The sequence below is a fragment of the Vespula pensylvanica genome, chromosome 3 (assembly GCF_014466175.1).
Source record: "Vespula pensylvanica isolate Volc-1 chromosome 3, ASM1446617v1, whole genome shotgun sequence".
Classification (NCBI taxonomy): Eukaryota; Metazoa; Arthropoda; class Insecta; order Hymenoptera; family Vespidae; genus Vespula; species Vespula pensylvanica.
The window spans coordinates 2,244,330-2,305,586 of NC_057687.1; the positions used below are offsets into that span (position 1 = coordinate 2,244,330).

The window sequence follows — 61,257 nt, forward strand, 5'->3', positions numbered from 1 at the left end:
TCATCCGGTTCCGTCCAATAGGAGCCGAGATATATCGGAACAAAGGAACAAAGGAAAATAATCTTTTTTTGTGAAACTATAACACCGAGAGAAACCGGACCGGTGCCATTATAAACTACTCGTTGCCCCATATATGCCGTATTTTTTTCATGCGGATCCGACCAATAGGAGCCGAGATATAACGGAAGAAAGGAACAATGGAAAATAATTTTTTTCTCCGAAACTGTAGCAGCGAGAGAAACCGGACCGGTGCAATTGTAAAGGTCTCGTTGCCCCCTATAGGCCCTATTTTTTTCATCCGGATCCGACCAATAGTAGTCGAGATAATACGGAACAATAGAACAAAGGAAAATAATTTTTTTCTCCGAAACCGTAGCACCTAGAGAAACCGGACCAGTGGCACTATAAAGGTCCCGTTGCCCCCTATATTCCCTATTTTTTTCATCCGGATCCGACCAATAGGAGCCGATATATAGCAGATTATTTGGGACAAAGGATAAAAATTTTTTTCACTGAAACTATAGAACCTAGAGGAACGGGACAGGCGTCATTGGAAATCTCTCGTAGCTCCTTCTACGCTCTATTTTATTTTTATCCAAATCTGACCATTAGGAACGGCGATATAACGGTTTATATAGTACAAATGAAAAAAAAATTTTTTCTTTACCAATTTTTTTCTCTGAAACTATAGCAACTATAGGAACGGGACCGGGGTCATTTGAAATCTCACATTGCGCCCTCTACATCCTATTTCTTTCGTCCAAATCTGACGAACGGAAACTAATATAGAGCAGTTTATTTGGGACAAAGGAAAAAAATTTTTTTCACTGAAACCATAGAACCTAGAGGAACGGGATCGGGGTCATAGGAAAGCTCTCGTTGCCCTCTCTACGCCCTATTCTATTTTTTTCCAAATCTGACCAATAGGAGCCGAGATATAATTGTTTATATGGATCAAAGGAAAAAACAATTATTTTTTAACAATTATTTTCTCCGAAACTGTAGCACCTAGAGAAACGGGACATTGGTCGCTGGAAACCTCTACTCGCGCCCTCCACGCCCTATTTTTTACGTCCAGATCTGACTCAAAGGAGCCGTGATATAAAATATATAGAAAAACGGAAGAAATATATTTTTCTCCGAAACTTTAGCACCTAGAAGAACGGGAGCGGCGTCAGTGGAAAGCTCACGTCGCACCATCCTCGCCTTATTTTTTTCGTCCAAATCTGCCAATTAGGAGCCGAGATATAACGGTTTACATAGAAAATTGGAAATAAAATTTTTTTCTCCGAAACTACAGCATCTAGAGGAACGGGACCGGGGATATTGAAAATATCTCGTTGCTCCTTCTACGCACTATTTCTTTCGTGGAGATCTGACCAATAGGAGCCGAGATATAACGGTTTATTTGGAACAAAGGAAAAAAATTTTTTTCTTCGAAACTATAGTACCTAGAGGAACGCGACTAGGGTCATTGGAAAGCACTCCTTGCCCCCTCAACGCCCTATTATTTTCGTCCAGATCTGACTAATACGAGCCGAGATATAACGGTTTATATAGAAAATCGACAAAAAAATTTTTTTCTCCGAAAATATAGCCCCTAGAGGAACGGGACAATTGTCTCTGGAAAACTCTCGTCGAGTCCTCTACGCCCTATTTTTTTTGACCTAATCTGACGCATAGGAGCCGACATATAACGGCTTATATAGAACAACGGAAAAAACAATTTTTTTTTAACATTTCTTTTCTCCGAAATTATAGCACCTAGTCGAACGGGACCGGCGTCATTGGAAATCCCTCGTTGCTCCCAGAGCTGAGCAATATCTTCCGAGATATAACGGTTTATATGGAGCCAATGAAAAAAATTTTTTTCTTTTAAAATATAGAGGAACGGGACAGGGGTAATTGGAAATCTCTCATTGCACCCTGTACGCCCTATTTTTTTCGTCCAGATCTGACTAATACGAGCAGAATAATAACGGTTTATATACAAAATCGAAAAAAAAATTTTTTTCACCAAAACTATAGAAACTAGAGGAACGGAACTGGAATCATCAGAAAGCTTTCGTTGCGCCCACTGCGTCCTATTCTTTTTTTATCCCAATCTGACCAATAGGAGCCGAGTTATATCGGTTTATATAGAACAATGGGAAAAAAAATTTTTCTTTAACAATTTTTTTCTCTGAAACTATAGCACCTGGATGAACGGGTCCGGAGTCTTTGGAAAGCTCTCGTTGCGCCATCTATGCCCATATTTTTTCGTCCAGATCAGACCAATAGCAGGGGAAGTAGGTCGCCATATTTGATAATGTTCAAATATGATTATCTCCCAACTACGCCACCTAGCGGGACGTTCTTTAGGTCGTAGTAAGGCACTCATTTTGTCATCTACGTCCATATCTTGCTCGCTAGTTTCAGACAAATAGGAGCCGAGATATAGCGATTTATGTAAAATTACAAAAAATTACTTAAAAATTAATATCTCGGAAACAACGCCACCTAGGGGAAGTTCTAATTGACGTTGGAAAGTCCTCGTTGTGCTCTATACGTACATATGTTTTCCGGCAGTGTCGAATAAATAGGAGTGGAGAAGGGTCGCCAAATTTGAAAACGGTCAAGTCCGATTATCTCCCAAACTGGCCACCTAGCGGGACGTTCGTTAGGTCGTGGGAAAGCAACCGCTGCGCCCTTTCCGCCCATATCTTCCTCGCCATGATCGGACACAAAGGAGCCGAGATATGGCGATTTATGTGAAATTACAAAAAATTTCTTTAAAAATTTATATCACGGAAACTACGCCATCTAGCGGGACCTTCTTTAGGTCGTTGGAAAACTCTCGTTGCACCCTCTACGCCCATATCTTACTCGCTAAGATGGGATCAACAGGAGCCGAGATAAGGCGATTTATGTAAAATTACAAAAAATTTTTTTGAAAATTAATATCTCGGAAAGTCCGACATGTAGGGAACGTTCTGAAGGTCGCTGGAAAGCCCTCGTTGCGCTCTATAAGCAAATATTTTTTCCGGCAGTGTTGAACCGATAGCAGGGGAGATAGGGCGCCATATTTCAAAACAGTCAAGTCCGATTATCTCCCAAACTACGCCACCTAGCGGGACTTTGTTTAGGTCGTTGAAAGCGCTCATTCCCCCACTCTACGCTCATATCTCGATCGTCAGGTTCGCATCAATAGGAGCCGAGTTATGGCGATTTATGCAAATTAAAAAAAAAATTTTGAAAATTAATATGTCGGAAATTACGGCCCCGGGGAGGACGTTCTGAAAGTCGCAGGAAAGCACTAGTTGCCCTCTATAGGCACATATTTTTTCTGGCAGTCTCGGACCAATAGGAGGGAGATAGGGCGCCATTTTTGAAAACAGTCAAGTTCGAGTATCTCCCAAACTAGGACACCTATCAAGATGTTCTTTAGGTCGTTGGAAAGCTCTCGTTGCCCCCTCTACGCCCGTATCTAGGTCGCGAGGTTTGGACCAATAGGAGCCGAGTTATGGTTATTTATGCTAATTAAAAAAAAATTTTTGAAAATTTATATCTCGGAAGCTGCGCCACCTTCGGGTGCGCTCTAATGGTCGCTGGAAAGCCCTTGTTACGCTCTATAGGCCCATGCTTTTTTCGATAATGTCGGACCAATAGAAGGCGACAAAGTGCCCTATCTCGTCCCGTATTGGTCAGATAATGCCAAACCAGATATTGACGTATAGGGCGCAACGAGGCTTTTTAAGGACCATTAAAACGCTCGTCTAGGTATCATACTTTGAGAGATATAAATTATAAAAGAAATTTTTTTATTTTACAAAAAGAGGCCTATCTCGGCCCCTATTTGTCCCACACTGCGGATCCAAGCATCGGTGCATAGAGCGCAAAGGGGGCGTTCGCAAGACCTGCAGAACGTACGGCTAGGTGACATAATTTAGGAGATGATTAATTTTAAGCAAAGGTGTAAAGAGCGCAACGACAACTTCCCAATGATCATTAGAACGTCCTGCTAGGTCGCGTAGTTAGGGAGATATACATTTTTTAAAAATTAAAAAAAAAATTTACATAAAGCGCTTTATCTCGGCTCCTACTTGTACGATCCACACGAGAAAAATATTAACGTATAGGACAGAACGGGAGTTTTCCAACGACCTTTAGTTCTTACCGTTAGGGCTGTATTGTTTCTGTGATAATTAATGTTACAGGATTTTACAAAAAGCGCCGTTTCGTTCTTCCTATAGGACCAACTCTGCAGAAAAAACATAGGAGTATAAAACGCAATGAGTGCGTTCCAACGATCTTCAAAATCTCCCGCACAGTGACTTAGTTTGAGAGATATAAATTTTTAAACATTTTTTTAAAATTTTATATAAATCGCTCTATTTCGGCTCCCACTGGTCCGATCAGGAGAAGAAAATATTTGCGTACAGGGCACTACGAGTAATTTCCAACGACCTTTAGAACGTCCCGCTAGGTGGCTTAGTTTGGGAGAAAATCGGACTTGACCATTTTTAAAGATGAGTCCCTATCTCCCCTCCTGTTGTTCTAACACTGTCGGCAAAAATATGGGCCTGAGAGCACAACGAGGGCTTTCCAACTACATTCAGTATGACACTCTAATTGGCCTACTTTCGGAGATATAAATTAAAAAATAGTTTTTATTAATTTTACATAAATCACAATATCTCGGCACCTTTTGGTCCCATTGTGGCAAGTAACATATTCACGTAGAAGAAGAAACGAGAGCTTTCCAACGACCTACAGAGCGTCCAGGTAGGTGGCTTAGTTTCGGAGATAATCGAACATGACCGTTTTCAAAAATGGCACAATGTCTCCCCACCGTTGTTCTGCTACTCTGGGAAATAATATACGCGTATAGAGCGCAACGAGAGCTTTCAACGATCTTTAGATTCACCCTCTAGGTGGCGTAATTCCGGAGAACTAAATTAAGATTAATTTTTTTTTTATTTTAAATAAATTGCTATATCTCCCCTCCTATTGCTCTGACACTGCCAAAAAAATACACGCCTGTAGAGCACAACGAGAACTTCTCAACGGACTTTAGAACTACCCTCTAGGTGGCGTTGTTTCGGAGATATAAAGTTTATAAATATTTTTTTTTACTTTTACAAAAATCGCTATATTTCGGCTTCTATTGGTCCGATCCTGGTGAACAAGATATGGGCATAGAGAGCGCAACGATCGCTTTTGAATAACCTATAGGACGTTCCGCTAGATCGTGTGGTTTGGGAGATAATCTATCTTGACCGTTTTCAAAAATGCCACGCTATCTCCACTCCTATTGGTCGGACACTGCCGGAAAAAATATGGGCGTATAGAGCGCAACGATCGCTTTCCAACGACCTTTAGAACGAACCGCTATGCGGCGTAATTTCGGATATAAATCATAACATTTCTTTTTATTTTTCATAAATCTCCTTATCTCGGCTCCTATTGGTTCGAGCATTGAGATCAAGATATGCGCGTAGAGGGCGCAACGATAGCTTTCCAACGACCAATAGAACGTCTCGCTGGATGGCGTAATTTGGAGAAAATAGGACTTGATAATTTTGAAATATGGCGCTCTATCTTCCATCCTTTTGGGCCGATAATGCCGGAAAAATATACGAATGTAGAGCACAACGAGATATTTCCCAAGACTTTACAACGACCCTCTAGGTGGCGTAGTATCGGATATATAGATTCAAACCAGAATTTTTTTCTAATTTTACATAAATCGCTATATCTCAAATCCTATTGGTCAAATTCTGGCGAACAGGATATGGACGTAGACGTCGCAATGAGAGCTTTGCAAGGACCTATAGAACGTGGCACTAGGTGGCGTAGATAATCGGATTTAACAGTTTTCAAAGATGGCGTCCTCTCCCCCTCCTGTTGGTCTGACACTGCAGGATAAAATACGAGCGTGTAGAGCGCAAGGAGAGATTTCCGACGACCTTTCGAACGACCCTATAAGTGCCGTATTCTGGGATATAATCTGTCTTGACTGTTTTCAAAGATGTCGCCCTATCTCCCTCCTATTGGTCCGACACTACCGGAAAGTATATGGGCCAATAGGGCACAAAGCGATCATTCCGACGCCCTTTAGAACGTCCCAGTATGTGGCGTAATTTCCGAGATATTAATTTTCAAAAATTCTTTTTTACTTTTACATGAATCGCTATATCATGGCTCCTATTGGACCGATCATGGCCAACAAGATATGGGCACAGCAGGGGCAACGAGAGCTTTCCAACGACCTAAAAACCATCTTGCTAAGTGGCGTAGTTTGGGAGATAATCGGACTTGACTGATTTCAAAGATAGCGCCCTATCTCCCGTCCATTTGTTCTGACACTACCGGTAAAATATGGGCCTATGGAGCGCTGCGAGTCCTTTCCAACGACCTTCGGAACGTCCAACAAGGTGGCGTAGTTTCCGAGATATTATTTTAAAAAAATTTTTTTTTATTTTACATAAATCGCCATACCGCTGCTTCTATTGGACCGATCATGGAGACCATGATATGGGCGTGGATGGGGCAACGATTCCTTTCCAACGACCTTTGGAAGGTGCCACTGGGTGGCCTAGTCTTGGAGATATTAATTTCAAAATATTGTTTTTTAATTTTACATAAATCGCAATACCACTGCTCCTATTGGACCAATCATGGAGACCAAGATATGGGCGTAGATGGGGAACGAGAGATTTCCAACGACCTAAAGAACGTCTTGTTAGGTGGCGTAGTTTGGGAGATAATTGGACTTGACTGTTTTCAAAGATGTCGCCCTATCTCCTCTTCTATTGGCCCGATACTGCTGAAAAAATTATGGACCTATAGGACGCAAAGCGATCTTTCTAAAGACCTATAGAAAGTCCCACTACGTGACGCAGTTTCCGAGATATTAATTTTCAAAAATTTTATATTAATTTGCATTAATCACCCTGTATCGGCTCCTATTGGTCCGGCCCTGGCGAGCGAGATATGGGCGTATAGGGGCCATGATCGCTTTTTAACGACCTAAAGTACGTCACTATAGATGGCGTAGTTTGAGAGGTAATCGGGAGGTAATGGGACTTTACTGTTTTCAAAGATGTCGCCCTATCTACCCTCCTATCGGTCCGATACTGCCGAAAAAAATATCGGCCTATAGGACGCAGAGCGACCTTTCCAACGACCTCTAGAAATTCCCACTACGTGACGTATATTCCGAGATATTAATTTTCAAAAATTTTTTTTTAATTTTACATAAATCGCCATATCTCGACTCCCATTGGTCCGATCCTGGCGGTCGACATATGTGCGTATAGGCAGCTACGAGTGCTTTCCAACGACCTAAAGAATATGCAACTAGGTGGCGTAATTTAGGAGATAATCAGGTTTGAGTGTTTTCAAGTATGTCGCCCTATCTCCCCTCCTATCGGTCCGATACTACCGAAGAAAATATGGGCCTATAGAACGCAAAGCGACCTTTACAACGACCTTTAGAACGTCCCACTACGTGGCGTTTTACGAGATATTAATTTTCGAAAATTTTTTATTGATATTACATAAATCGCCATATATCATCTCCCATTGGTCCGATCCTGGGGAGCGTGATACAAGCGTAGAGGGCGCAACGAATGCTTTCCAACGATCTGACGAGCGTGCTGCTAGGTGGCGTAGTTCAGGACATACTCGGACCTGACCATTTTCAAAAATAGCGCCCTATATCCCCTCCTGTTAGTCCGACACTGCCAGAAAAAATTTGGCGTATAGAGCGCAACGCGAGCTTTCCAGCGAGCTTTAGAACGACCCCCTAGGTTGCGTAGTTTCCGAGATACTAATTTTCAAAAATTTTTTTTTTTTTTTACATAAATCGCCATATCTCGGCTCATACTGGTCCGATCTTGACGAACGAGATAAGGGCGTAGAGAGTATAACGCGCACTTTCCAACGACCTAAATAACGTCCCGCTCGATGCCGCAGTTTGGGAGATAATCGGACTTGACTGTTTTCAAATATGGCGTCCAATCTCCCCTCCTATTGGTCCGACACTGCCGCGATAAAAAATGGACGTATGGTGCGCAACGAGTGCATTCCAACGACCTTTGGAACGTCCCCCTACATGGCCTAATTTCCGAGATATAAAATTTCAAAATTTTTTTTTTTTTTTTTTACATTAATCGACATATCTCAGCTCCTGTTGCTCCGATCCTGGCGTAGAAGATAAAGGCGCAGAGGGCGAGATGAGCGCTTTACAACGGCCTAAAGAAAGACGCGCTGGGTGGCGTAGTTTGGGAGATAATCAGGCTTTACCTTTTACAAAAAGGGCGCCCTATCTCCCCTGCTATTGATCCGACTCTGCTGGAGAAAATATGGCCGTATAGAGCGCAACGAGGGCTTTCCATCGACCTTTAGGTCGTCTCGTTAGGTTGTGCAATTTAGGAGATAATCGGACTTGACAGTAATCAAATATGGTGCCCTATCTCCCCCCCTATTGGTCCGACACGATCAGAACATATATCGGCGTATAGAGGGCAATGAGAGCTTTCCAACGACCTTTGGCACGTTCCACTGGGTTGCGTAATTTCGGAGTTATTAATTGTCAAATATATTTTTTTAATTTTTCATAAATCGCCATATCTCGGCTCCTATTGGTCCGATCCTGGCAAGCTAGATATGGGCGTAGAAGGGGCAACGAGAGCTTTCCAAAGACTTAAAGAACATCTTGCTAAGTGGCATAGTTTGGCAAATAATCGAACTTAACTGTTTTCAAAAATAGCGCCAAATCTCCCCTCCTATTGGTCCGATCCTGGCGAGCAAAATATGGACGTAGAGGGGCAACGAGCGCTTTCCTACGACCTAAAGAACGTCCCGATAGATGACGTAATTTGGGAGATAATCGGACTTTACTGTTTTCAAAGATGGCGCCCTTTTTGTAAAAACATTTAAAATTAATTATCTCTCAAACTATGACAATCAACCAATTTATTTGTACGTCATTAGAAAGCTCTCATTGCGGTCTATACATCAGTAAAGTTTTGTCCTTGTCCGACAAATGGGAGGCGTGATATGGTACTTTTTGTAAAATATTTAAAATTAATTATCTTCTGAAATATAACATGAGCCGAATCATTTGTACATCATTAGAAACCTCTCGTTAAGCTCTATACGTCCCTAAACTTTCGGCCGTGTCGGACAAATAAGTGGCGTGATAGGGTGCTTTTTGTAAAAACTTTTATAATAAATTATCTTCTAAACACTAACACCGTACCGAGTCATTTATGTCATTAGAACGCTCTCGTTCAGTTGTATGCGTCTATAAAAGTTTTAGAAGTGTCGGACGAATAGGGAGCGAGATAGGGTACTTTTTGTATATTTCTTTAAGATTAATTATCTCCTAAACTATAACCTTAGCCGTGGCCTAAGCGTAGTATTAGATTGCTCTCATTGCGCTCTATAAGTGAAAAAAGTTTGGACAGGGTCAAATCAATAGAGGGCAATATAGGGTGCTTTTTGTAAAATTTTTAAAAATATTTTTATAATTTTTATTTCCTAATTAATAACTTCAGCTAGGGCATATGGGTGTCATTACATAGCTCCCTTTGCGCTCTATATATGAAAAAATTTGGGTTAGGAGGGGATCAATAGGGGACGAACTAGGGTGATTTTGTAGAATTTTTAAAACTTTTTTATCTCCTAAACTATGATCTTAGCCGTGACCTAAGGGTAGCATTAGATTGCTCTCGTTGCGCTCTATATGTGAACAAAGTTTGAAGAGGTCCAGATCAATAGGTAGATAAATAGGGTACTTTTTGTAAACTTTTTAGAAATTTTATATCTTTTAACCTTGAATCGATACCAAAGGATGGTTTTATACAACTCTCGGTGTGCGCTACCTGACAAAAAAGTATGGGCTGGACCAGCTCTATTGCGGTCTTTTTGTGTAATTAATATAAAATTCATTAAATTTTAATATATCCTAATCTTCGACAAAGAGCCAGGGTTTAAAGGTGGTTTTATAAAGCATACGGTGCTAGAAATATGTTATAAATGTATCGGAAGGGCCAGCTCAATATGGGGCGATTTAGGCTGCTTAATAAAAATTTCTATATATTTTTATATCTACGAAACTACGTCAGAGGACCGGAACATAAGGGGGGTTTAATGAAGGACACTGTGAGAAAAATATGTGTTAAAAATTTCTGCTGGGCTGGCTCAATATAAGACAATGTAAAGTGCTCATCACAAAATTATTAATTCTTAATATTTCCGAAACTATGGCAAACAACCGGGGTCTAAGGGTAGCTTTATGAAACTCACTGTTCTCGGAATATTTGATAATAGTTTCAGTAGGGCTAGCAAAATAGTTAGCGATTTAGGATGCTTAATATACAATTATTTAAATGTTAATATCTCTGAAACTACGGGAAAGACCGCGACTTAAGGGTGGCTTTATGAAGTTCACGGTGCGCGAAATATGTGATAAAAGTTTCGGCAGGACTGGCTCAATAAGAGCCGATTTAGGATGATTGATAAAAAATTATTTAAATTTTAATATCTCTAAAACAACAGCAAATAACTGGGGTCGAAGGGTGGTTTGATAAAGCTCAGGGTGCGAGGAATATGTGATAAAAATTTCAGCAGGGTCGACTATATAGAGCACCATTTGAAATGATATATATATATATAAGAAATTAAAAAAATTTTCATATCTCCGAATCTTCAGTAAAGAACCAGGGGCCTAAGTGCGCGGAATATGTGAAAAAAGTTTTTGCATGACTGGCTCAATAAGGGACGATTTATGATGCTTAATAATAAATTCGTTAAATTTTAATATCTCTAAAACTACTGCAAATAATCTAAGACTTAATGTGGTTTTATAAAGCTTACTATTCACGATATCTATCATAAATATTTCAACAAAGCCAGCTCAATAGATTTAGAGTGCTTAATAGAAAATTATTTAAATTTTAATATCTACAAAATAACGGTAAAAAACCGGGGCTTAATAAAGCTTACGGAGCACAGAATCTATTATAAAACTTTCAGACAAGTCCGCCTCAATTAAGGATCATTTAAGGTGTTTAATAAAAAAATTTTTTTATTTTTAATATTTCAATTAAAATCGGGGATTCCGGTATTCAATTAAAGTGCAGAAGATTCCAGATAGTTTTGTTAATTTTACGATGCACAGAATCTATTATAAAAGTTTCGGACAGGTCCGACTCACTTCGGGCAGAATTAGTGTTTCCAAAAAAATTTATTAATCCCGTTAAAATTTGGTTTTGTTAATTTTAGGTGTACTCGGCCTGATTTAAAAATTTCGGATAAGTCCGGCTCAATTCAACATGAGTCAGGATGCTTCAAAGGGGATTAAACGATTCCGTAAACATTCTAGTAAATTCGACTAAGTTCTAATGTTTCTAGGTGGATTTATTAATTTTCTGGTGCACCCGATCTAATTTATAAATTTGACCATTGTCTACACTTTCATACACTTCCGTGCAACCCATGTACTATTATTCATTTTCATGAATCTTATAAAAATATATGCACATTTGCGCATCATATGCACTCTTGTGCATATTCTACACTTGTTTACATCTTATACTTTTTCATAGACTTTTGTGGTTCCTATGCTCTTTTATGGTCTTTTGAGTATCGTATGCACTTTTATGCACATTCTGCGCTTATATGTACATTTGTATATCATATACACTGTTGTATAACCTTCATGTATATTACTGTACACTTTCGTACGTCCTATTCCTGTTATGCACTCTTTTGTGTCCTTGGTACTTTTATGCACTTCCGTACGTAACATGCACTTGTATGCAATATTGTGTATCCTATGCATTTTTATACTCTTTTGTGCATCACATGTACTTTTATGCTTCTTCTGCACTATTATGCATCTTATACAGTTTTTAGGCACTATTGTTTATCCTATACACTTTTATGCAATTTCATACATCCTATATACTATTATACACGTTCGAATGTCCTATAGACTTTCATGCACTTTTGTCCTTTTTTTGCACTTTTATACATATTCTCAGGTCCTATATATTTTTATGCATTTTCATTCGGCTTGTGCAGTTTTATGCACTTTTGTACACTTTTGTGCATTTTATGCATTTTTGTGCATTAAATGCACAAATTTTCACAACGTAAAAACTCCTCAAAGAAAATTTAATTTTTCAAGGACCGTGCTTTGTGAGATGTAACAATTGAAAGTAAAATTCTGGTGACAGCGGTGCAATATTCAAACAAAATGTCAAGCGATCGTACGAATCTAGGTCAATCTAAATCTATTGTTGAAATGGAAACGTGCAGCGGTATTAGGCGTTTAAACGACACATACATCTCAGACAAGACATTACTCAGAGGCTTAGTCAAAAAGAACTACTCCTACAAGAACGAGAACGCACAATGCGTGAATGTGAAAACCTTTTGAGCAAATGTGGCAAAATCCAAAGTCATCGTTATGCAACCTCCGACGGTCATTAGATATCAGGCCCTGAGCAAAACACACAATCTCTCCATACGCGAAGCGATCAATATAATACCTGATGATCAATACGACGGATACAACATCTCTCTCAGTATATTTATGCGAGCTTATAAATGGGCTCGTGAACTGATCCCTGATGATATAGAAGAAACTATTACTAAACTAATCATCACTAGATTGCGGCCAAGCGAACATAGCCGTAAATGATCTTAATATACTTTTGATAGATAAGCTCTTGCGATACTCTATGCAGAAATTCGGTCGAAATGGATCATCATAACAGTTCAGGACTGAATTAAATGGTATCTATATGGGATGAGTGGAACATATTGTCGACTACATAGGAACAGTAAAAGACCTCCGTGAGGCTATCCGCGATAAAAAATGATGCCCGCCACACGAATTAATGGAAAATAAAATAAAGAAAACAGACAAATTCACGTTAAACAGATTCTGCCGCGGTCTTCCCATAAGTTATAGATTAAGAATAACTCCCGACTCGTGAAGACCTCCTAGATGCCTTCAACAAGGCACGGGATCATTACGCGGAAGAAAAACTAGACAGAACTCGATATGAAGACCACCAACAACCACGAAATAGACCAACTATATTGAATTGCAATAAAAACACACAAACGATAAGCTCAAAACCACCTCCTAAAACATATAGCTATTGCAGTAAGCTAGGCCACACAAAAAAGGAATGCTGGAAATTCAAAAGGGAACAGCAAATCCAGAACGAAAGAGTCCTTGCAGGGACCTCATTCTCCTCGACCTCTCGTTCTTCAATATCAGTAACGACCCAAATCCTATAATCCTAACACAATACGTCAATACTGTAAGAACATAGACCATACTATAGACGAATGCCGAAAAAAACAATGGCACGATAAGAATTTGAGAAACGGGAATACCCCTCCGAGGAAAGGCACAACTTTGGAGGCAAACCAACAGCAGCGTCGATTGATGGCAATAGCAGCAAATGTCCTGTCGACGTCCGCACAATCCACCTGAATAAATATCCGGGTACTCCTTTATCGTTATCAGTTGTTATCATTTCAAAGGACCTAGAACAAGAAACAACATTCTTAGTAGATACAAATTCTGAACCCAATATTCTTAAAATCAATAGGGTTGACGATTATTTGCTATTTAATAAAACAAACAAAATTAAGCTAAGTGGTATCACGAAAAAAACAATAACGACATGGTTCTTATATTTTCGACATCTACGGACATCCCGTAGAATTTCACGTAGTAAAACTTCTTCCCCATTCGAACTCCTTCCTCATCTCTCATGGTGGTATACTTGGAGCAAATTTCTTTAAGAATTCGATTAAGATTAATTTTTTGGAAAAAATTTTATCGTGGAAAGAAATAATAATACCGTTTGTAGAGGTAGAAGAGAAAACAATCACAAGAAGAACTTACGACGTTGTAAAAATAAAAGTAATCAACGACAAAGTCAAAACAGACTATACTCCATCTCTGAAATTGGAGCGATGGTATTTACGCCGGTGATACTCAAAGGTGTCACTAAAACGTATTTTCCTATAAAAAAAAATATTCTTTACCTAAATTGAAAACAAATTACAAAATTACATACAAAATTGCCAAAGCTGTCAAACGAAGAAGCTCGTGAGACTAAAAACACATCAGCTCGTGACAATCACCGATACTCCGGGCAAAATGCGTTTACCTTGTCCTAGAAAAGGCAATTCCAGCATGTCAATGTGTGACAGATCCCACTACCATCTTTTGAATGAACGCATGTTGGGAGGAATTAATTGCGTCTCGGCTGCACGTGCGTCATCTCTACAGCGTGACGCATCATGTCCGTCAGTTGTTTCGAATTCTTCCAGTCGAACCACTGGAATTGTTATTTTTGCTTCTTTTTCATTAGTAGTGAGTATTTTTATATTTGCTTGTCCATTCATATTAGAGACAATGGTTTCATCAGCGTAAATGGCATCGTCTAAATTCAGAGAGAGTATATAACCCGATTTGACCTCGTCATTGCTTACTTTTACCTTTACGATATCGCGATTGTTTTCTCTTTTAGCCCTACAAATGGCATTATAATTCTCTTCCAAGATACATTTTTTTCCAAGAAATTAATTTTGTCTGAATCTCTGAAAAAATCTGCCCCGAGTATACCGCTATGAAGATTAGGAAAGGAGTACGGGACTATATGGAATTCCACGAGATGTCCACACATGTTGAAAATGCACGAACCGTAAGTTGTAATTGTCTCGTTAGTGATGCTGCTTAATTTAATTTTGTTTATTTCATCGCAAAAGAGATAGTCATCGGCCTTGTTAATTTTAAGGATATTGGATCCCGGTAGGGGATCCGTGTTCACTAGGAATATTATTTCTCCCTTTGTCTTTCGAGGACATAATAACCGATAGCGTTCCCGAATCTTGATTTAGGTGGACGGTTCGGATGTTGACAGAACGTCCGTCGTGATTACCGTCGGTCATTATCGGACGAGGTTATCGTTTCACCTCGGAAGTCGCATCTTGCTTCGGAGGAGTGTTCGTATTTTCCGAGTTCTTTTCATACCAATTTTTTTCAGCATTCGTCTACTGTCTTGCAGTATCGGCATACTTTTTTCAGATCGTATGAGTAAGACTGGAACCGAAGTGAAGTAACGAGAGATCAAGGAACGGGAAGACGATTCTTGCGAAAACTAATCTGTTATTCCCATTTGCGCTTGTGGCATTCATCTTTATTGTGCCCTAATTTATTGCAATATGTACATGATGTCGATGGCGGATTTGAATTTATCGTACGTGTATTTCTATCCCTGTTCCCTGCTTTATTGCGGTTAAAGATCGTCGGTCTGTCCCGGAGATTTCGCGATTGCCGATATTCTTGGTGTCGGAGTCTGTCTAGTTCTATCTCCACGTAGAATTTCCGTGCTTTGACATTAAGGAGGTCTTCGCACGTGTCGGGAATTATTGTTAACTTATAGTCTAGAAAAAGGCCGTAACAGAAGCAAATTAACTCTACTCGTCATGTACTCGTCAATCTTCTTTAGTTGGTCTTCTCTTAACTCGTGCAATCGGTATCGTTCTTCGTCGAAGATGGCTTGACAAAGGTCTTTTATTCTATCTATAAAGTCGAGAATATGTTCGTCTCGCCTCATATAGATGCTGCTTAGCTCGGCCTTGTATTGACGATATTCAAAAATAATAAAGGAAATTGTGTAATTAACAATATTCAAAAATAATATATTAAATTTTTTTATAAATCATATGATTTATAATTAAAGTCTAAACAAGAACAATCACAACATAAAAATAAATTTATATAAAAATTGAGATACTTTTTAATATTTATATATCATTTAATTACTATAACATTTTTATCTATCATTTTCTCTTTCTTTTCTTCTTCCTTCTCTTTTTCATTATACATCTGAAATTTTTTATCCGTATTCTTTTGGTTAAAGTGTACATTCTTTACTACTCTGTACATATAGAAGAACAGCATGAGGATTAGTGCCATGAATAATATGTTAATCATGAAGAATACATAAAATGCATGTGCCTTGTCTGATCGTTGAATATTCTTGTTCTTCATTTTATCTGCTAAGAATATGAAGCTGCATATCACATCTGCTAGTACAATCGACATTGAATGCTTCTTTATAAACCATCTAGGATATAGCCTTCAAATACAAGGGACACAACTTGGTAGCTAGGTGGACCGTCTAGCAGTGTATGATTCCAAAATCAAGCTGCTTAAAAAACTCAATGCTGCAAACTGTTGCATATGAGTAAAGGCTATTGTAAGGAAGGATCCAGTACAATACAAATTTTACTCAAGAGGGAGTTATATTCCCTAAGCATGAAATAAGAGATAGAAGAAGCCTATCTTGATTATTATATTTTAACCAATGAAGAATATGATGATCTCGAAAAGTATTCCAAATAAGTTTGCAGTACTGGTTATGTTGTTCTTGAATATGCTGATGTATCCTGACAGAATTTCACATACCCCATGGCTTCATTTCTATTACATCTTTCCAATATATTATCAAGAATATTATCATGAATGTCCGGTTCAACCTGTTAAGTAAAAATATAAATATAAGGAACATATAATCCTAATTAAACAGCTATTCTTTAAAGTTCTTCCACATATTAGTTCTTCCTTGCTGCCTCTATATCGTATTCCAGTTTAAAAGTAATAACACAGACCTACTGTAATCATATCCACCATTTGTACACTTTCAAATTAGTCCCCTGTGTTGCCTCATTCTTCTTATCTATCACAAGGAATTCCACCAAATAGTTACACAGTCTTTGTGTCCCATATGTCTTGATCTCGATATTGGGCACAAATTGGCACTCAGATAGTACAGCATTTTTATCCAAAATATGCCTGATATGAAATCATCTACATGCTAAAAAAGAATAACTGGAAGAAGAGAGCACTCAACACAGAAATATAATTAAAAACCACTTATTGGTACACTAGTTGTCATTCAGGATTCCAAATTATATGTTAGTAAAGAATATAATTGTTATTTCTATTGCTATTCTTATTGCTATTGCTATTGCTATTGTTATTGTTACTATATCGTATCGTATCGTATCGTATCGTATCGTATCGTATTATATTATATTATTATCGTTATTATTAATAGTAGTAGTTGAAGTAGTATAGTATAGTCATACAGGGGAAATCACATAAAAAAAGCCGTTGGGAGTTTTTAACAGATAATGTGGAAATGAACTCATGTTTTAATTTGGATTAAAATAACATAATATATAAATATTCAGTAATTATTTTTAAGAAAACATTCGACAAAATCTTATTTTTATCGCAAATTTATATACTAATTCTTATGTGTCAATTATATTTATTATTTTCAATATATTTATCGTGAAACAAATGCAACCGACGGCGTTTCAAACACAGATCACTGTGAAATGACACAAAATAACTATAGCCATCTTGTCATTCATCCCCTTGTCAAGGAAGTTTGTGAAAGGAAAAGTGTATTTATTAATAACGAACTATACGTTTAGAGTGTTAAAGAAGGTAGAATAGACATCCTTTATGATGTAATATTCTGTAACTTTGAGTAATATTGGAATCTTGTCCAGTGTATAAAGAAGGGTGATAACTTGGTAGATATTTGCATGTATCATAAGAGAAAGGACTTGCTCAAATGGAGAAAACTAATTTATGTATTTTGAACCTTTTGTTGTGATGTCATCCTTATTGTTTATAATAGATTATTCATGTTTATTTTCATACTTCTTTTCATTCTCTTTCACATACTCATACACTTTTCTCAATTCTTCTACTATCTTCATCTTCTGTATTCCTATCACTAATATACTAAATTTCTCCCAACTTCTTTTTCTTTCTTCTGTATATTTTTTATAAGTCTAACTATTTCAATAAACTTCTTTTCTTTCTTCTACTTACAGGCTTTTCTAGTAATCCTCTCACTTCACACTTTTGATATGCTTTACTAATTCTACTATCTTATTCCTCATCTTACTTTCTGTCATTTTCTCCATACAGTACTAAGCTATCAGATATTCAACTCTTACCAGTTCCCTCTTCCAGGTTATTAGTATATTTACTAAAGATATATTGATTAAGAAGTTGGCAATGAGAATGAATCTACACAGATCACACAATATTCTCTGGTATAAGATATTTAATATGAACAATTATTTCATCTTGTCTGACAATCGATGATTGGTCTTTGAGGAATGGATATATTTAAAGATAAAGAATTCTAGAATGTTTTTATTTAAATTCTTTTATATTCGTGTTATTCTTTGTTACTTTATTCTTTCCTACATCTATATCCTTTTTTATATCTACATTCATTCTTATCTTTTTTAGCTGATGTTATTTTCTCCTATACTGTATTCAGTAATCCTTACAAATCCACTTCTATCTTCTGTACACTTTCCAATACACTTAATGACTTCTTCATCTTTTAAAACGCTTTTCATACACATATCTATCAAATTATACTTCAACTTTGAAGTTCTTACTGTTGAAGTACTGAGTATTCACTGTGTCTACTGTTATATTCATAAGTGTATCTTTTATTCTATCAGTAATAGCTGTTTTTTATCTTTTAGTCTCTATATTTGTCCACTTACTATTCTACCTATCTTAATCTTCAATACATACAAACTATAGTGTACCATAAAAAATATTTGATTATTAGAATCACTGATTTTACTCATCAGTGTATTCACTATATTAATGTTATTCTTTTTGCTCTTACACACTTCTCTCAGTACTTTCAGTACTTCTAGTCTGATATTCCATGTGGGGTCATTAATCTTCTCATAGGGAATATCTTGAACTGTCTTTATATACTTCCTCCATCTTGTATTTAATAAATTCCTCTTCTAACTCTTTCATCTGTAATGGCTTAATATCTAAATACTTTTTAATTTCATTCTCTATCTATTTGTATAGTTCCATTGTTACTCAGGTCTCCCCACTCCTGACTGTCTTGTGTGATTAAATATAAACGTGTGATTAAATATAAAATTCAAAGACTTGAGTACTTCTATGTGTGTGGTGTTTACATTTGCCAGCACATTAACAGTATCTGATACTACTTTGAAAGACTTGTAATGTAGTATATTACATAAACACAATACAATGTTCTCATGAACAAAATGCACTAGTTTGTATATCCGCTTTTTTACAGATGTCTTGTTATTCCCGATATTCAAAAATATCTTCTTTGTAACTGACGCATCAGGAATAATAGACGACTTAAGGATAATATCTATAGCGGACTCAAGGACAGAAATGTTAATCTCGTTTACCAGTAGAGGAATCAGATCAAGATGCCACCCTGACTCGAACTTATTCCCAAGGTCTATGTAACATTCCTGTCTTTCTTTTGAGTTCTTACTTATTATTTATATAATGAAACCTTTTCTTTATTTATGCAGAAGAGAAGTAAAAATATATTTAAATAAAATAAATAAGAAGAATTAGAGACGATAAACATTATCAAATATTATTGAATATTCTCATCAGAATGAATATTTATATATTGAGATTGAAACTATAAAAATCAATATTATTAACATTTAAATATATTTATGTACTAAGAAACAAATGGTACACTATCTTTTATACTTAAATATTTAGTAAGAAGAAACAGAATAAATCAACTTTATTAATTGGCAATTATAGAGATCTGTAAATATCTTTTTATTTCCAGGAAAGTAAAAGGACCTTTCATATTTCCATTCATATTACAATATACGATAAATACATTTATTGATTGAATAAAGAAATACTTCATAAATTGATATGTTAAATAAAATATTTTATAAAGAATTATCAATGCTGTGAATCTTAATTCTTTTATCTTAACAATTCTTATTCCTTTATCTTTAAAAGAGTTGAATCTTTATTTCTTTATCTTAAATGATTAGGATAGAAGCATTTCTTAAACTACTTTATAATATAAGGAAATATTAATTAATCATTAGTTTAATATCTATAACTTAATATTTTTTACTCTTCTTTCTTATACACTCTTACTTTGAACCCCTTATATGAATCTTGTAAACATTCGCAACCAGAACATTAAATCTAAGAATTACACTGAGTATATTTACTCATACAATAACTGAAGAGGATTATTATTTGAAGGGAATATGAAAGAGTATTAAGAGTATTAAGAATAGAGAGTAAATTAAGAATATTAAGAGTATTAAAGTATACAAGCTGTTATGGACAGGAGGATACTAGTACAAAGGAAATTAAATTTATAATCGAGTTTAATCTCTTAATTGTTACATGTAATATTAAGAAGATGAAAGAGTTAGTTAATTCTTCATTATTGGATGATCTCAAATACTTTGTCAGGAAGGTTGTTAATAATCTTAAAGAAGAGTCTGTTATAGAGTATAATGAGTATAATAGGAAGAATAGGGAATACTATGAGAAAGTCATAAAGGACTGCATGTTTATTGTAATTAAATCAAGTATTTTCTCATTTAACTTTTATATTTGATTTCATGCAGATGTCTCTTTATATTTCGTCATTAAATTTTTATGCATATTTTTATACATAAATTTTTATACCCCTAAAATGATAAGTAGAAATTTATTTTAATTTGGGTAAATATTCGTAACGGAATAGTAAAAAGAGCAGATAAACAAAGAGTGGAAAAATACTTTTTAAATTTGGATATGACATTCGAAGACAACTTGCTGGTAGTACAAGATATAGCAGTTATCCAATCCAAGAGAGTAAAGAATCAAAGTGCCAGGTATATCATTAACTTATACGAGTGTATACTGAAAAGAACAGCCAAAAATTAATACGTCTAGTCCAATGATAAAATTTAAAAGGATATAGATCCATATGATAAAATTATAAAGTAAAATGTATGTATAAAAAAAAAATTTAATGTATGTATAAAATATAATAAAGTTAAATGTCCAAAATATATATAATTTTTTTAATCCCCAATTTCCAATGGAGTACTATATAATTCTTAACATGATTATTTGCGTGATGATGGAAATCCGAATCTAAGCCATGGTATACATCATCATATTTTATTACACTGTCATGCATTTCATGTGACTGTAAGTTCTTTATTATCAAAATCTTAAGGATTATCTACTACATATTATTTAAGCATAGGAATTTATAAACATACATGTTTTAATAGTAATCAATGAAAAAAAACATGGTACATGTACATGTTTCACAGATGTACACTTAATATCCTCCCTTTCATAGCTACTATTATTTATTTATTTAGGAGAGCATGAATATATTTGAATATATTCTGACTGAGTCATAGAAAACACCGTATATAACTTAGAGACTACTAAATAAATTAATAAATTCGACTTCTGATTATAAATTAAATATTATTTGAATAAGAATAAATTTATTTCATATTATACAAAAGAGTAATTAACTTTATTTTGAAGTCTTAAGTAGTCAATTTGCTATAATTCTACTTCTTCTATAGTCTAAAGAAATACACTTCAGGCTCTTTTTTAAGAGAGATGACTGGATATATGCTTCTACTTGTATTTTTTTCAGTTTTTATCATGGTAGCTTGTTACCACACAATTTTAAATTAGTACACAGAGCATTATAACACATTAATTTTCTGTTTCAATTGTACAAAGGAATATTATTTTACATTCTAAATACTGTGAATATATAAAATATCTTTTATGTTTTATTTTCTCAGTTATAAAGGAATATTCTATCAATTTATATTTAATGTATACATTTTGATTATAAATAATAAAAGAATGAAATGATAAATAAAAATAAGCATATAAAATGACTTAGTGAATTCTGAAACTGCATCATAATTAAATAATATTAAATATTTCTATTAATGAAGAATAAAAAATACTCTGAAAGAAAAAACTAAGATGAGAAAAAAACAGAGAGAAAGAATACTGAGATAGAAAAAGATACACTCAGTTTAACTGAACCAAAGGAAAATAAACAGAATACGAAAATGGCAAACCTTAAAGCATTGCTGGAATCAATAAACATTCTCTATATTTCATCATCTAATGAAACCCTTAAGGAAGTTCTAATACATTCGGAAAAATGCCAAGAGGAGAATGAAAATTGACATCTCAGATATTTTGCAATAAGTTTGATGTATATAAAACAACGAAGATTTGACAACTAAAGATTTGAAGAGAAAGACTCAAACCAGATTAAATAAAATAGATGGGAACCATTTAGTAATAGGTAATACAAACAAAAGAGTAATAAAAGGAAAAAAACTTTAATTGATACTATTGACACGCCAATAGCTAGAGAAATGGAAAAATACTATAGAATTAAAGAAATGATTTGGCTACGGAAAATACAAAAAGAAAGATATTAGATTTTAATCGTATAAATGAGACCCCATATGATATATTAGACTATGAGATCTTAGATAAAATAAAGCAGTTGTTGATTTCATAAATATTTACCCACTGAATGATATATCGGATATAAAATTATCAAATTGCATAACAAATATATAAAGAAATAACAAAATAATATGAAAAAAATAGAGGAATTTACACACAAGAAAGAGAGTTTAGACAAATGTAATTATATCAATATTTCAGAAGACGAAATAAAGGAGGCAAGAAGAATCATATGAGAACATAATAAATTAGTGTGCAGGAAACTAGACATAGTAGAGCTTCAAGTTGAATCTGAATAAGATTGAGATCTATGAGAAGAAAATAGAAATGTAGGAGAATAGGGTAGAATATAAAAAACAGAACAGAGTATACGAATTAAACATAGGAAGATTTTATAGAGGCTTGTTAGCTAAAGAGCCAATTGAATGCAGCATGCATACTGAAGAAATAATCATATTTTTGGACAACATGTAGAGTAAAGACAAATTAATAAACAATGACTATTTTGATGAATATGTCTCTGGAAAAGAACAAGAATATTTTTACAGTCTGGAAAAGTTCACTGAAGTGATATCAAAATTACCTAATAGGAAAACAGCCAGCCCAGATAGCATTTTCAATTTTTTTATCAAGAAATTAACTTCTCTGTATATATATCTCTATGGAATTGTGAAAATATATGCATTAAAGAATGTAGTATGGAAGATTAGATTTATAGAGTATCTACTTTCTTAATCCCTAAAGAAAATTGTAAAAGAAAAGAAAATTTTAGGCTAATAACATGCGTGTTTTACTTGTATAATTTGATTATCAAATACATAACATGAGTAATGCAACTCGAACTTAGCAAAAAGAAGTATTTTAAGCGAGAATCAATTAGGATTCAATTAAGAATTATGAAAAAGGTACAAGGTGCTAAGGATCAGGCCATAATCAACATTACATTGAATAAAGAGTAATTTAATAAAATAAAATCTATGTGGATCAATGTAAGGAAAGCTTTTGATTCGATAGAAGTATTTAGAATGAGTATTTAGAACACAAGTGTTTAGAAAAGTTAAACATTCTACAATAGATTTATAAATTTATATTATGTTAAGTCATGAAGGAGAGATATTATTACAAAGAACGAAAAAGTACTAAAGAAGATCAGACAAGGAATACTCCAAAAGGATAATTTATTCCCATTATTATTAGTAATATGTATAAACCCTATAAGCAAAAGGCTATACATGCAATTTTCTAAACTCCAAATTAAGCTTGATGAAAATGAGTTATACTCCAACACTTACTTTTTATTGATGACTTAAAACTTTTAACAGAAAAAAAATTAACATTAGAGGAAATGAATATCTAAATCAGCTATTAATGTAATGAGCCTTAAAGAAGAAGCTGAGTTTATATACAACAAAAGTGAATATAAGTATTTTACAGTGATAGAGACAAGAGAGTGTTACCATTAAAAATATGTTAAATAAGATAAAGACTAAAATATATAAAAGAACTTTAATGCTCTACAAGACAAAAAATAATGGTATTAGGCTATTTATATCAATAAATGATTAGGTTCTCTCGAAATTTAACTATTATATAGACTTGCCCAGAAGAAGAAGTAGACAATGAAATCTTTATGATTGAACCACAAAAATTAATAGACAATTAAATTCTTATGATCTATAAAATACATCTATAGCCCACCTGTAAAAAATGATTGTATCTACCTTAATAAAAACTTGCATATGGATTAGGAAATATAAAATATAAAAGTAAAATGATGCTATTAAATATTAGAATAAATTTTGAGAATACAAAACAAATTTATAAGAGACAAGCTGCCATTCTAGAGTTCCACAGAAAAAATAAAACACATCTATGACTTATAAAAGAATATCTAAAGCAGAAATATAAATTCAAACAGAAATAAATTATAGGAAAAAAATACTAACATAAATTACCAGTTTACGTAACGACATAAAGATAAAAATGTGGTAAAAAGAAGTTATATAATATAGTTGATAAAGAAAACATGTAAAAAAGAAACTCGACTATTTGGTTAAGAAAGAATAATGTATTTGCATATGTTAAAGGAAAGCTATACTGGCTATAAGATAGAAATATATTTAAAATCGGTAAAATGAAATGCTCTACTTACCTACTTAACCTATCTACCTAACCTACTTATCTAGTTAATTATCTACCTCTTTACATACCTATTTACCTATCTAACCAATCTACATAACCTACCTACCCATCTATCTACGCATTATTTATCAACCTACTTACCTACTTACCCATTATGTACCTACCTACCCGCCAACCTATACACCTTTCTACCAACCTATTTACTTATCTATTTACTAACTTATCTAACCTGTCTAACTACCTACTTTTCTTACGTAATCTACTAATCTAGCTACCTACTCCAAATATTGATCCAGATAAATTAAATTCGATAATATTACGTCTATAATATATAACAAATTTATTAAAAGTATCTATTATAGATAATATAGAAACCAAATACACTCAAACCAATAATTATTATTGAGATAAGTAAAGAAAATAGTCTAGAGTTTCGGAAGCTATATGATATTTTAAACAAAAAATTATTTAGTACTTAATATATTGTGAAATTAATCTAAATACTAATCTAAAAATTAATAAACTTTTTGTATAAGTATTTATTAGAGTATTAGATATGTTATATAATTATTAATATATAGAGTATTAGAGTATTAGACTGTTATATAATTGGTTTTTCAATGGGATAGTAAGTTAAATTATAAAACACTTCAATTGACGGCAATAAATCTGAAAAATAAGTCGAATTTATCTCAGAAATTTCATTTAATGATGCTGTTTTTTATTATTTATATTAAAATAAAAATTATACATTAAGTATAATTACTGGATTAAATATGTTTAATCTTTTCGTATTCAAATTAATATTCGCCATGCTCGAGTTTCTCTTGTATACGATAAATTTTGATGTCTTGAATTATATTTACTAGATAAAGAGAATCTATTAATTGAATAAATAGAATTATGTCGATTATATGCATAACTATTAGCAATTTGATTTGAATTTCCTATATTAGAATGAGGAGGTATATAAGATAGTCTTTCATTGATTCTGTCAAAAATTACGTGTGTTGAAAATGTTTCAACAGGTTTATATGTTTTAAAAAAGAACATTTCTTGCACAGAATATTTTATAATTTTCAGATCAAGATTTGGAAATAATTCATGATATAATTGATTTCTGGAAGATATTTAGTGCATATAAGATCTCCAATTTATATTTCTGATTCACCTTCTTCATTTCTTTTATAAAATGATTAAACAAAAAATACCGTACACCTAAATCATTAAATTTGTTAAATACTTTATCATGAAAATTAAGATTATAACAAGATTATGACAATTATAAATTAAAATCATAACAATTCATTAAATTTATACTTTTTTATAAAAATTTGCAATTATCTGCCCACGAGTTCCTAGAAGTTTTCTAATGTTAATGACCATATCATCGTTTTTTATTAATTCCAATAATTCATCATGTTTAAGACAATATAAATAACTAATTAATTCATAAACTATTTATATCTCATAGTTTATATTCTCTATCAAAATGACCATAGATGAATATCATTATTGTATATTATTGCATTACCATTTTTATCTAATAATTCGTGACAGGCATTTTAGATAATTCCTTTGAGCATTATATCAAGATTTATCTGAGTATGAATCAATACACATTCTATTTTGATTTTTCTTAGTGAAATTTAATTTATATTCTAAAATAATATTAAAATTCGATTCAATTGACATAAAACAGTAATGGTTATACTTGAGTTCTAAATAATAATTCACTGACTAAATAAATTACATGATTATATATTAAGAGGCAATACACATTTACAATTTTTTCGTAGATTTTCATATTATAAGTCATAATACTTTAAGTACTTTAATGAAACATTGATTATTTAGTTTATTAAAAGAAACAAACAAAAATTACAATTGGAATATATAAAAATAATTTACATTTGATATAATATAAATTATGGTAATTGCCAATCGTTTTATTTATTATATTATTGTTATGACATTCTTCTCTTTTAACGTTTCTTTTAATTTTTTATTTCTTTTAATTTCGTTTAAATTTTTTATAAACATTTTAGAATGTGACTCAACCTCTTCTTAAGCTTTTTATATTTTATATTATTTATAAAAAACCTTGATTAGAAATAAACTTGCAACAGATTATCAAGGGTTACTTAAATTCAGTGCAGCCATACTCATTGGATTTTGACTCTAGGGAACCATACACGACTGGCCACGTTCTTTTTTTAATCTAAAAGTAATATCCATAGTATTGTTACGTCTACGAAGAACAGGCCTCAGGAAAATAAATTCTCTTCGAGGAGTTCCTGCTAGGTGAGATTAATGTGCTTTTTTTGGCCCTCATCTGCTGTATGCAGTCTATGGCACGGGACTGGCCAACGGTGTGCCAGACGGCATATGCAAACCAATTAAATGACGCCTACCTTTACCTAATGACGAATAGAAATGCTACTGTTTATCTCGTTTCGGTGATGAGGATTGGCTGAGGACTCGACGTTGGAATTCACTTTTTTGATTGGTGGATTGAATATTTATCGCTGGGTAGGCCGTTCCTTTATCCTCCGCTAAATTGGCTTAGTTCCAGAAAAGAGTAGAATTGATTGGCGGTGGTTGATTGGTGGAGAAATTGCACAAAAGAACTTGTCGACTGTGCCGCGAAGAACAAATTCCTCCATCGTATTTAAGCAATTTATAAATAGAAGTTGAATTGAGATTTATTCAATTTATTTAAAACAATAACAATGAATATAACTGAAAAAGAATGATGATCGGTTTAAAACAATAGTAATAATTGAGAATCGAATAATAATTGTAACAAAGATTGAGTCGAGTAAATCGTATATTGCAATAATAATTAAGCAATAACCTGAGCAATAATGTAGTAATTAGTACAGCGATATGATTTAAACAACTGTTAAGACGACATGTGTAGTTGGTTAAATAAGAAACGTTATCTAATCAGCGAGGGGTGATTTGCCGCGATGTCGTCATTGGCTCCTCGAGCTCTCCTCCTAGCTGGCGGCGAAGATGTCCAATGGTGGCTGTCAGTCGCCGTGCCAGAAGGAATCTCTTTAGCATCCTCGTCACCATCTAAAGGTAAAGCCACAACGAGCCAATGACGAAATCATCTTTCGCTGATTAGTCAACGCTCTCTATTTAACCGGCTGCACATGCCTGTTCTACGATTTTTCTTCTAGTTCTCGCAGTACAAGATTATTACTCCGATATACGATTTATTCGATTCAGTCTTTGTTACAGTTATTCTTAATTATTATTCATTTTTACTTGTTCTTTAGTTATTATTATTGTCTTGAACCGGTCATCATTCTTGTATCTATTTGTTATTGCTATTTTGAATAAATTAAGTATTGTTGAAGCAGTCTACATTAATAATCTCAGTTGTGCCTACGGAAACGACTCATTTTTTTAATTCATATCGAGATTAATCTCAATTTTACTTCTATTTCGTTCGATTACAAGTTGCTTAAATGCGATCAAAGAAGTCATTATCGCGACACAGTCGACAAATTCTTTCGTACAATTTCGCCGCCAATCATCTCTACTCCTTCTGGAATCAAGAGTAACCAACCTATCCAGCGTTAACTACATTTCATCCACCAATCAAAAGAGTGAATTCCAGTGACGAGTTCCCGTCAGCCAATCCTCTTTGCCGAGACGCCTCATGATCTCAAGTAAATCGCAGCGTTCCCTTTCGTTGAACTTAAGATAAGTACTATTTTAGTTGCATACTTCGTTTGGCATACAAGTACCAGTCTTGTGCCATAAAATTATACCATACCAATTGTGCCATATAATAACCCGGGAGAAAACCATCGTCGTAATGATCTAATTGACCCCCTATATTCACTATTTAAACACACTTGCTTACATTACTAAACCTTTGGAGTCCAATCTTCGAAACGTTTCGATAAGTATGTTAGGTTCTATGTATAGGTAATAGAGAAGCATCTGCGAGAATTTTGGATATTATTTCATCTATTCTCTTTTAATAAGCTACTAGATTCCATCCGGAAAACAGTTGTTAATTACGTCTCTCTATTAACTCAAGACTAAAAATGTTTTTATTTTATAGCACATTCAAACCATCGACGCGTATCTACTACATACTAGAAATGTATATTCCCCCTATGGCTGAAAATTATAGATTTTATAAAATACAACCCTAATGAATCTTTATACCGTGGTCTTAACAATTAACAATAACATTTTCTAAATAAAAAATATAAGTAAGTAATCGGTAGAGAACAAATCCTGTTTCTTCCTTAATAAAGTATGCCTTTTGTCACGAAGGTCATGTTTTTTTAAATTCTGTATCAAAAACAATAAGAGTATACAAAAGTAAATATATTTTCGTTCGTTATATTTATGTTTTTCATTTATTTTCATATAGTTTGTCCAAATGTTTTGCATATTTGGCAATGGATAATTTTCACTTAAAAAAAAAAGATATATAATGTTAAAGAACATTTCTAAGGATATCAAAAATATACCAGTACTAGGTAAAGATGCCAACTAATAATAATGAGGTTGTATTTGTTTAATTATCTATTTAATATTATTTTAATATATTGATTTATTTGTTTAATTTTATAAATTATATAAATTAATTAGGAATCTGTTTTTAAAATGTTTGTAATCTGAAGTTAAGAGTAATAGTGCAGTTTGTTTATTGATTATTCTGAAATCAATATTTTATCTATTTTAATTGGAATTAAAATAAAAATATAAATAGTGAGAAATCCCTGGAAGCATGAAATAGAAAAACCAAAAAGATATAAACAAAAACCAATTAAACGATATATTAAATAACTAAGACTTTACACAGGCAGAGGCCAGGCTAACATGACATTTTAAATTAATTAAAATTGTATGAAAACACTAAAATCTTTTTTATAAGTAAAAATCATTATCGTAATTGGCTTTTGTCCTATATTTCAAAAATATTTAAATAATTAAACATTTACACCAAAAATGTTTAATTGCAATACTTATGATTGATGTAATTAAGGTATACAAGCATTTAAAACTCAATAAATTAGCCAAAATTTTCTTAAAGAAATAAACATTTTTTTTATTAATTATCACAATTTTCACCGATTAAGAAATCATTAATTTTATATGAAACTTTTTTTTTGACATATACCTATACATTTTATTTAAAGGATTAAAAGAATCAAATATTATGATTAAATGTTATATCCAAGAAAAATAATACCACTAAATATAAAAATAATTAAGATATCTTGCATTTTAAGTTTTATATCTTTTATATGATATAAGCTAATAGAAGTAGGCATAAGGAAAGAAGAAATTTTACAGATGGTAAAGCCAGAGAAGGCTAGAAATATGATCTTGCTAATGAACTGTTTAATTTACAAATGCAAGACAAATTATTTCTTATGTCATAACATGGGATAGGCTTGTTGTTACTTATTACAAAAATTATATATGAATTTTAGGATATTCGCTAACTACAGAAGCATATATCCAGACAAGAGTACCAAAAAAGATCCTAAAAAGTATTTCTTTTGACTATAAGAAAGGAAGGAGGCAATAGTTTAAGTGATTCTGAAAATTTGAATGATAAACTTTGTAATAACTCTGAAATGAGATACTTTACAATTACCAATTGACAAAAGAAGAAAAAGACTCGCTTTATTAAAATTTAGATATTTAAAAAAAATGTATTTATTAAAGATCTTCGTGTTTTAATATGTTGTTTTAGGTGTTATTTATAAAAAAAGAAACTCATAAAGAATATTTTTAAAACAACTAAAATAAGATATTGATATACTTATTAAGCTTTAATTAAAATAATCTTGAGTCATAAATCCCTAAATCTGAAAAGCCAGTTAAACTGGTTAAAATAAGTAAAATACAAATTTTAAACATTAACAATCCCCATGATGTTTTGCAAAGTATTAAATTAAAAATCATATCTAATGTGAACATAGCAAACATTAGCATATTATGCATAGTTTGATTACTAGCGATACTACATGTATCAGCTATATTTAAATCTGTATCATTTTTAAAATAGCTAATATTGGATGTAGTTAACTCAGGAATTGTAGTTGTTTCATTATCGATATAATTTAAACAAATTTAAATAGAAAATTCCTAAATAAAGCATAGCAAAAATAAGAAATAAAAACTAAACTTAAGCTTAACAAAATTCTGTGTTTTTCAAGATGTTTTACACAAATATTAGATTAAAATTCATGTAGCCAAGCTTATCACATTTACTTATCATATTTACTCATATTACTTTATTGGTTCTTATACAGCAAAAGTATCTTATTTTCTCTCTTTGATAATATATAAATTATCTTTATAAAAAGATGCAGGAAGAAAAGTTGAGTTCATATAAATATGAACCGAATTTTGATCATTTTGATGAGATGAAATAATATATTGTCACTGGTCTTTCTTTTCATAAAACAATATAAAAGAGGAATAATTCGATCTTTACGTGACATTATACAGTATATAATTGCTCAAAACTTGTTAATGAACTTTTTAAGAACTAATTTAGATATGAGTGTTGAAAAAATAATTATCTAATTGTCAAAATCAATCCTTGAATCTTATTCCAAAAAATTTTCAAATGTTTTTATCGCAAAAGCTCTAAATATATCGTAATCATTTCAGTCGTATAATTATTTGCTGTTCTATAATGGTGAACGATGTTGTAAATCTTTTCATTACACAAGAAATCGACCTATCTTTAATTTTATCTTTAGCATCTAAAATCACCATTCTGCTGCTTACATTAGATACCAAAGAAAGTTCTTTCGATTTAACGCTCAAAACAACATGAATAAATTTCTTAAAATTAGATAAGACATTAATAATAACTACACTTATAGCATTTGTATGTTATCGTTAAAATTTATAAAATTGTAAAAAAAAACATATAATGCTATCTTTTGTGTATTTAAAATGAAAATAAATATCTTGTCATGTAAAGTTCAAAATAATAAATAATGAATAATAAGAAATAATGAATCATGTAATTCTTTTGTTTCTTTTTATTTTTAACCCCTAAAACTGTGCTGTAAAATGGCCTCTTTTTCCTAGGATTTGAAAAAAATTATCACGAATATTGATATCTAAAATCTTTTTTTCATCATAAAATTTATTTAAATATATGTGTAATCTCATTACTTGTTTCATTCTCGATATATTCGTTTTATTCGCTTGATAAGAGGTACTTTTATTAAAATGTTATTATGGAACATATATAAGAACATTTTTAACGACTATTGATTTATTAAGAATAGCTCTTATCTTTCTTTTACGAAAGATCAAAATAAAATTTTTTATATATTTTCTCGAAGGAAAAATATAAAATCAGCTGTCAAACATATCAAAACAGTCTACAGGACTGATCATACAATTCTATCGCATGATATATAATCATCGAATTACTCCTTGTAGTATTTTCGTTTTTTTTTTTTTTTTTTAATTAATTTATCAAAATTTTACAAAAAATAATTTTTTCTTTATAATAATATTATTTTTATTTTTATTTATAATAATAATAATAAAAAATTTATTAATAGATATAATAAAACAAGCCAATCAAAACCTTTAGTAAAAAGTATTTTAGAATTATATTTTAAAAATGGGCAAGTTTCCATAAATCACCACTCTTAAATATAGCTGACTCACAACTATCACTTTTATTGCACGTTGTTCTAACATTATTCGCGGCACATCTTATTTTATTAAATTGATAATTCATATTTTCTTTTTTAAAATTATCCAATGCATATAAGTTTTACTTATATTTATAGCTTCGAGATATTTATTTATTTTATAATTTTTTGATACATTTTTAGTAGTAATCATTTTATTGTCTTTACTACATTATAGATATTTATTGTCAATATATAAATTATATAAATTATGATGTTTACAGTTTTCATCAAAAACAACATCCTTAAAAATATATCTTATACATTTATCATTCCATTTATATTTTTCCTATATTCAGTAAAGATTAATTTTTCTATATATAGTATAGATAATTCTATCTTAATTTTGTTATCTCATATTCAACATTCATTTTCATGCAAATGAGTTTTTTTATAAATATTTTCTGAGTTTATAGTAAGATATAATTTCTTACTGAAATAGTTTTTTAATATAATGTTTAATTAATTTTTTAAATATTTGCATATAAAAGAATAATTACTGCCTTATATAACTTTTTACAATAATTTCTGCATATATTTATTTTTAATATATCTTTTATAAACATTTTAGATTTTAATTGATATTTGAAAACAATATTTTTATATTATTACCACCTAAATTATCAATTAATGTTCAGTAATCCAAGTTTCAGTTCAATTAATTCAGTTCAATTAATTATCAATAAATGTTGGGGTTTACAATATACACTAATTTTTATTTATTTTTAAACTACTAAAATATTTTGTATTTTAATTAACTTAAAAAAAACATAAATCTGAAAAAAATAAGCTAATGAACAATAATAAGATAATACATTTATTTTAATTATTATAAATATATTAAATTTTTAATGGGTCTGACAGGATTAAGTTTTAATTATAGCAAGACTTCAATACCTTAAACACCTTATTAACCATTCCATATTTTTTAAGTAAAGAAAAAAATATTTTTTACAGTTCTTTCTATATTATAAGTCTTCTTGAATCAAGGAACAAGGTTAATTGATTTCTGAAGTATACTCATATCATTATTAAAGTTTTCATTTATACATGAATCTTAAGTATTTACAAAATAAAAAGTAATATTTTTTCACATAACAAAAAAAGATATATTCACAAAATAATAAAAAATATATTCACAACCAAAAAAAATATTTTAACTTTTTACAATCACTAAACCTTCATCTTTATTAGCTAAAAATAATTTTTTCTATCTTAATTATAAAGATATCTAGATTTTTATATAACTATATTTAAATTTAGATTTAATTGATGGACCAAGAATTATTTGATATTTGATAACATAACATTTATATACCAACTTTTACAACTGGTATTATTCTTAACTAAAGATTTGATGAAGAATGAAAAAATATTTAAATTAGAATATAAAGATGATTAGAGAACCTAGTTATGAATAGTCAAAGGAGCTTAAGTGACAAGTATTGTATCTAGAAGTTTATGAAACTGAAATATTATTACCAATTTAATTAGATAATCTTGAAGTTTATAAATAATGAAAGTAAAAATACAATTATACCAAAATTAGAATTAATTTTTTTATGGTAAAGAAATTATCAATCTAAAATCTTTTTTTTTAGAATGCTATAGGTGGAGAGAAATCTTCATAGAGAAATGCCAAATTGAATGTGGCCCAATCACTTGAAAAATACTAAAATTCTTATAGTATAAAACTTCCTCCTTGTAACCTTACACAATCAAAGGTACTTAAACCTAGCATAACAATACTCATTGGTTTTGACTCTAGGCGACCATATATTACTAGTCTCATCCTAATCTTAGTACAGATTAAGATCCATAGTAGACAGTTTCAACAGGAATGGTTGGTAAACTCAGGGAAGAAGTATCATCATACTGATCTAATTAACCTCTAATATCCATTGTTTTCATACTCTTTTATACTAACAATCATATCTTTGTACTCGAGACCTCCACTTGTTTCAATAAGGGTGCATATCTTCTGGAAGGAAAGTATGCGAGACCTTTCGATCCTACTTTGTTTATCCTCTTTTATTTACCTTTCAAATTTCATTTTTTCTATAACTCAAACTGGAATGTTTTTGCCTTATAACCACCTTTAAAGGATCAACGCATATTTACTACTACAGATATGTTCCCTTATGGTTGGAAATCATAAATTTCACTAATACATAATGACCTAACGAATTTTTATATCGAGCTTTTTACGAAAAATCTTCCTTCTCCCTGTCGTATACATTGTGTGTAATAATATCTGGTATATAACCAGATATTATTACAAATCTTTAATCTCTTTATTTAATGTTATGTTTTTTATTAGATATGCATCAAACCTCTTGTTAGTTTATTACGTGGATTATATTAAAATGAATTCATTTTGATAATTTTTAAGTGTCTCTATTTTTCTTTATTTTGCATATCTAATAATATTATAAATCATTGTCTTCTATCTTTGAATACTGGAACTTATATTTTAAAAACTATAAAATTTTCTTGTCTTATAGCGCATATAATGACTATATCTAGAATAGAATAAATTCCTACCTGTTAGCCAAATTGATGCTCTTTTGGAGCATTTGGATATTTATTGAATCTATATAGTTTATTATACTTGATTTTTATTTCATTATATACAGATTTCAGTTAAAGATTGGGTAATTGTTTCACATCGTAGTAATTTCTGGATTATATTTTTCTTTTAGAAAAGATAAAATACACGAATGGTATTTTTGCTCTATACCTGTAATATTTTTCTTCTTAGATTTTGCAGCGACCTAGGATAAAACTAAGCTTGTTTGTTAGGTATAAAGTGAATAATGAATTGTTTTATTTCTATAGGAACTTGTTTCTATCATCTGTATGTTAATCAACCTTTTCCAGCTATTTATAGTTTTAAAAATAAAGGGGACCAATGACCTTTATAGTTCTATAAATAACTTTATAGTTCTGTCAAGAGAAGAGTTCATTAGAATGCTAGCTATAAAAGGAGAACTACTAATGATATTTTGTGTCCTTAATATTAGCCACTATCAATAATTACGTCAGAATTGTGTGTGCACAATAAAATTGTTTTTGCAAACTTTACGAACATATTCATTAACTGAAAAGGCATTCTCTTGCTTTTATGTTCTATATTGGTAATCTCTTGTCCAAGTTCGTTCCTAAGAAAGTACAATCTGTCTTTACAAGCTGGTTGATGATAAATTTATTTATGTGAAGCTTGCTTTTTCTCATCTATTATATCTTAGCTAATTACTTGCTCAAATTACTTACAATCTTAATTAACTAAAAGCATTATTTATGCTTCCTTAATAAAAAAATGCCCATAAAAATATAAGTTTATCTACATTAGTTGATTCTTCCAAATAAAATAAGGATAAAAAATTATTTTTCAAATTATATTTTTGATATGATGAGAAATATAATAATAATTATTTATTTGGGATTTTTAAAATAAACATAACTCAAAATATGATAAAAACAATTACATAAATATTTCTAAGAATAAAATGTATGATTTGAGATTTTATAAATTCAGTTATTTAATAAATGAAAATATCTCAATCAAAATCAAAGATATTAAAAGAATTATACTCATAAAACCATATATGTATATTTTCGATGTTCTGTATTCCCTCTGATAATAAATATCCCCAAATTATTTTTCTCAGTAAAGAACCAGCTATTACAGAAAATTTACAATAATAATTAAAAGAATTTTTAGACTGTAAGAGATTATTCTTAACTATTCTAAATTAGATATAAAATTACTATTCTGAATGTCTTTTTACAATGTAAAATTAATATTCTTTATAGACAAATCTGCTTCAGATATTGATTTATTATCGTTAAATGAAAGATTTGGGAGCATCATAATTCTGTAATCTCGTAGATTATCAAAATCTATCACACTGACTAACTAATTTAAAGAAGCATTACAAACTTTATTCATATCATAATAATAAGGCCAAACAGGGTTACTGTAAACTTTTAAGTAAGCTAAATAAAATTTCCTAGATGTTTTATTATCTATGAGCATTTTATTAAATGAATAATAATTAACTTCATTTTTTATCTTTTCAGGAACACATTTTGACAAATACCATCCATTTTCCCAAACTGCTCCTCACATAGTTTATTTCTTTTACAAAATTATACTATAATTCTTTCATATATTGTAAATTATTAAAAAATTTATTTAAATAAAGTTTATTTATACCTTCCTTAATACATTCCATATCAAATACATAAGTATAATCAAAATACTTTTTTATTATCAATTTTTTGATTCTTGACATTGATTTATTACTATTTTTAATGTAACTATTAAGTTGAAATGAGGGTTTGAATAAAATCACGAAAAGGACAATAGATATAATCTTCTTTTATAAAGACATTTTTAAGATCCCAATATTTACAATTCTTTTCAAAGCTGATTTCTTTAAACAATTCTGTAACACAATTGTCCAGGTATTAGCATTTTTGCTTGATTTGCTTTATTAAGCATTTTAAAAATTTAGTTCCTTATTAAAAATACGTTTATTTGAGTTAGAATTTAAACATACACGATGTAGTCTTAATAGTTCTTCTTATTTTAGATTTCTCATGCATAAAATCTTTTTTATTATGTATAATTTCTAATGTTATATGGGTAATATTTTTTTAGCTTAGATATTTAGAGAAAAATATAATGTAAAATAATTTTTAAATCAGATAAATACAATAATTTAGCTATTTAAATATATTTATATAAGATATCTATTACGTCATCTTTAATTTATAATTACAAATGAACTTATATACAATAAAATACTGAATAAATAAGATAAAGAATAAATGGTAGATTTTATATAACTCATTTTTAAGAAATACTATAAATTAAAAATAAATTAAATATTAAAAATATTTAGAAAATATTTTTGATAATTTAAAAAATTTTCTATATATACTTTAAAATACACATAAAGATTCTTTAAAAATTTTATAAAATATTATTTTATTAAATATTTTATAAAATGTTAAATATTTTAGAATTTCGAATTCGTATTAGCAATTTGTTGAAAATTTTATAATTAAATTCTAATTTTGATTTTGTACATATCTTACTAATACTTAAATCTATTTGTTATCTTATTATAACAACTCAATAGATATAGATAAATTGTGAAGAAACAATGAAGAAACAATGAAGTTTTCTACTGTTTTTACTCAACGGTAAAAAAATGAATAAGATTATATTTTTTTCATATAGTATGCTTTTTTACAAAATTTGGTTATTATTGATGCGTGTCTAACCTCTATAAGTTGACTATGAAGTGTATAACCAAAATATTACAATTTGACGTAGAAAGTCGAGAATTGTTGGCAGAAAACTAACTAGGTACAGTTAAAAGAGTGTAAAGGGTCAAGGAGTAAGCCTTATTAAATCTGATGATTAATAAGGATAATCAAAATACATTTAAAATAGCTTGGATTGATGTTAAAAAAGTCTATGACTCTATAGAACATAAATATTTAATTACCTGCCTGGGAAAAATAAGTATGCTAAATTGAATTATAAAATTTTTAAAAATGTATTTAGGAAATGTAAAACTTTCTATAAGGAACAATGAAAAATAATTTTTAAAAAAGAAGATAGAGAGAATATACAAGAAGATAGTCTTTCTCCTTTATTATTCATTTTATATCTGATTCATTAGTCTTCCTTCTTTATTATTTATTCTATATTTAGATCCGTTAAGAGAACTGGATAGGAAATACTCAAGTATTCATATGGATAATTTGTTGTACTCTATGATTATATCATCATTTATTGTTTATTGATGATTTAAAAATATTAGCATAAGAAGAACAATATTTAGAATTTATGGTAAATGAAACAAAAACGTTTTTTGAATATGTTGGATTAGAAATGAACAAGGAAAAATCAGCAAGTAACTCAAAAATAATTGAAGATAGTGCAACTTGTCTACGTAAACTGAAGGACTTGAGTATCTTAACATTACAGAATCAGTACAAGTAGGATAAATAAGGAAACAATTGATTAAGTAATTAAAGAGTTGATAAGTTCTGTAAGTCTAAGTTGAACGGTAGAAATCTTGTAAAAGCGATTAATGAGCATTCGATCTTACTAATAAATTACTATATAAGGGTGATTAATTTAGAATTTCTGGTATATAGCAATATCAATAAATAAATCAGACAGATTTTAATAAGGAATAACATTCACAGATAACTTGAATTTAAAGAAAAGCTGCCCAGAGATGAACTAAGCAGAGGATTCAAAATATAGAATTTAAAAGTGAAATAATGCTATTAGAACTAAAGATGCAATTAAAACAGAGTTCCTAATCATTCGGTCATTAAGAAGAAAAGTAATTTTAAAAATAGATGAGAAATGTAGTATTCATCTATTCCATATAGAAAAGTATGTTTGGATTAAATATAAAATAGAAGACAATATTTATTGGATAATTATATAGGAAGATAATTACTAAAGAGCAACACAAAAATCTCTATAATGATATTAAAAATAAAACGAATCACCCGATGTTATACAAGCTTAAGAACTCTTCTGCCTTTTCAATAAAAGGATCCTTAACATGACTAAAGAAGAGCAATATTAGAGCCATGGAAGAAATAGCGTTATGCTACATATAAGATAGAAATATTTTCATTGATGAGATATAAAATTGGAATCACTGGAGAAGATGGCAATAGTAGAACATCTCGCAATAAGACGAGATAGAATGTTATCCTTTGATTACGCCAGGAGACATACTAAACTGATGAGATGCACACATTTACAATTATGCTTAAAATATGACCTCAAAAAGTTCCAAGAAAATAAAAAATCACAGTGCAGGAAATATTGAGTACTGAAAGTAGAATGGATACAATAAAGACAAATGTCAAAACTCAGAACAATAAACCTGACATATCCGTCTTTGATAATGTAAAAAAGGAAATAACATTAATTGATAGATAATTTACAAACATCGGAAGTAGAAAAGACAAGAAAATATGACCTGCTTACTAATGAATTAGGTCTGTTGTACAGATGTAAAATGTGAATTATTCGATATGTTATAACCTAGAATAGGTTAATTACAGTATATCACAAGAATTACGTCAAAGCACTTGACATCTAACATTAAGATATACATCCAAGCCCAAGTAATTAAGAAGACCTTGAAAAACGTCTCATTTGACTATAAACGAGGACTTTTAGAAGGAAGAAATAAAATAGAAGAACTAGAGATGTTGATGATTAAAACATGTTCAAGGCAAGATATACAATCGTTAATTATAAAGTCTACAAAAGAAAATGGTAACTTCATTAAGTTTTATTTTATTTTTGTGTCCAACTTGAGTTACTAGAATCAGATATAGTAAATTTATTTATAATTTCGTTATTTCTATTATTATAATATCTAAATAGTAATCAATTTCATAATATCAGTCTATGGTTAGAATATGGAAATTTCTGATCATGTATCATAAATTATAGCTATGTCTCATGCCCAACAATATTATTTGGGGTTTATTAATAAAAAAGTAAGTGTTAATGGTCACTATCCAATGTAGTATCCAATATAGTATTTTTAAATATATCAATTCTTGTTTTAATCGTTAAACGATAAATAAAAATTCCTGAAGTATTTTTCTAAATAAATTAACAACTTAAAATAATAGATCAAAATTTTACTGGAATTTGGTTGTTATATGTAAATAATTTACAATTAATTATTAAAATTTACAGTCAATTAATTATTAAAATATTAGATAGACGATTCATCAGAATACAATGACTTGATATAGATATAAATGTAGTAATGACGTTTTTGCTAAATCCCGAAAAGAGTATTGCAAGCTCTTTAAATAGTATCAAAAACCTTATAAATACATTTTTACTTATTTTATTTTGTAGGTTTCTAAAAACTTTACATAAATTATTAAGATCATTATAGAAATTACAATTGAACAAGTTAGGTGAAATAAAATACAATAACAAGGATAAAAAAATAATATGAATATGTGAAATGTAAATAAGGTGATTAAATTGTTAATATAAATGGAACATTTATACTTAGAAATAAAGAAAAATGTCAAAAACATGCGACATTGTTTTTAAAAGTGGCCGAAAAAGAACTTTAATTTAGATAAAGATAATAGAAAACTTTCATCAATGAAAGAATATTTTAAAAACCTTATGGATTTAAATCAAATCCCGAATTTGTTTCATTAAAAAAGGGATAACACAGTTATACTCATGAAGATAATGTTTTAATAGTTATACACTGAATACTGTAGAAACCATTTGTATTTTTATAATACAAATAAATACTATGAATATAAAATTATCCTAGATTACCAAATTAAAATAAAAAATATGGAAAAGGAGAACATTATAGATAGAACTAAAAAACGAATTTTTTAGACAGTTTTATGTATATTTTGTGGTATCTCATCACATTTTTATTCCTTTTACTAATTTTTCAATTTTATTTTCTTTTATGTTAAAAATTTCAAAAATTAATTTTCTTCAAATGTATATTTTATGAATAAAACTTCTAGGAGAGTTACACACATACATATAAAAGATGCATGAAAAAACTACCTATCATGATTACAAAAATAATCAAAATACTAATACACCTATTAATAAAAAACACTACTAATATTAGTTCGATACTAAAACATTATGTTAAATATATTTTAAATATGGTTACTTCCCATAAAGTTACCTCAATTTGTAACAACAAATCATTATTACACTTTTTATTTTTTTCTTAAAGATTGAGATAGAGTATAAATTCTACTTTTTTTTTCATTTAGTAATAAAACATTTTAAACATTTTAAGTTTTTGATTTAATGTCTACTATCACATTTATTATGCTCTCTATGTTCATAATCTTATTCATTATTAAGACATATTTAAGGGTTTTATAATTTAAGTACTCTTTAATAACTTACAACATTTCAAGATATGTTATTCTGATCATCTTTAAATATTTGTGATTATATCATCTACATACAGTTTTCATGCTCATTTTCTTCTCTTATGAATTAACTCTGTTACATATGAAATTTTATTTTACCTAACAAAAACTGTATTTTCGATTAAACTAATTCGTATTACGAATCCTCTCCAGGAAGTTTGAATGAGAGCTAATTAAGAATAATCTACTGTTGATTTTTATTATAATAAAAAATTAGATAATGAACTGAATTTTCCGAATATAAATATTACAAAGAAATAACCAGAAGGATCACCACTGAGTCAATATCAAATCATACTTTTTATTCTTTTTATTTGAATACAATTACTTTCATTTTGTTATAATAAACTATGCTTTATTTCTATTTGTCTTATTTATTCTCAGCTTTTTTTAATTTATTGACATTTTAACTTCTATCATTTTCTTAAAAAAATTTACTTTCTGTTAAGTTTTGTTAATTTAAATATCCAATGATTTTTATAAAATACAATATCCATATGAATATTATATTATGTTTAGAAGATATATGAAGCACCTTATAAAACCTTATATACTTCGAGTTTGTTTTTAATAAATCTTAAATATAAATATTTATAATTTATAAAAATAAATTATTATACCTACGAATTTTATAGTAATAATTTTATATAAACAAAGAAAAAATGTTAAATATATTCTATAAATTTTTTTACGTTTAAAATTTTGATACAGCAATACAGAGTGTATTTTCTATTTTTTCAACTAGTTTAGGCTTATTTTTATTTCGTTCCAATTCAGATTTTGGATTTTTTTTTGTCATCCTTATAATCTTCCTTTTCTTCTGAATCGGCATTTTGATCTCTTTTATCTTCAGTACAATCTTTATTTTTTCTGAATTGGTCTTTCAACATTTATTTTCTTCTGAATCAACCTTTTGGTTTTTATTTTTTTTATTGGCTTTTTAATCTTTCTTTTTTTCTTCATCTTTTCTTCTGATTAGACATCTCTTATTTAGTATGTTTATATTACATAACAGTATTAGTATCTTTCGGCTCACTGATTCCATACCACTTTACTAGTTGCAAATTTAATACTAAAAACAAGCATTAGGATATATTAGATTAATGAGATATATAAAAATAAGCAATAAAATATATAAGTACAGGATGTTCCTTAAATACTTTTAATATTTCGTTTCTACTAATTATAAAATATATCATCAACATAATGATTATCAATATGATAATAAATAAGTGATGGGTATACTGATAAATCGTTATACTTATTATTAATATTATGTATTTAATTAGAAATTAATATATGAAGAAATAAACGAATATATAATTTATCAAGTATATCTTAAAATTTTTCAATTTTTGATATTATATGCTGTATAAAAATTCACTTAAAAATATTATTAATTAACAAAATATGAATAAATAACAAAATATAAATAATTATATTTATGACATATAATATCGTTATTATTAATAAAGACAAAAAGGAAATAGTAATATTAAAAATAAGTATCATATCAGAAGAAAATCTGAATCAGGTGGAGTTTGTAAAGTTAAATAATGAGCTACATGAATATAAATCTAAAATTAAACTTTATCTATTACAAAGACACTTGAGAGTCTTCCATTGCACTATAAAAAAGGAAAAATATTGTGTAGTAGTCACAAAAAGGAATGTCTAATCATAGCTCAAGAAATTTGTAAATAAGTATACAATAAGTATGAAAACTTGCTTCATAAATAAACAATCTATATTTATGATTTATAGAAATCAAAAACCATTCTGCTAAAAAAATTCTATATCATGAGAAAGTCGATATAAGGGTAGAAACTCTTACCTTATCTACGAAATAACATTGAGAAACTTGACATACTTCTGTTGGACAAAATCAAAAAAAACAATTATGCAAATTAAAATAAATATTAATAATTTACTAACTATAATAATAGAAAAATCTAGAAAGTATGACTTGCTGTCTAAGGAACTTGAATTGATGTATAAGTTTATATTAATGACTGATATAATTTGTTTATATTAACTTGGATAATATAAATATGTGGATAAGATAATTATGTTTATATTAACTTGGAATGGATTAAAATAGCTTATCATAAAAACTATGCTAAGCTTTTAAAATTGATATTTATTTTTGAGACTAATATCCAGATTAAGATATCAAATCTTGAAAGTATATAGACTACAAGTGAGGATTCATGAAGGAAATAGTGCGATAAAGAAGAGTGAATTACTGTTGATCAAAATAAACCAAGAAAAGTGGATCACTTTAAATTAATCGAACGAAGAAAACAAAATAAGCTTCAATTAAATTTTATTAAATAAATGAATTATAATATAAATTGAAATGATGAGATAATTAAGAAAATTTATTTGAAAATTATTAATTTGTTTGTTCATTAATTAAGGTATATAGGATGTATATTAGATTTTGCCTGACCTTGGGTTGTCTTTCTAGACAAGTTATTAAACTTAACATTGTAAGTAATAAAACAAATATCTGGCCTAATAATATTCAGAACAGTATTTATAGCAACATTATTTATTTTTTATAATTCTCTTGTCTTTCCCTAGTCTTGTCAATGGTGAATAATATTTATAGTAAAATATTAATATCAAAGAAATAGCCAATGACTATGTGCATGATCATATTTACAAATATTTAAAGGAGATATTTATATCACTTACTACTTATCTATGCAACATATCTAGGTAGATAATAGCTCCAACTTAGCAGATGACAAGTAGTTGCCTGACAGCATTACATTCAGAATTTTTTTCTATTGCTTAGAATCGTTAATACTTAGACTTGTTAATATTTAGACTTTTTAATGGCTTTTTATCTTTAAGGAATTATCTCTAAGGAATGTAAATGTATAATAATATAAATTACTATATTTATAAATCAGATTAAAAAATGCATCAATAAATAAGTTTATAAATTGTTATTGTTACATGTTGCAATATGGCAGTTGTTAAAAAATTAAAACTCCAACTATAGCAAATAGCCATCGCTAAACGCAAGAACAACACACATTTTTTATATGTGAAATATGTTAAGATCAAATACAAACTTTATTATAGGTGAATTGATTAGAAATTCTCAAAGGTAATTAAGAAAACATTTATAAGTATATCATCAGATTATAAGCGAGTACTCGTGGAATCAGTATGGACAGTTTAAATACAAGGAACGAATATATATATCAATGAGTAAAAAAATTTGTTTAGTTATTAATTTTCAAAAAAGTTTATAACAAGAAGTTAAATAAAAATATCACTGAATAAATCATATAATACACAAATTAGTGAAAAAAGAAATATAATTTTCGTGAAAACTTGTATCATTCTAACTTTCTTAATTTAAGCATTAATATTTACATTTCAATTTATTTGACAATTTAGTTGTATTTTACTTGCTTAATTAATTAATAGAAATTGAAAATATAAAGTTAAAGAACTTTATCATTACTACAGTGTTTTTTTAATAAAATTCAAATTTAAAAAGATTTAGTTTATTAATTAATATAATAGTATATTAAAAAGTTTTTGACGAGTAATTAAAATATGGAATTAAATTTGTAATTTACTTGATTTCATATGATTTAATCCTGTGTGTTGGATTTTTTATTCTTTTTTTTTCAGTTTTAATTATCTTTATATTTATACATCAAAATTTTGATATCATATTATATATTTATAGTTGACATTATATAGGCAACAGTTTATTATAATTTTATTTATTATTATGTTATTTAGACATAACAAAGATTTATAAAAATACACATTCTATTTTTTGACTATTCTTAAAAAATTCTACCACGACAATTAATGGATTTTTTTGTAGGCAACAAATTAACTTAATAACAATTCAAAAATATTAAAAAAAAATTTAATACCTACATGAATTCTATTATCATATTATATATATTAGGGATACTAAATACTAACCAGCTTGATTTATATATCAATTTACAAGATGGACATCTGATTGGTAACACTTTAAGTAATAGAATAAATTTCAATAAGAAAATTAAAAAAAAAAAAAATAATAATGCGTGAGACTTACTAATTGACAATGAAGAATCTGAAAAATTATTTATAGAAGACTTGATAGTAGAGAATTTTTTCAACTTTATTTTAATCATGGCAAACAAGTATACTTTCAGAAGATATAAATTTTCTTGGACTAGAAGATACAAACAATTATGATATGTTTATTAATAGTCCTTACAAAGATTTTCTAAATAGCTTTGCATTTGAAACTTATAATTTGATCAAAATAGTTTGTCTCTATGAAAAATGAATATATTACAATAATAGAGGAAAAAAGTAATATTTGATAAAAAAATTAAAACTGAAATAAGAGATTCTTATACTAAAAGTGATAAGTATAATGGTCTTCCAGAAACAAATGTAAACAATATTTAAGAGAGAATTTCCTGAAAGAAATTATCTCTGATAAAAAGTTTGTAAGCATAAAGTCTATCAGTATGGAGCAACCAGTTACTAAATCTATACAATAGAAGAAAATGAAAATTAAAAAAAGTTCATTATATTTTAATGAAGATGTTGAAAGTTTAAGATCTCTATTAAATAAAAACAATACAACTCCAAATATCGCAGAAAAGGAAGAAATTATTAAACTATATTCTGTTACTGCAATTGCTAATAATATAACTTTTAATAATGAAAAAGATTTAAACAGCACAGAAATTTCTCGTAATCTTAATAAGGAATCTAATGCAATCCTTACAACTACTAAAAATTATATAAAAAGTCTAAAACCATTTAAAAATTCTATATTTGAGAAAAATGTAGTACATTGCCTGATTATGATTCAAATTATGATATTAATGATTATACTTTTCCTGTAACTAATAGTAATAATCAAACAGTTAAATTTAATTTATCTGATAATTTATATAAAATCTTTCCATACTGTAGATCTTTTAATGAATCTAATGGTTTTATTAACAGAACTGATTTTATAGACATTCCAATCAATGCTGTAAATTAGTATGGAGTATAATAATCTTTAGGATTTTGTTTTGTTTTTGGTTTAGTATTACTAGATTTTTGTTTAAGAAAGAAAAATCTGATAAAAATAACCAAAAAAGAAAAAAACCAAGAACGTTTTTATTTATAAATGCTTTGAGATGCTAGAAAGGAATAATTCTTGTGCAGAAACATTACATCCCATTAAAGGTAATGTTTTAAAAAGAAATATATAGTTTATATGGTAATCTCTTCTTATATGATACATTTTTTAAGACAAATTCTGATTAATCTGGTCTATTGTCATAAGTTTCCTTTTATAATAATAAGGATAAGACAACATTTTTTTTTTCATGTTATAACTATAAAGAAATGTTAAGCAGAACTATAGTTCAACAACAAACATTGTGAAATTCTTACTCACTAAAAATCACTCTTTGCACAACAGACTTAATCTTAATATTACCATATTCATTGGGCTTTGATTTCAGGAGATCACATACTTTTACCTTTGTCCTAATTTTATCCAGAAGTAATATTCACAGTAAACCATTATAACGGATATGATTGATATAATTTGGAGAAGAGCATTTATCATGTTGATCTAATCAGCTCCTGACATCCGCAGTTTTACATACACTCTTTTATACTACCAATCACATCTTTGTATTTGAGATCCTTACTCGTTTCGATAAACGTGTACAACTTTTGAAACGGCAGTCCCACGAAACCTTTTGACCTTACTTTTCTATTAATTATTCTCTTTTAATTAGCTTTCATATTCTACGAAAATGCGCCATTCATGGTATTCGAACCCATATCTTTTCATAACTCAAACTGGAATGTGCTTACATTATAGCCACCTTTAAATTATCGACCTAATACTAAAGATACGTTCCTCTATGGTTGAAAATCATAGAGTTTATACAAGAATGATCTAACGATTCTTTATAGGGACATTTCAGAAAAGGTCATCCTTCTTCTTTGGAAATAAATACAAATAATTGATCGGCGAAGATCGAACTCTGGTTATTTGTTTAAACAAACGATGCTTTTGATTATTATTACTAGCACCTAGTATTTTCTATTCATATTATAAAATTACTTAAAGTTAAAGAACACTAAAACTGCCAATAATGTAAAAAATTAAACTTTTAATGTTAGATATTATCACATTATCAGCCTCTAGGAGAGATTGAGAAAGTTAGCATACTTGACTAAGGGATATTCCAGATTAGAAAGATTAGTCATACTATAGTAAATACTGATGGAATAATATAGCTACTTTGAATTTGTACTGAAGTTTCTTTTAATCTAAGAAGAAACTATTTAATAACAAATTATATCCCTAGGATGAAAAAGTAAGATCATAAAAACAACAAACAATCAGAAGAAACGTGTGAACAACAAATAATAAACAATATTTATTATTAATTATGATTATTATTAATTGATATTATAATTTATTATTGTTAATTAATATATCAGATTTATATAAGAACTTATTCCCAACCCCAAACTCTATAGATGGACCTGTGTACTCTTAATAATTGCCAATACTTTCTTCTAAGGGCCATATATTAATATCTAGAATATTTGCCCAAGAGAATTTGTTGGATATTCACTAAGAGAAAGTAAAGATAAAAAATACATTGTTACCTTTATCTGAACTTAGGCATCTTTATGTAAATCTACATGTAATTTTCAAATGTATAGAGTCGGTCAATAAATAAACAGTGAAAGTAAACTTCTAAACAAAATGAGCTATGGATAGGCCCCCTATCCTTTAAATATAAGTACAACACTCCTAGGTCCATACAATTACCAGGCAAAGAACTACACATGAAATTGTTTAAACATTTCGAACAAACAATTCCAATAAGCTTACGGCCAATAAGAATATATTTATTGTTTTCCCTTCCAGGCACTTTTTACTTAAACTCCTTTCATTCTATTTAGCTTTCCTAATTCATTATCACTATCACAGATAGTTCAAGAGAAATCAAGAGTCAGTCGCATTAAAGTATTCACACTCACCATTAATACAACCTAGTCTTACCAACATCATTGGCTATGTTTCAATCCAAAGCATCAATCAAAATCTAAATCGTAACAAGTCAATCTATAACTTTCAGACTCAAATCATCAAGATCTCCTAGTCTTGTTAAACATTACTGGCCATTCCTTTTTCAGAAGAAGTCAACATAATTAACTACACGTAACGAAAGACCCAAAAAAATTTTTTAATCTTTATAAAATTGGGTACAATAAATATTTTACTAAAATTGATTTAAAAATTGGATTTAATCAGATCTTATTAGACGAAAAAAGCAGAAATTTAACTAATTTTACGATATTCGGATAACAATATCGATACAAGTGAGTTCCATTCGGAATAAAATCGAGATCAAATCTTTTTCAGAGAGCCATCAATAAGATACTTGACATAAATAATTGCATGGCATACATTGATGATATCTTCATATATACAAAGGATATTGAGGAGAATAACAGAGTAGTACTTGAAGTATTTAATAGATTTCGATATTATGAAGTAAAGATAAATTTTGATAAAAACAAATTTTTTATTAGAAAACATGATTAAAACGTAATTGAAAATGGAGAAATAAAAATTGATATGAATAACATCAACCGACTAATTGATCAAAGTACAGAATTAAGTAATAAAAAAGAAATATAGAAATTAGTAAACATCATTACATAGTATATAAATTTTATACCGGATAGCTGAAAAGTAATCTTTATAACAAAAGTCCTATAAAACGACTGTAGAGAAAAATGATTGAATGATTGTAGATAAATAAAAATAGTACAAGAAATTAAACACGATATACAATACAAAGCACAACTAAAATTATTGGATTTCACGAGAAAGTTCTATTTACATTGAGACGCCTCATTAGATAGAATGGGAGTAGTACTATTTCAAGAACATGAAGTGCTTGACTATTATAGTAAGAAATTCAATTTGATTGGACAAAATTATTCTATAATGGAAAAAAAATGTTTGTTATTGTAAAATCATTGGTACTCTATAAAAATTTAATCCAGTTTTATAAAAATAGATAACAGAAATTGCATATTTGCAAATAAAGTAATTTCAAAGAGAATAGAGAGATGAAAATTGATAATTAATGAATTTAACATCACCTTGAAGAGTATTAAAGGTAAAGATAATAATATAGCAGATAGGTTATCTAGATGTTATATCATTGAAACCGAAGAATGGATAATCATAAAAATTATGATAAAAGATTATATATACGAAGGTATAATAAACGGAATAAAAGAAATTGAAAGAGATGAAAATGGAAAAATAAAAATACGAATAAAGAAAACAGAGGAGTTTATAAGAATGATGCATCAGTACGGAATTTACATAGAAATATCATTCCTATATCAAAATTTGTGCAAATTCTATAATATAAAAAATATTAGAGAAATGATAAGAAATATAATCGAATGTTATATAAGATATGCGTCAAGTGGAAGAATAAGACAAAAAGATATAAATGCAAGATAAAATCAAATCATAAATTTACAGTACTTTCCATCGATGTATTTGGATTATTTGATTTGGATAATTACTAATATAATGAAATCAAAGAAAAAGTATATTGCAGTAAGGTTTTTAACGACGGTCACAACAAATATCTTAATTACAATCTTGAATGCATAGATTGATAAAAGTGAAAAGCCAGATATGATAATATGTGTCAATGGAAAACAGTATACTAGTAAACTATCTACGAACTATTTGAAGAATCAAAATATAAAAAGGATTTACAAAAAGGATTTATGTATCATCCTGCCTTGAATGGTATAAGTAAAATTGAATAAAATCGTACCAGAGGTATTAAAAACATATAAAAAAGAACACATTGTAAGAATTGAATGAGTAATTATGAGAAGATTTTTATAAAGTAGTAGAAGTGATACTGAAAGTAATTATCAATGGTTACTTAGATATGGAACAAATAAAAAGCCTGTTCATGCCAAAAGAATAATATGTCGAAGACGAAAATGAAAATAGGACGATTGAAGAACCTGACAAAAATTGGTGACAAATTGTATATAAAAAATGTTAATAGCAATAAATTGAATGGTTTCTATAAGACATTTTGAGATAGCGAAAATAAGCGAAAGAAACATAAGATAAACGAAAGAGACAAATGGATACACTTTAATGATGTATAGATAACCGTGAAAGATGAGACAGATAAGAAGATTTAAATTTTAAGGAGAGGTAGACTGTGGTATCATACAAGAATAATGAATGACTCAAGATTTTATATAACTAAGAAAATGACTAGTATGTTTGTTAGTTTATATTTTAATTTACTATTGTTTGTTTTTAATCTAATTTAGATGTTTGATTAATGTTGAATTTGTAAGCTTTTGTTTATCACAACAAATAAATCTATAAATAAAAAATTGAGGATCAATTCAGACAATGAACTCAGAATGAAAAAAGCACAGATATAAAACTACAGATCGACAGTACAACAGATTATGCATGCGAATGACAAACGACAACTACTTAAATAAAAAAAATAACAATAAAAATATTTTGGAAAACTATTTTGAATATGGCTAAGTCATAGCTCATTAAATTACATGCAACAGCTGCCAAATAATAATTAACTACAAATGGGATACATGAAGACAATTAAGTTTATGAGAAAAGTCTTCAAATAATCTACTTCTTGAGTCTAAATTTCTTAAATTAATTTCTAAATTTCTCCTATCTTAAATTTTAACTTATGAAGTGGCATGTACTTACTGAAGGCTATTATTTACTTAAGAATTCCAGGAAATCTCAAATGCTCATTAATCTTCATAGAGTTAATTGAGTCAGCACTTATTTTAGAAGTGCCATCAAATAGATTAAGTATCTTTTCAATTATTTGATTACTCGTTGTTTATAATTCTTTGTTGTGAAAATATTCTTATCGTATAAAGATTAGTATATCCCTATTTTTTTACTACCACATATTAATTCTACTAAAGATCCATCCTCCAAAAATTTATCTGAAATTTGTTTTTTTTTCATTGATTTCATCATTGTCAACGGTTTGTACCTCACAAGAATAAATGACTGTTCGATACGATTCACATATTCAACCCAAACACAACACAAAAACCTGCAATTCTAAAACTAATCACTAAAGACACCAATAAATGCATCAAAAGTTTTGGTAAATTTCTAAAAATATTAAAAATCTGTCTGGCTAATCTCGGTAGAGAAGTAAAAAATCTTTTTGGACGTAACGAGAAATAATAAAATAAAGAACTAATTCTTACATTATATTCGAAATTATATATCATTATAAAGAATGTATAATGTGAAATTTACATTATCATTTACACAAATATAGCTGATATTTAACAGATATTAAATGTCGGATATGATGTAATAATGAATATTGTATTAAAAAAATAAAATAACTAAAAATAAAATAAATGAAAAAAAAAATATATAAAAATGTGACATAAAAGTTATATGGGGTTATAGAAGATTAAACAAAAGAGAAAACAAGTGCAAACTTGTACTTACGTATGTACGGTATCATTTAGCGTGAATCTTTGATTGTACTTTCATGGTCAATAAAGACATCGAGCCGGATAAGAAGATCGATCAAAGGTGACGTATACAAAGTGTTATGTTATGTTCTTCTGTCTTGGAAAGGTGCTGTCAGGTTACACGCATGATTTCATGGATCTTTATTGAGTTGCAAACTCGATATACTATTATCCTGTTCTTCATTTACAAAAGGGAAGAGTGTAAAATTTAAGTAAATGTACATGGACAGAAATCGTCAATTATGCTAATTCAGTTGACATATTAATCATGATAGGACCTTATCATCTGAGCATATGTATGAATAATCGTTATCTTTAGAAATTGTTTTCATTTGAATTAAATCTAATTTTCAAAATAAAATAAATAAATTCTGGGCTTGAATGTACGTTTTACTGCACGTTATCCTTTCTTTTCTACTACTATTACCATTGTTATGATTAACATCATTCTCATCTATGATTAATATCTCCACTCTTAAATACTTTCTATTCAACTATCATATGTAATAAAATGCTCATCTGAATATACTAACTCATATTACATCCTGGTTACTTCTAACCCGGTACGTAGAATTCAATAGAACAGATACTATTACAAAATAAAAATTATTATTTTAACGATATCCCAGGCAAGAATGAGTAATGGAATACTTTGAGTCTTTGTGAGAATGAAATCATGTAAAAAATTTTTGGCTCAATTTTTACGAAGACAATGTTTCGTCATCTGGCCGTATCTGAATCTAAAAGGATTTCAGCAATCACTTGGAAGAGATTAGTAGAACCAATCGAAAATGAAATAAATGATCTTTCTTGACGTTCCCCCTTTTTTAGCGATTAATTCTTTAAATCCTTGCTTTGTCTATGCATCTACAAACAAAAAATTTTCATTTGAGTGGAGACAACCCAAACAAATGTAGAAATGTTGTAACGATTTTATACACTAACTTCTCGATTATTTTCGCGGCTGGATTGGCCATAAAATATGATAAAACAATTCGGTCACGTACTAATGTGCAATTTTTCTATATTTTATTTTTTTAATTAAACTTCAGAAATTTTAATCAATAAAAAAATATTATATTTCAATTGATATTTCATATGAAATATTATCTTTTTTGGATTATTCTTGGCTCTGAACAGAATCATTTATATATTATATATACATATTATCGAGTTAAAATTATCTACGAATAAATAGATATCGAACGTCGATATATAACGTAAATGTGTAATTACCTGAGTAAAACAAAATGGGATGATCCTGGAAGAAGGATGTTTCATTATAAAGCGTGCTCTGATAATATTAATGAAGTATGCTTACTACAATAAAATTGTCTCAAGTCACTTTACACATTTCCAAATACATCCTTATGCAAAGGGTATTTAATTGAAAATGACACAAACGAAATAAAAGAAAGAAAAGAAAGAGACGTCTAATCGAATGACGTTCTAATCGAATGGCGGCGCAACGTATTCTTACATATATTTTCAATGAACACCCAAGCTCTTTGTTTGCAGATAGTAGATGATGGAACAAAATGTGAACTCTTCCATCCCATATTATTTATAAAATGAGAAGACATGTATTGCCGACGTCTTATTTTTTATACATCTCTGATATATATGTACGAATATCTTAACATTATTTAATTCCTTTTTCAATATTCTATATATATATATATATATATATATATATATTTGTTTTTATATAAGGAACCTTTTTATAAAAGGAACTATGCAAAATATATATCCAAAGAACAAGGATCCTCGATAATTTGAACGATCAATGTGAGATTCGCTTATCCGCATTTCCTCCCTAGTATCTATGTTGATTAGCGATTGCTCCCGGAATATTGTGGCTTCTGAATCGGTGAACTTGGTGTAATTGGATTATTTGTTAAAATTCCGTTGAATTAAGGAGAAAGACATTTGACTTTGAGTAGCGTCTTTATTATAATTCTCTTAATATACTCGATATTTCCTATTGTTTCTAAAACATTACATTCTGTTAGAGGAAAAAAATAATGAGGATTCTCAAAGGCATTGAAAAACTCGTTCTGTGTTCCGATGAAAAGAAATGAAATAAAAAATGAAAAAAAGAAAAGCTTCTTTCTCGAGGAGTTTCGATTACATGATTACTTTTCTTGTAAATAGAAAGCAATCATATCGACATAAAACAGGAGACGAGATCACGTCTCTTATGAGGATCGAATATTTTTCGGAAATACTGCAAGAGAAATTAAGAAAAAGAGCATGGAATATAACGTATGTACAAAATCGCACAAAGGAAGTTTCGCGGAGCGAATTGCAATGACTGCTCGAGAGAGTCCCTCTTCCCATTGTTTCTTTTTTGTCTTTTAATTTTTTTTTTTTTTATTCTATTTTATGGATTTGCTGGGTCATACCATAGCACAGATTTATTCAGACATAGTTTCTACTCATTCACAACAAAAAATGAATCAACATAAATTCAAAAGGATATATTCATGCTCTTGATTCGTTGAATCATTCGTAAATATTTAAAATGAAATTATATTTCAGGAATCACATGCAGAATATATTTTTATTGTATTTGTATATTTCATTCAATATTATAAAATTTTCTATTACTTTTTTTCTTCAATCACTGTTAATATGATAATTTTTAATTTTGATGTTTAACGATAAATAACAAGTTTTCATATTGATTTTCAGCTCCTCTATACAATATGCAATTCTTTTTCGATTGTCCTTCAGCTTTTCGAAAAAATCGCACAACTTTTTTCTCCTTCAAAATAGTGTATTATTTAATATCGATAATGTAATCTTACACGAAATGGGCAAAAATGTTTTGCGATATCGTTCGTCGACCATGTACAACGTTTTAATTATGTTGTTATGGTTTGCTTTGCATATTTGTCGTCATTAATATTTGCGGTGAATTTACTGAAAGATAGTGATCGTCAAGGAGGATGAATCATGTCATAGAAGATTATCTTAAAGCTGCACTTAAATAAATTGAACAAAAACGTATTAAGTAAGCTTAAGAATAATAATCAATATAAGATCGAGTGAACCAAGCTTACGTATCTTGTTTAAATATTCCTTCCATCTTTTCTGTTTTTGTCATTAAAATTTCTTTGTATTTTTAAAAATAAACAACCAAATTAGTTATATTTTTATAAAATACAAAGAACTCTCTCTCTCTCTCTCTCTCTCTCTCTCTCTCTCTCTCTCTCTGTCTCTCTCTCCCTCTCCCCATTCCCGAGATGTTCTTTGCTCTTGTCCTTGAAAGAAATGAACAGCATTACAGCTTGCCAGTTGCAAATGATGTGACAAAATTCGACAAAATCAAACAAACTCATGGTATTGGAGAACGCGAAATCCATGTGCATAACCTCCTTTAATTATTCTAATCCTTTGCACTCAACGTTCCAAAGTTTGGGCTTGATTCAACTATAATTGTAATACGAAAATAATTTTAGTGTCCTTTCAAAGCTTCTTTTCATTCATCTTTGTCATAAATATCCTTTTTTTTTCATTAAATGGGAAAGTACTATCGATTTATTCTGGAGATTATCAGCCCTTTTTGTTTCCTTTTTCTTTCTTTTTTCTTCAATATTCTTTATCAAACTCATCTACTATTTCTAAAAATTGACAGTAACGCGCATATGTTTTACGATTGGAGGACGGATTAGTTTTGCTCAGATGTCAAGAAAATCCTTCTTTCCATTAGCCAATCGGCATATAAGCAAACTCCATAATGTCACATACATTCTTTGAATCTATAATTAATTAATCTAATCGTGAGTTATTCTTCGCATCTCTTGGTTGATTATATATACGAATTATATTTACGAATGATTTTTGTTCTGCTCGGTAACTCCTATGAAAACATTCAGATTTCAGATAATTTGATTCAGAGGAATTAGAATAGGGCGAGTATAATAATCTCTCCTTCTTTTTACAATTTCTGATTCAGTACAGTGTCTCTCTCTGTTTCCCTCTTTTTATATTGATGTTCTCGCAAGTATAAGCTTTTTTGTTTTTTTTTCTTTTACATTCCATTATTCTTCTTTGTCGAATACCAACAACGAAGAAAGAGAAAAAGAGCACAAGAGATATAAAAAGCAAGATACTTTCTCTTCATAATAATATATAATAGTAGATATATATATTTAGATGATAATAAAGTGATAATTTAATACACTATTGTTTTTCTATCATTTACAAATAACAAATTATAACATGATATATACAAAAATAAAATCTCCTACATTTGATAAACGATATATGTATAAATATATAGTAATACTAAATATAAAAAAAAAGACACTTAAGGTAGCTCACTCAGGTAAATGATAGTGAGAAGAGAAAGAGGAAAAGGATGAGGAAAAAAGAGTATGTTAAAAAAAATAATTTAGAGGTTGAAGCAATCAGAAATTTATTAATTTAATGTATTTTTAAAAAGATAATTAATTATTTTTTCTGTTTATCTTTTTATTTTGTTTTATGAAGATAGACAAAAATTGTACCATCTATGTAACTAAAAAGCATCAAAATTTCATTACATAGATAAATATATAAGAAATATTTATAATATTTAATAAATTTCTTATAATAACAGATAGCAATGCATAATCAATTCTAGTTTTCTAAAGGATTTGATCGTACATCAAAAATAATTAAATGTTTGCAGATTAAGCTTGAGTGATAATGTACCATATACTTATAATGGATATCAATAAATATAATACTTTTAGAAGAAATAAATTTGTAATTAAATCTGGAACAATTATTTTAATGTTTATGATGAATCCTCTTGTCATACAATACAAAAATAATTATCATCGGAAGCATTCATAAATGTGACTGACAATTTTATCATATGTAAATATATTTTGTTGAATATTGAAAATAAAGTTGAAGCTAAATCTAAAAGTATTTAATATTCTGAACGTTTTTATTAGAAATAGTAACAATTTGTTCATTGGTTACTACAGTTATAAAATTTGATGTTTTTTTTATATTTCTTTTTGTATATCACCATTATTGAAATTCTTTATTTAAAATATAATAGACATTGTAATTATATACAATTTAAAAAAAGAGTAATAATAACTCATGTTTATATATATTGTACCATAAAAATATCTCCACTTCTTTATCATTCTTTTATTCTTCAAATAAGATTTTAAGTCTTGTAAAGATTTAATACGTTTTTGACTTGCCCTGTTTGATCTTAGAAACTTTTAATTTGTTGTGATATTTCCTGACGAGACGCTTTTATTAACTTATAGATCTTATTAATGGTGTTACAATATCTGCAGTTATAATTTTCAAAATATAATATGGTTTAAGAATTTATTTTTTATTAATTTATTATTTTATTAAATTTGGTTAAAGAATATCTATCGCCTTTTAGAAGTATTGTAGCTATTATAATTTAGAGCTAAAATAATAGAAGTAATGGTTAGTGAATACTAGGTTTATAGGAGCCATTAATTTGACAGATTTTGACCTTTATGAGCAAATTTACAAAAACTATTATTATTATTTTCTTCTAATTTTTGCTTTTATTGATGAAACAAAAAGAATATATACTCAAATTTATTTCTCTTTTAGATTTAATATAGTAAATCTAATACATCTATATAGTACTTTCAAAATTCTGTATGTGTATACTTATTTCTCCAGATACCTTTCAAATTGATAGATTGGCTAATTTTATAGTTAATCATAATAAAGCAACTTTATTCATGAAATTATTTTATTAATAATCAATGTAAAAATAATAAAAACTCAGATACTGAATAACAATCATAATTCAATCTTTCAAGTTACCTTTTGATAGTGTTGAACGTAATATCAATAGTACTTAGGTTCATCGGAATAAAGAAAGCATATCGAGTCTTGAAAAGAGATTCAACAATTTCAACCAATTAATTATGTGCCTTTATAGCAATTTTGTAGGCTCAAAAAGCATACTAAGCAAGATCATTGGAAGCTTCATATTTATGGTCCAAGGAATGGGGTGGAACTTTATTTCCAAACATTCAGATTCATACGTTTTGATAAGAAAACATATGACGCTTATGTACAGATAAGTTATATAATATTCCAAATATAGAATAATATCTGAAATATAGAATAAATTTATAGACTATAGTCAAACGTTATAAGCCATACGAAAATATTTCAATTGTTGAATAATTGTTTCCTACGAAAGCTCGATGCCGTTTTACATAATATATGCTTAATAATTTGCTTAATATATGCATAAATTTGACAAAAAATGTATTATAAATGGTTTTCCAAATTTGGATAAAAATGGAACCTGATCTTCGACACCTTTGAGGGAATTTGGAGTTTTGAAATTAACCGAACCATATTAAACTATGAAATACAACTACAGATAACTTTTTCACTAGTATACCATCAAAAAAATTACTTACAAGAAAGACAACTTTGGTTAGGATCATCCAGGCAAATAAAAAAAGAGATCGAAATCAGCAAAAGCATGCTAAGATAAAATGACTCTGTTTTCCTGCATTATAAATCAGACCACTGCATTCTCACCATTTATCAGAGTAAAATAAAAATAAAAGTGTTGTTAGTAAGCATGAAACATACATTTCCGAGAATTGAGAACAATTACGAATGTATTCCAAAAATAATTAGATTTTACAATGAGATCAAGTTTAGAGTAATGTAATCAATCAAATGGCGCACAAATACAATGTGAAAGCAGAATCTTTCCAATGACATCTTCAAGTTTTTTACAATATTTTAGATTTGACAGTCATAAATGCCTGAATATTATACAAAAAATGCTCCGCTTCTAAAGTATCCATAGATATTTAATGTTTTAATTGACCGAAAAACTTATCAACAAATACTAGAAAAATGAATGAAGGATTCTTCTTCCATCAATTAACAATTCGTATAGTAAAAGTTTATATAAGTTTATTAAATCTGTTAATATTGTATAAAAAAACTAAGTATGTTAATATATTAATTGTTTCTAAATTAAATCGATCGTTTTTTTAAAGAAAATATATTGTTTCCTTTATCTGTTAATTTAATGGGTATCTGTGGAAACTAGTATACAAGAAACGTCTATAAATCTAGTGTTAAAATAACTAAAGCAAAAAAATTATAATTATTACACTATTAATCAAATTTAATTGTTTGATTTGCTTTATGGAATTTATCTATATTATTGATGTCAACACCTTTGGAAGTACATAATTTATATTTTATAGGAATGAAGTTTGTAATTTTTATCAGAAACTAGAATGAAACAAATTTAATATAAATAAACTACGGAATAAATTATTGTTACCATTTTTACCAAAAATGTTTCCAATGTTAAGAACTTTTAAATTTATCTTTGATTTTAATTTCAATATTTGACAAAATATCCAATGAAATTATCATTTATAACGTAGTTTATCAATGCTTCTGATAATAAATTTTCTGATAACAAATCAATTTTTTCTTGTATGACAAGAGAATTATGTTGTAAACATTGAAGAGACTGTTCCAGGTTTACTTATAGATTTATTTGTTCCAGTATTAGATTTTCTATCAATAAATGTTTTAACAAAGTAGTTATATATGATACATAATTGTTCAAGCTTAATTAGCAAACATTTAACTAATTTTGGTGTACACTCATCCTTTATAATACTAAAAATGATTATACATTTGTCATTTATTACAAGAAATTTATTAAATACTACAAATATTTCTTATACATTTATCTATGTAATAAAATGTTCCCTGTTTTTGATGTAATCTTAGAAATAGATAACATAATTTCTGTCAATCTTCATAAAAAAAAATTATTATATTTTAACAGTAAAGTAGAAAAATTATTAAAAATTTTTAAATATATATTAATAGATTCTTTACTGTTTCAACATCCAAATTACGTATCTCCTTGGTATGTGAGTTAATAATCCCACTTTCTTTTATCGAAAGAATTATCGCACATACTTATAAAAAACGCTGACGTGATTTTGTTCAGTTATGGTAAAATTGAACCACTTCGCGATACCAATTTAGAATCGATTTTAATTTTAATTGAGAAAGATAATGTTTAAATTTTCTTTTCATATAAAAAAAAAGGATAAATATATTTCATATTAATACGATTATTTAAATAATTATTTTACATTAATACTATTATTATACTATTATTAATATTATTAGATTAATTATATACAATTACTTATTAATTACATTATTAATACAAAATTATTTTATTGAAGAAGTTTATAACTAGATACAAACCAAAACTCAAGAAAGAGAAAAAACTAAAATTCTTTTTAGCATTACTATAGGCAATGAAAGACAACAAAAGATTCACAGCACGAAAATTGCTAAAATCAGATCGGATGGACGAAATCGTATATTGATTGGCAACTAATGTCAAACACTAAAGCTTTTTTGAAAATTCGGAAAGTTATATCCTCACTTAAATTTTTATCTTTATACTGGGATCTTGTTTATCAGAATTGATCAAAAATTATGTTTGGAATCATGGTTGGTGCAAATAATGTTTCCAAAATTTTCGTCAAAAAAACTTCATATAATAGCGCCACTTAAAATTAGCAGTAAAGAAAAGCTCTTATTCCCACTACTAATTTTCATGTAAACGCTCGGATATGTGTATTTTCCATAAAGGAGACAATTGCTTTTTTATTGCATAAATCGATGGTCAAATTTTCTGATTCATTTCAGACGCAAGGATACATTTTCGAAAAATAGTATTTACAAAATCTCTATAAATTCTCTATTTATTTGCCTAATAAATCACTTACTTTTTTATTATTCTAATGCAAATTTGCAAAAACTAAAATTGTTAAATAATGATTTTTGTTTTAAAAACATCAAGTGTTACGTCTCACGAAGCATGGGCCTCAGCAAAATAAATTCCCTTCGAGGAATTCCTACTACGTAAGATTAACGTGCCTTTTTGGCCCTCATCTGCTATGTGCAGTTCTATGGAATGGGATTGGTACCCAATGGTATGCCATATGACGTACGGAAGCCAATCAAATGACACTTATTTTGACTTCGGTGAATGTAATGCTACGGTATCTCTTTTTCGGTGATGTAGATTGGCTGATGGGGACTCAATGATGGAATTCATTTCTTCTATTGGTGGATTGAATATATTCACCGCCGGATAAGCCGATTCCTTTGTCTCGGCTCGATTGGCTCGGTGTCAGGGAGAGTAGAATTGATTGGTAATGAATTATACAAAGAGTTTGTCGATTGTATTGCGGAGAATGAATTTCTCGATCGCGTTTAAGCGATTTGTAAATAAAAGTGGAATTGAGATTCGTCTTAATTAGAATTGAAAGAGTCGTTTCCGTAGAC

General features: G+C 29.1%; 1 long non-coding RNA gene across 1 annotated transcript; it reads left to right on the top strand.

The window, feature by feature from the left end:
- The first annotated feature begins 17,010 nt into the window (after positions 1 to 17,010).
- Positions 17,011 to 40,634, top strand: LOC122627670. The gene is made up of 3 exons (XR_006326898.1): positions 17,011 to 17,023; positions 17,151 to 17,161; positions 39,236 to 40,634. It is a non-coding gene; the product is annotated as an uncharacterized LOC122627670 (long non-coding RNA).
- The last annotated feature ends 20,623 nt before the right edge of the window (positions 40,635 to 61,257 follow it).